The sequence below is a fragment of the Musca domestica genome, unplaced genomic scaffold, assembly GCF_030504385.1.
Source record: "Musca domestica strain aabys unplaced genomic scaffold, Musca_domestica.polishedcontigs.V.1.1 210, whole genome shotgun sequence".
NCBI lineage: Eukaryota > Metazoa > Arthropoda > Insecta > Diptera > Muscidae > Musca > Musca domestica.
Genome location: NW_026712259.1, coordinates 553,284 through 624,063, shown reverse-complemented (window position 1 = coordinate 624,063; position 70,780 = coordinate 553,284). Strand labels below are relative to the sequence as shown.

At 35.8% G+C, this 70,780-nt stretch overlaps 4 protein-coding genes, 3 long non-coding RNA genes and 2 pseudogenes across 7 annotated transcripts; 3 read left to right on the top strand and 6 right to left on the bottom strand.

The window, feature by feature from the left end:
- Positions 1 to 7,016: 7,016 nt before the first annotated feature.
- Positions 7,017 to 7,795, bottom strand: LOC131802524 (ribose-phosphate pyrophosphokinase 1-like). Its single transcript, XM_059122859.1, has one exon. The coding sequence runs from the start codon at positions 7,695 to 7,697 to the stop codon at positions 7,017 to 7,019; it is 681 nt and encodes a 226-aa protein (XP_058978842.1). The 5' UTR covers positions 7,698 to 7,795.
- A 6,961-nt stretch (positions 7,796 to 14,756) lies between these two features.
- Positions 14,757 to 15,832, bottom strand: LOC131802523 (ribose-phosphate pyrophosphokinase 1-like; annotated as a pseudogene).
- A 1,160-nt stretch (positions 15,833 to 16,992) lies between these two features.
- On the bottom strand, positions 16,993 to 26,228 carry LOC131802568 (uncharacterized). The gene is made up of 4 exons (XR_009342265.1): positions 25,639 to 26,228; positions 25,398 to 25,573; positions 24,909 to 25,074; positions 16,993 to 17,912 (listed from the first exon to the last, which is right to left on the bottom strand). It is a non-coding gene; the product is annotated as an uncharacterized LOC131802568 (long non-coding RNA).
- Positions 26,229 to 26,319: 91 nt separating this feature from the next.
- Positions 26,320 to 27,316, top strand: LOC131802567 (uncharacterized). The gene is made up of 2 exons (XR_009342264.1): positions 26,320 to 26,711; positions 26,813 to 27,316. It is a non-coding gene; the product is annotated as an uncharacterized LOC131802567 (long non-coding RNA).
- A 5,261-nt stretch (positions 27,317 to 32,577) lies between these two features.
- On the bottom strand, positions 32,578 to 41,762 carry LOC131802543 (uncharacterized). Its single transcript, XR_009342257.1, has 5 exons — positions 41,604 to 41,762; positions 41,280 to 41,538; positions 41,037 to 41,214; positions 40,544 to 40,709; positions 32,578 to 33,522 (listed from the first exon to the last, which is right to left on the bottom strand). It is a non-coding gene; the product is annotated as an uncharacterized LOC131802543 (long non-coding RNA).
- Positions 41,763 to 49,100: 7,338 nt separating this feature from the next.
- On the top strand, positions 49,101 to 55,892 carry LOC131802550 (uncharacterized). The gene is made up of 2 exons (XM_059122872.1): positions 49,101 to 52,827; positions 55,749 to 55,892. Exons 1-2 carry the CDS (start codon positions 49,179 to 49,181, stop codon positions 55,757 to 55,759), a joined length of 3,660 nt encoding a protein of 1,219 aa, XP_058978855.1. The 5' UTR covers positions 49,101 to 49,178; the 3' UTR covers positions 55,760 to 55,892.
- LOC131802551 (uncharacterized) lies at positions 54,023 to 56,028 on the top strand. The gene is made up of 2 exons (XM_059122874.1): positions 54,023 to 55,501; positions 55,888 to 56,028. The coding sequence occupies exon 1, from the start codon at positions 54,536 to 54,538 to the stop codon at positions 55,481 to 55,483; it is 948 nt and encodes a 315-aa protein (XP_058978857.1). The 5' UTR covers positions 54,023 to 54,535; the 3' UTR covers positions 55,484 to 55,501; positions 55,888 to 56,028.
- A 1,789-nt stretch (positions 56,029 to 57,817) lies between these two features.
- Positions 57,818 to 58,933, bottom strand: LOC131802522 (ribose-phosphate pyrophosphokinase 1-like; annotated as a pseudogene).
- Positions 58,934 to 62,886: 3,953 nt separating this feature from the next.
- Positions 62,887 to 63,392, bottom strand: LOC131802521 (signal transducer and activator of transcription A-like). Its single transcript, XM_059122858.1, has 2 exons — positions 63,221 to 63,392; positions 62,887 to 63,138 (listed from the first exon to the last, which is right to left on the bottom strand). Exons 1-2 carry the CDS (start codon positions 63,260 to 63,262, stop codon positions 62,887 to 62,889), a joined length of 294 nt encoding a protein of 97 aa, XP_058978841.1. The 5' UTR covers positions 63,263 to 63,392.
- Between the last annotated feature and the right edge of the window lie 7,388 nt (positions 63,393 to 70,780).

The window sequence follows — 70,780 nt, the reverse complement described above, 5'->3', positions numbered from 1 at the left end:
CATATAATTCACTATACAATTCAATCACTAAAAACATCACATCACAATAAAAAAACGCATCAAAAATTACAATAAAGAAACGGAATGAAATGTCAAAATCATAAAAAATTCGGAAGAAGCAAAATGAGAAATGCAAAGAAAATGACATGTAACCCTGTGCGGTGGCTTATTGTGCCATTTTTCTTCCATCCTTGTCTCTCTACACCTTTTACCAACAAAAAAAATGTCATGTAAAGGCAGTTCCCCGCTAATAAACAAACTTTGTTTTTATAAAAACATCAATAAAGGGATTAAGCCTGACCATTTTGCAACAACAAAATACAATGGTATCCCGAACAAACAAGCCAACGCTGTTCTTTTATTTACAATTCAAAATTGATTGCAAGAAAAAACTATGTGTTTGCGTTTTTTGTTTTTTCAGTAAAATTCCTTAATACTTTTGTCTTTGTTGGGAGAAGTATCAAAAAAGAAATATTCCAGATCAATTTTTCGTTTTTAATTTCCACAAAAAATAATGAATTATTTAAAATAAATCTCTCTTTTATTATATTCGATTTAACAAATATTTGTCTTATTTATTGATTTCGTAAAACGTATAATGTTTAGTTTTGTAGAAACTGTACATGTTGTAAAAATAGTTTGGGTGTTGATTGTTCTTCTTTATTCTTATCTCATTTTTATTTATCTTTTCCGAAGAATGTAAATTAGCTAAATAATGAAAACACTTAAGATGCATGTTTTTTCCATATGCTATGTTTATGGTCGGTAATAAATAATGTAATAAATGTCACGGCCATAAATAGAAGATAAGAAAGGGTCGATCACAAATTAGGTACGTTTCGTTTTCTCCCGCAACGTAATGTGTGCGTTAAAGCACAGCGTGCATTAGTAAATAAAATGCATGTGTTAATGTATTAGATGTAAGCTTTAGTGTTAAGAATATGTTGTAAATAAATCGAGTTCCCTTCCAGCCACGGAACGAGAAACATCATTTCGCGGCGTTTTCTCTTTCGTTAGTTACATGGCTTGTGATAAGGTTAGGCGTCGACCTCATCATTTGGTGACCCCGACGTGATAGTATCGCGTGTGGTTAGTGAAGGAAGTGTTGCGATAGGCTATATTTTCAGTTTCCGAGGAAATATTAGTTTATGCGAAATAAATAACGTGATAGCCGCGCATTTTCGTAGTAGTGAAGTGTGTTAGGCTAATTTGCTGTAGCGACGTAAAAGATGCACTGTTGAAGCAAAGTTAGTGTTAGATCTTTTAGTTGTGTAAAAGGAAACCTGATAGGTAGCTGTGAAAGATTCTGTCGATCTATATCTCCATTTACTAACGCAATAGACGAGTAGTTAAAAGTGATTAGTTTATTCATTTATTTTTTGAGTGGACATATATTTCGTCAATATGAATTTTGTAGACTTCATTCAACATAAAAGGATGTTGGGCGAGTATATTGTGTCACTTTATTTAGAAATGGAAAGAATTGCTCTGTGAGGTGTAACAGAAGAAGCTAGGGAAAAATGTACCGAATTAGGTAGTTCCTTTACAGAAGAAAGAAAGGAATATTTAGATAACGAGAGGGAACTTCGTCGTATGAAAAAAATTACATACTCGGATTACATAGACGCCTTGGGTGTGTGCTATGCGACTAAAGATATCGGGAGAGTTCTAAACGGCATAGGTGTTTTTGTGCCCATAGAAATACCACGTTTAGATATCGATTATTTGGCTGAGGTGAACAGCTTAAGTTCATCGGAACAGTGTGGGAAAAATGCCTTACTGTTCCATTCACAGCCGCCAGACATTGGGATAACGATTAAACTTATCGATGCTTTATTTGATTTTTAGTAGGAGATTTGAAGATGTTATTTCTCAAGAATAGAAAATATCGATACAAAATTTCAAACATTATCGTCACAATTCGTGCGGTATTTGGATGTAGTTGGAAAACAGGATGACTACACAAGTCATTACCATTTTCTTAGAACTTGTTACTGCATTGTGAGAAGTGGGAACATTGATATTTTCGTCTGGAAAGTGCGAAATGGTGTGGTGGCGTGGTGAAAATAACAACATGGCTATAAGTAAACGACGTATCCATGCAGAAGATATGCCATTGATTTAAAAATATCCCGGGTATCTGGTCATCGCTGGCGGAGAGATCCAGACTTTAAGTGGTTGGTGGATGTCATGGGTGCAATTACCTAGTTTCAAGTAGCATACTTCGGTGATTATTATTACGTTAGAAATTAATTTTAAAATAAGATATAACTTTAGCACAAATTTATTCAATTCTTAATTAAACCATCTTAAACCACCTTAAACCATCGTTTCGTCAATATATATGTTGAACACTTGCATCGCACACATCTACATGCTGGGCCTAAAGTGCTGTTGGCCATATTGCGCCAGAAGATATGGATCGTAAACGCCAAAGAAGTTGATCGGAAAGTAGTTCGAAATTGCGTTCACTGCTTTCATTACAAGCCAAAATTGTTGGGGGAAATTATGGGTAATTTGCCTGTTGATCGTTTTCGAGCTCATCGTCCATTCCTATTCACTAGTGTTGATTTTTGTGGTCCATTCATGACATCGTATCGAATTCGTGGAAAGTCACCCTAAAAAAATACATCGCTGTTTTTGTTTGATTCAGTTCTAAAGCAACACATTTGGAACTTGTTTCGGATTTGTCAACAAACAACTTCATAATGTGTCTCAAAAAGGTATTCCCCAAAAGCTCTTTTGCGACAACGCTACCAATTTCGTTGGAGCCCATAATCAGCTCAGAGAAATCAAAGAATCGTTTTACAAAGATGAAGTTGTCCAGAAGATGAAGTCTGTTTGCTGCCAAATGGGTCTTCAATTCAATTTCATACTCGCTCGTGCCCTACACTTCGGCGGATTGTAAAAGGCTGCCTTTAACCCGACAAAAACGTTGCTCATTAAAAACATTTCTAAGGCGTATCTCACATTTGAAGAGTTGCAAACACTCGTTGTTGAAATCGAAGCTATACTGAACTTTCGTCCAATAGCTCCCATGTCCTTAACCCCTGGCCACCTCTTAATTGGTTCCTCGATGGTGGCAATACCAGAACCAAATTTAGATGTCACAAAACCATCTTTACTTACATGATGGCAAAAAATCTCATACTTAAAACGACAGTTTTGGAATATGAGGTCCAGAGATTACCTATTGTCGCTCCAACAACGCTCCAAGTGGTTAACCGAATCGAGAAATATCGTTGAAGGCCAACTCGTCGTCGTCCATGAAGACAACACACCCTCTCAACAGTGGCTCTTAGTGCGAATTACCAAATGTATTCCAGGTCGTGATGGCAAAGTACGAGTTGCGGAATTACAAACGAAGAATGGATCCAGTTGTCGGCCAATCCGTAAAATGGCTCCTTTACCACACCAAGATGTTTGAACCTTGACGCTTCAACGGGCGGAGGATGTTGGAGGAGAATAAATTCATGTATTTTATGTGCTTTTCGTCGATTTGTTAAGTTTAATTACTTCGAAGTATTGGGTCGTTCATTTCATTGTATTGTTTAATTTAATATTAATTTTATATATTCTTATTTTTGTCGACCAACACTACTGTTCCATAATTCCTAAATTTATTCGTCACAACCTAATGTGCGTATTGTTATCGTTGTTTCGTTTTGTGTTATATGCGTCTCAAAGAGAGACAATAACAACAATGCCTACAGTCGTTTAGGCATTTGTCTGTTATTCGTCTTCTTCGTTGGTTTTGTGTTGTGGGTAACAACAATAACACTGTTGTTTGTCAGCTTTGTATGTATGTATAGTAAAATACATATTTATAACTGTGGCCCTTTGTTTTGTTTACATTTTGGTTTGTGCGAATTTCATATTTCACGATTAGTCGTCGTTTGTTTTGAAGTTTCAGATTTTGTTTTGTTCCCCCTTTTTTTTTGTAGCCCTTAAGAAGGGATTAGAAAATAGATAAGTTTAGTTGACATATGACCGGCAAACATATTGAAGAAAAATAAACTTGAAATTAAATTCGAAACTTATAGTGCGTTTTATTTATTAATTCGGGCGCAAAAATAAATAAAACCTGTCATACAACCTTGATTCCGGAAAACTATTTTTTCTTGGAGGACGATCCCGGGACCCCCGATTTTTGACCCGAAAGTCCGTGTTCAAGACCCGGACCCGGTTATGAAAATACCTATCTAACAAGTGGTCACGGTGTGGAAGTTATAGTCAAATCAAATTATCGATTTTTTGGACCCGGATTTTTTATAAAAACTCAAAAAGTCGAAAAAGGTCCCATTATAGGGGTCAACAAATTGATGCCAAATTATAGCTGACACTCTTACCTTTCCAAATTCCTACAATTTGTGCTAATACCTTTTCGGGTCCAGAGATATGGGTCTTTCCATTCGCATAACTCAATTCCAAAATGCTACAATTTGTGCTAATACATTTTTCGGGTCCAGAGATATTCTCTTTTAGTTAAATTTAACAGTTGTTGTAAGTAGCCGGCCTTCGTCCGGGGCTCGAGATTTTCCTCTCTGGGTATGTACCACACCGGCTAACGCGAACCAAAGTTTTCCAAATTTGAAACTTTTGTAAGTCGCCGGCCTTCGGCCGGGGCTTGATGTTTTCTCCTCTGGGTATGTCCTACACCGCGAACTTGGACTTTCGGGTTAAAAATCGTGGTCCCAGGTCCGTCCCCCAAGAAAAAAATGGTTTACCCGGAATCAGGGTAAAAATACTTACCTCTGGAAAAAATCGAAGAGTTTTTACTAAACCAGAGTTGCTCCAAAGTATCAGATTAAAGGAAGATTTGGTTTGCCCAGCCGGTGAAATTAAAGTTTTGCCCAAGTACCCGAAACCTTTTTGGGGTTTTGATCCACAAACCCGGTACCATAAAATTCCCTTGGAGTTTTCTACAGCCTACTGGGTGTTGAATGTTTGCAGCAAATTAAAATAAAGTGCTGACTTTGTGTAAATTAAAAATGGAAAATTGATCTGAAATATTTCTTTTATTGATACTTTTCCCAACAAAGACAAAAATATTAAAAAAGATTTTTACTGGAAAAAAAAAAAAAAACAAGAAACGCAAACACATAATTTTCCTTTGCAATGAATTTTGAATTGTAATTAACTATAGCACTTTTAAGCCTATGTAAACAGCTTACTATGATTTTTGAATAGAAAAAAACATTTTTTGTCTAAAAGTAAATGTTATGTTTCTTTTATGAAGCAAATCAAAAAAGTCGGTACAATTTTATTAATATAAGTGCGAAATATTTTCAAGTTCCTTTGAAGATCTTTTTTGTTTGATTACTTATAGTGAAATCCGATGAAGGATATCATAATCGTAGACGTCATGCTTCTAAAATGATGCTTTGTAGGAGAATTTTGCGAAAATCACATGAAGTACTGCGAGTCGAAGTCGTCAAAATACAGAGTATAGTATTTATTGGATCTAATATAAGTACGTCGAAAAGTTACAAATGGAATGACAAAGTTAAACAACAGCCAATTTTATTATTTGATGTTTTACATTACTAGGTGTTGCATCAAGTGTTGAAGATGATGCAGATCAGATAATTAACTGTACTTTTTTCAGGCTCTCTCAGAGCACGCAACGAAGACGGCGAAAAATTTGGCATTCTCCATTCTACAAAAAGGACGCACATTTTTTATTTACGAATTCTTTTAGTTGACGCATTTTAGAGAGATTTTTTTCGTTGTCTATAATAAGAAAATAGAATGAAATAAAATCCTATTTCCATTTTTTACTTAAATTTATTATTTAATTTTAATACCTCCCCATGAAGTAGAAAACCATTAAAATAAAAAGATCGTTATCAAGAATTTATATTTCATTTAATATACAACTATATTCGGCCCTATTACGGTTATCATCGGCGTCGCAAAATGAAGTCGAGGCGTCAATAATGATATTAGGGTTGTCGTTTTTTTGTCGATAGCGACAAATGGTTGCCATTATCATTGTCGATACAACAGTCGACGTGAAGTCGATTTTTGAGAATATCTGTCGCCGTAAAAAATTGTGACGACATAGTACTTTTTAGTCGACGTTGATATTGTAAGCATTTTGTATTTGATATTTGACCATGAAAATAACAACAGCAAAACAATTTGAAATTTTGGTTTCCGAATTGAAAAAAATCCATGTTTGGCAAAGGTCATGTTCCAGCAAATTTTAATTCACATTGGGAATCCATTGCTACAAAATTAAATGTAAATGGGCCTCCGAATAGAGACTCTGATGGCTGGCAAAAAGTATGTAAAAATTAAAATTATTTTTGTATGTTTTTATTAGTTAGATTTCTAAAATTCTTCTAGGTTTGGAAAGATTAAAAATTTAAAACTAAAAAGAAACTTGTGCACAACAAGGGTGAAACCAGCAGCAATGGAGGTGGCATTTTTAAGCAAATGAGTTTGTCGCCTTTGGAGGAATCTGTCGCGAATATAATGCAGTTTCAAACGTTATTGAATCCACCAGGTCGTGCACTTGGAATAAAAATTAAGAAAAACATAAGTGTAATAGACCTTATATTTTTTCACTATATTTTTTATTTTTCCGAAAGAGTCGAAATTAGAATTCAAAATAGCAAAAAAAATTATCTCTTTTGTCAATAACAAGGGAGTGTTGCCAACGTTTTTTTAATTGTTGCCAACTTTTATTTTAAACTGTCGATGTCGCTTCTATGCCTTACCATAATACCATTTTTGAATCGAAGCGACGGCGAGGGCGACTCGCACATAAAGTCGATGACGACTATAGTAACGACAACCGTAATTGGGCCGATTAAATTTTTTATAATTAAAAACATTTCATTTAAGAAATACATAATCGTCTAACGACAATGTCAAATGGGAAACCAAAATTTATTTTTGTTATTCTTTTAAAATTGTTGTATGAAGAAAAAAGAAGATTGTACAAAGATAGTATGAACAGTAGTATTTATGTATAAAGTATTATGATTAATATAAAACATTTAACGTATTTATAAATATAGAACATTTGAGAAGAGATAAGAAACACTTTCGCCGTTATGTGTTCTTCTAACGGCTTCGGCAAACATCATAGAGACGGCTTCGGCAAACATCATAGAGACGGCTTCGGCAAACATCATAGAAACATCAATGGACGTCACACGTTTAGCCCCACCAGCATCAGGTGAGACAATAATGGAATTCTTCCATTCTGTAATATTTTCTTTGATCCATTTTAGAACGGCTGGTTCAGCAAAAAGATTGTCCACGGGAATATCAAAGAAACCTTGAATTTGAGATGCATGCAAGTCCATAGTAATAATGTGATCTGCTCCGGCCACTGATAGCATATTTGCAACCAATTTCGCGGAAATTGGGGAGCGACTCATTTCTTTCTTATCTTGGCGAGCATATGGGAAACAAGGAATCACAGCTGTTACACGGGATGCTGATGCGATCTTGCAGGCATTGATCATGATCAGTAATTCCATCAAGTTGTCATTAATCTCACCGGAACCAGATTGTACAATGTACACATCTTCACCGCGCACAGACTCACCAATTTCGACACATGTTTCCAAGTTTCTGAAATTATTGGTGACCACTTTGCCCAAATCGATACCCAAACGGTCGACAATCCTTTGAGCCAGATGTGGATGCGAAGTACCCGAAAACACTTTAATGGTTGCCATTCTTGTTTCTCCAATTTGCAGATTTTGTGCGTAGCTAAGTGTCAGATTGAACTGAGAAATGTGAGGTCTTTTATTGGTATTTCGAGGAACTACAAACGGAATGACATGGTTATAGCATGATGGAGGGTATTCGAAATAATATTGGTAGTTATATGAATTTAATGCGTTGTTTAACTTTCCACCACCCTTTTTATACTATAGGTTTCAAATCCATAAAGAAACATGAGCACGAAAACTGTGTGGTGAAAAACAACAGCGCATCTTTTGGTTAACCAATTTCAAGGAGTGGTGAGTTAAAAAATGCATTTTATTCATATTACTACCAATATTATTTCGAATATCCTACATCATGCTATAACCTTTGTCATTCCGTTTGTATACCCTCGAAATACCTATGCAATAAGGCCAAAATTACAATAAAAAATTAGTGTGAAACTCACACAAATTTACCTTTACAAGTCTTTATATTTCAGTTGCTTTTTGAAAATAGATGCAATATGAGCAATTAAAAACGATAGTACAATCTTTGAAACTTTAGTAACTGGTAATCACTTGGGCTGAGAGTATGTTACATTCTAAACAAAATCGTTGTTATGCCTTATACGTTTTACGAAATCAATAAATAAGACAAATATTTGTTAAATCGAATATAATAAAAGCGAGATTTATTTTAAATAATTCATTGTTTTTTGTGGAAATTTAAAATGAAAAATTGATCTGGAATATTTCTTTTTGATACTTCTCCCAACAAAGGCAAAAGTATTAAGGATTTTTACTGAAAAAAACAAAAAACGCAAACACATAATTTTTTCTTGCAATCAATTTTGAATTGTAATTAACAAAACAGTGTTGGCTTGTTTGTTCGGGATATCATTGTATTGTGTTGTTGCTAAATGGCCAGGCTCTATCCCTTTCTTGTTGTTTTTATAAAAACGCAGTTTGTTTATTAGTGGGGAACGATGATAATGTTTACCGATGATAGGCAGGGAATACCTAGTTTTCTAAAGAGCCACCAATCCTCATCAGTTCCCTTGTTTTTTGTCTGTGATATTCTCCTCAGAAGTTATTTTAAAAATAACAGAATTTATTTAAAAAAATTCTATGACAATTTTTTACCCAAGTGACAAGTGCGTAAGCCCAATAGAAGAGGAATCAAAGAATTACATTAAAGCAAAATTCTTTTGGTTAATCTTCTAATTCTTACAACCGCACTTCTAAACATTTTCATCTTTCTCAACTTGTTATGCTTTCGTTTTATATGAACGAAGTAGCATAACCATGTAAGTTGGTTTTGTCTGTTTTGTTTTTTCTCTTTCCAAAACCTAGGTATTCCCGTCATTGCCCCCTGGTAAACATTATCATCGTTTCCCGCAAAAAAACAAACTTTGTTTTTATAAAAACATCATAAAGGGATTAAGCCTGACCATTTTGCAACAACAACATACTATGGTATCCCGAACAAACAAGCCAACGCTGTTCTGTTATTTACAATTCAAAATTGATTGCAAGAAAAAATTATGCGTTTGCGTTTTTTGTTTTTTCAGTAAAAATCCTTAATACTTTTGTCTTTGTTCTTTCCACAAAAAATAAAGAATTATTTAAAATAAATCTCTCTTTTATTATATTCGATTTAACTAATATTTGTCTTATTTATTGGTTTCGTAAAACGTATAATGTTTAGTTTTGTAGAAACTGTACATGTTGTAAAATAGTTTGTGTGTTGATTGTTCTTCTTTAAATTCTAATCTCATTTTTATTTGTCTTTTCCGAAGAATGTAAATTAGCGTGCATTATTAAATAAAATGCATGTGTTAATGTATTATATGTAAGCTTTAGTGTTAAGAATATGTTGTAAATAAATTGAGTTCCCTTCCAGCCACGGAACGAGAAATATCATTTTGCGGCGTTTTCGTTAGTTACATCGCTTGTGATGAGGTTAGGCGTCGACCTCATCATTTGGTGACCCCGACGTGATAGTATCGCGTGTAGTTAGTGAAAGAAGTGATTCGATAGGCTATATTTTCAGCGCCCGAGAAAATATTAGTTTATGCGAAATAAATAACGTGATAGGCGCGCATTTTCGTAGTAGTGAAGTGTGTTAGGCTTATTAGCTGTAGCGACGTAAAAGATGCACTGTTGAAGCAAAGATAGTGTTAGATCTTTTAGTTGTGTAAAAGGAAACCTGAAAGGTAGCAGTGAAAGATTCTGTCGATCTATATCTCCATATACTAACGCAATAGACGAGTAGATAAAAGTGATTAGTTTATTCATTTATTTTTTTAATGCACATATATTTCGTCAATATGAATTTTGTAGACTTCATTCAACATAAAAGGATGTTGGGCGAGTATATTGTGTCACTTTATTTAGAAATGGAAAGAATTGCTCTGTGTGGTGTAACAGAAGAAGAAGGGAAAAATGTACGGAATTAGGTAGTTCCTTTACAGAAGCAAGAAAGGAATATTTAGATAACGAGAGGGAACTTCGTCGTATGAAAAAAATTACATACTCGGATTGCATAGACGCCTTGGGTGTGTGCTATGCGACTAAAGATATCGGGAGAGTTCTAAACGGCATAGGTGTTTTTGTGGCCATAGAAATACCACGTTTAGATATCGATTATTTAGCTGAGGTAAACAGCTTAAGTTCATCGGTTCATGCCTTACTGTTCCATACATTGGGATAACGGTTAAACTTATCGATGCCTTATTTGATTTTTGGGAGGAGATTAGAAGAGGTTATTTCTCAAGAATAGAAAACATCGATAGAAAATTTCAAACATTATCGTCACAATACGTGCGGTATTTGGATGTAGTTGGAAACGGAATTTGTTACTGCATTGTGAGAAGTGGGAACATTTCAAGAATAACACCTAAAAAGGTGAAAATGAAGAATCATGTTGATAACGTTTCAGGCAGTTTAGGGACTCAGCAAACAGTATTTGAGGACTTAGAAGCTATCGGAAGAAAAAATGAAAACGTTCGCGTTGATGCTCCACGAATCGAAGGAAAAATAACGCGTAAAATTAAAATTGAAGAAGGGCTGCCAACAAGGAATACGCTGGATCACAAAAATCTTCTATTTGCTGGTCCTGACAAAGAAAACAGTGAAATCCGGGCCAGGGATTGCATTGGCGATGGACATAAAGAGAAGATTGATAATTTCCGTCTGGAACGTGCGAAATGGTTCAGAAGGCGTGGTGAAAATAACAACATGGCTATAAGTAAACGACGTATCCATGCAGAAGATATGGCATTGAATTATGGCATGGATTTAAAAATATCCCCGGTATCTGGTCATCGCTGGCGGAGAGATCCAGACTTTAAGTGGTTGGTGGATGTCATGGGTGCAATTACCTAGTTTCAAGTAGCATACTTCGGTGATTATTATTACGTTAGAAATTAATTTTAAAATAAGATATAACTTTAGCACAAATTTATTCAATTCTTAATTAAACCATATTAAACCGCCTTAAAACATCGTTTCATCAATATATATGTTGAACACTTGCCTCGCACACATCTACATGCTGGGCCTAAAGTGCTGTTGGCCATATTGCGCCAGGAGATATGGATCGTAAACGCCAAAGAAGTTGTTCGGAAAGTAGTTCGAAATTGCGTTCACTGCTTTCATTACAAGCCAAAATTGTTGGGGGAAATTATGGGTAATTTGCCTGTTGATCGTTTTCGAGCTCATCGTCCATTCCTATTCACTAGAGTTGATTTTTGTGGTCCATTCATGACATCGTATCGAATTCGTGGAAAGTCACCCTAAGAAAATACATCGCTGTTTTTGTTTGATTCAGTTCTAAAGCAACACATTTGGAACTTGTTTCGGATTTGTCAACAAACAACTTCATAATGTGTCTCAAAAAGGTATTCCCCAAAAGCTCTTTTGCGACAACGCTACCAATTTCGTTGGAGCCCATAATCAGCTCAGAGAAATCAAAGAATCGTTTTACAAAGATGAAGTTGTCCAGAAGATGAAGTCTGTTTGCTGCCAAATGGGCGGACACTTCGGCGGATTGTAAAAGGCTGCCGTTAAACCGACAAAAACGTTGCTCATTAAAAACATTTCTAAGGCGTATCTCACATTTGAAGAGCTGCAAACACTCGTTGTTGAAATCGAAGCTATACTGAACTTTCGTCCAATAGCTCCCATGTCCTTAACCCCTGGCCACCTCTTAATTGGTTCCTCGATGGTTCTGGTATTGCCCAGAACCAAATTTAGATGTCACAAAACCATCTTTACTTACACGATGGAAAAAATCTCATACTTAAAACGACAGTTTTGGAATATGAGGTCCAGAGATTACCTATTGTCGCTCCAACAACGCTCCAAGTGGTTAACCGAATCGAGAAATATCGTTGAAGGCCAACTCGTCGTCGTCCATGAAGACAACACACCCTCTCAACAGTGGCTCTTAGCGCGAATTACCAAATGTATTCCAGGTCGTGATGGCAAAGTACGAGTTGCGGAATTACAAACGAAGAATGGATCCAGTTGTCGGCCAATCCGTAAAATGGCTCCTTTACCACACCAAGATGTTTGAACCTTGACGCTTCAACGGGCGGAGGATGTTGGAGGAGAATAAATTCATGTATTTTATGTGCTTTTCGTCGATTTGTTAAGTTTAATTACTTCGAAGTATTGGGTCGTTCATTTCATTGTATTGTTTAATTTAATATTAATTTTATATATTCTTATTTTTGTCGACCCACACTACTGTTCCATAATTCCTAAATTTATTCGTCACAACCTAATGTGTGTATTGTTATCGTTGTTTCGTTTTGTGTTATATGCGTCTCAAAGAGAGACAATAACAACAATGCCTACAGTCGTTTAGGCATTTGTCTGTTATTCGTCTTCTTCGTTGGTTTTGTGTTGTGGGTAACAACAACAACACTGTTGTTTGTCAGTTTTGTATGTATGTATAGTAACATACATATTTATAACTGTGGCCCTTTGTTTTGTTTACATTTTGGTTTGTGCGAATTTCATATTTCACGATTAGTCGTCGTTTGTTTTGAAGTTTCAGATTTTGTTTTGTTCCCCCGTTTTTTTGTAGCCCTTAAGAAGGGATTAGAAAATAGATAAGTTTAGTTGACATATGACCGGCAAACATATTGAAGAAAAATAAACTTGAAATTAAATTCGAAACGTATAGTGTGTTTTATTTATTAATTCGGGCGCAAAAATAAATAAAACCTTCTGTCATACAACCTTGATTCCGGAAAACTATTTTTTCTCGGAGGACGATCCCGGGATCCCCGATTTTTGACCCGAAAGTCCGTGTTCAAGACCCGGACCCGGTTATGAAAATACCTATCCAACAAGTGGTCACGGTGTGGAAGTTATAGTCAAATCAAATTATCGATTTTTTGGACCCGGATTTTTTATAAAAACTCAAAAAGTCGAAAAAGGTCCCATTATAGGAGTCAACAAAGTTGATGCCAAATTATAGCTGACACTCTTACCTTTCCAAATTCCTACAATTTGTGCTAATACCTTTTTCGGGTCCAGAGATATTCTCTTCTGGTTAAATTTAACAGGCTCGAGATTTTCTTCTCTGGGTATGTACCACACCGGCTAACGCGAACCAAAGTTTTCCAAATTTGATACTTTTGTAAGTCGCCGGTCTTCGGCCGGGGCTTGATGTTTTCTCCTCTGGGTATGTCCTACACCGCGAACTTGGACTTTCGGGTTAAAAATCGTGGTCCCAGGTCCGTCCCCCAAGAAAAAAATAGTTTACCCGGAATCAGGGTAAAAATACTTACCTCTGGAAAAAATCGAAGAGTTTTTACTAAACTAGAGTTGCTCCAAAGTATCAGATTAAAGGAAGATTTGGTTTGCCCAGCCGGTGAAATTAAAGTTTTGCCCAAGTACCCGAAACCTTTTTGGGGTTTTGATCCACAAACCCGGTACCATAAAATTCCCTTGGAGTTTTCTACAGCCTACAGGGTGTTGAATGTTTGCAGCAAATTAAAATAAAGTGCTGACTTTGTGTAAATTAAAAATGGAAAATTGATCTGAAATATTTCTTTTATTGATACTTTTCCCAACAAAGACAAAAGTTTTAAAAAAGATGTTTACTGAAAAAAAAAACAAGAAACGCAAACACATAATTTTCCTTTGCAATGAATTTTGAATTGTAATTAACTATAGCACTTTTAAGCCTATGTAAATAGCTTACTATGATTTTTGAATAGAAAAAAACATTTTCTGCCTAAAAGTAAATGTTATGTTTCTTTCATGAAGCAAATCAAAAAAGTCGGTACAATTTTATTAATAAAAGTGCGAAATATTTTCAGAAGATCTTTTTTATTTGATTACTTACAGTGAAATCTGATGAAGGATATCTTAATCGTAGACGTCATGCTTCAAAAATGATGCTTTGTATTTGCGAAGTCGTCAAAATACAGAGTATAGTATTTATTGGATCTAATATAAGTACGTCGAAAAGTTACAAATGGAATGACAACGTTAATACAACAACCAATTTTATTATTTGATGTTTTACATTATTAGGTGTTGCATCAGATGTTGAAGATGATGCAGATCAGATAATTAACTGTACTTTTTTCAGGCTCTCTCAGAGCACGCAACAAAGACGGCGAAAAATTTGGCATTCTCCATTCTACAAAAAGGACGCACATTTTTTATTTACGAATTCTATTAGTTGACGCATTTTAGAGAGATTTTTTTCGTTGTCTATAATAAGAAAATAGAATGAAATAAAATCCCGTTTCCATTTTACTTAAATTTATTATTTAATTTTAATACCTCCCCATGAAGTAGAAAACCATTAAAATAAAAAGATCGTTATCAAGAATTTATATTTCATTTAATATACAAATATATTATATTTTTTATAATTAAAAACATTTCATTTAAGAAATGCATAATCGTCTAACGACAATGTCAAATGGGAAACCAAAATTTATTTTTGTTATTCTTTTAAAATTGTCCTATGAAGAAAAAAGAGGATTGTACAAAGATAGTATGAACAGTAGTATTTATGTATAAAGTATTATGATTAATATAATACATTTAACGTATTTATAAATATAGAACATTTGAGAAGAGATAAGAAAAACTTTCGCCGTTATGTGTTCTTCTAACGGCTTCGGCAAACATCATAGAGACATCAATGCACTGTATTTTGGGACAATCTCTCATATGGCCATCCTGGGGAATAGTATTTGTAACAACCACAGCCTCAAAGCAGGCATTGTTTGTGCGAGAAATCGCTGGTCCAGAAAAGATACCATGTGTCAAAATATCATAAACCTTTGTAGCACCTGCTTCCACCAAACGATCGGCAGCATGAACAATTGTACCGCATGTATCGGCCATATCATCGACCAATACAGCAATTTTATCTTTGCAACTTCATTGGCCTTCTTGCGTTCTTTGTGAATCAGTGCGAATTCAACGTTCAAACGATCAGCAATGGACGTCACACGTTTAGCCCCACCAGCATCAGGTGAGACAATAATGGAATTCTTCCATTCTGTAATATTTTCTTTGATCCATTTTAGAACGGCTGGTTCAGCAAAAAGATTGTCCACGGGAATATCAAAGAAACCTTGAATTTGAGATGCATGCAAGTCCATAGTAATAATGTGATCTGCTCCGGCCACTGATAGCATATTTGCAACCAATTTCGCGGAAATTGGGGCGCGACTCATATATTTTTTATCTTGGCGAGCATATGGGAAACAAGGAATCACAGCTGTTACACGGGATGCTGATGCGATCTTGCAGGCATTGATCATGATCAGTAATTCCATCAAATTGTCATTAATCTCACCGGAACCAGATTGTACAATGTACACATCTTCACCGCGCACAGACTCACCAATTTCGACACATGTTTCCAAGTTGCTGAATTTATTGGTGACCACTTTGCCCAAATCGATACCCAAACGGTCGACAATCCTTTGAGCCAGATGTGGATGCGAAGTACCCGAAAACACTTTAATGGTTGGCATTCTTGTTTCTCCAATTTGCAGATTTTGTGCGTAGCTAAGTGTCAGATTGAACTGAGAAATGTGAGGTCTTTTATTGGTATTTCGAGGAACTACAAACGGAATGACATGGTTATAGCATGATGGAGGGTATTCGAAATAATATTGGTAGTTATAAGAATTTAATGCGTTGTTTAACTTTCCACCACCCTTTTTTATATTATAGGTTTCAAATCTATAAAGAAACATGAGCACGAAAACAGTGTGGTGAAAAACAACAGCGCATCTTTTGGTTAACCAATTTCAAGGAGTGATGAGTTAAAAAATGCATTTTATTCATATTACTACCAATATTATTTCGAATATCCTACATCATGCTATAACCTTTGTCATTCCGTTTGTATACCCTCGAAATACCTATGCAATAAGGCCAAAATTACAGTGAAACTCACGCAAATTTATCTTTACAAGTCTTTATATTTCAGTTGCTTTTTGAAAATAACTCCAACATGAGCAATTAAAAACTATAGTACAATCCATGGCCCAAAACAAAGTTTGTTTATTAGCGGGAAACGATGATAATGTTTACCAGGGGGAAATGACGGGAATACCTAGGTTTTGGAAAGAGAAAAAACAAAACAGACAAAACCAACTTACATGGTTATGCTACTTCGTTCATATAAAACGAAAGCATAGCAAGTTGAGAAAGATGAAAATGTTTAGAAGTGCGGTTGTAAGAATTAGAAGAATTTTTTTTTTGCTTTAATGTAATTCTTTGATTCCTCTTCTATTGGGCTTACGCACTTGTCACTTGGGTAAAAAATTGTCATAGATTTTTTTTTTTAAATAACTTCTGTTATTATTTTTAAAATAACTTCTGAGGAGAATATCACAGACAAAAAACCAGGGAACTGATGAGGATTGGTTGCTCTTTCCAAAAACTAGGTATTCCCTGCCTATCATCGGTAAACATTATCATCATTTCCCGCTAATAAACAAACTTTGTTTTTATAAAAACATCAATAAAGGGATTAAGCCTGACCATTTTGCAACAACAACATACTATGGTATCCCGAACAAACAAGCCAACGCTGTTCTGTTAATTACAATTCAAAATTGATTGCAAGAAAAAATTATGTGTTTGCGTTTTTTGTTTTTTTTTTTTTTCAGTAAAAATCCTTAATACTTTTGTCTTTGTTGGGAGAAGTATCAAAAAAGAAATATTCCAGATCAATTTTTCATTTTAAATTTCCACAAAAAAATAATGAATTATTTAAAGAAATCTCTCTTTTATTATATTCGATTTAACAAATATTTGTCTTATTTATTTGTTTCGTAAAACGTATGTTGCGATGGTGTTCACAATAAATAAATGCCATAAATAAAATAAACAAGCCGGCATTAGTTTTAACCGGCAATTATCGAACGCCAAACTGAAAATGAGCCGGATATGCGGGGTCTCCTGATTTGTGAAAAAAGGTAGTGCCAAGTTTGTGTTGATTTTTGCTGAGTAGATTCTTTAGATCGGCGTTAGAAAAATGCAGTTCTGTGCGTATGATTATGTTTAGTAGAACAGTCAAGTGAAGAAAAGTAAATAAATTTGGAAAATTGTGGGAAAATCGATGAGAAGGGGAAATTAGTCTTGGCGTCATTTTTTCCGTATAAAAGCGTAGAGATAACCAAAAGAAAGTCAGATTTTCTTGATGCGCTATAGAAAAAACAACATTTTATTTCGTTTGCCAAAATCGACCATTTGGAAAAAGTCGGCATTTAACAACGGTACAAAATTAAGTTTTATTGACGGGTTTATACGGCTGCGTGCCTTGCATTTATTCTCTTTATGTTGGATGGATAAAAATCATAGATGTAAGTTGAAATTGTGGTGTTGTCTAATGTTGGTCGTAACAAGTGTTGTGTCCCTTCCATTTAAGATTCCATCAGATTGCAAGCCATTACGAGGCCTTCCAACAGTTTACGCGGAAGGTCGCCTTGTTTAAACCGGCCATATGCCATAGAAAAATTTGTGTCGACATCTAAGTTGCAGCAAGCCAGCAGATTGATGCGACAGGGTCCGTTATGACAGAAAAGAGCCATATAATTACCGCCGACATAAGTTCCCACAAGCCAATTAAGTATCTGGTCAACCAGGTAACGAAGATAAAGAATTTTTAAATAGTTATCTCAGGTTAAGTGGAACCGGAACCGTAGTGCTTTATCAACGGATGTGAGGCGACCGTTAACCAATCTGAAATAAATTAACAAGGAAATTAATATATTATTAATTGATTTGACATTAAGTCCGAGAAAAAAAAAACTAACCTAAAATCAAAAATTAAAAAAAGAAACTATAGTATTAATATAATGTTTTAGAAATAAGTTGTGTTGTTTAGTAGTTAATACTCGTTTATGTTTTAATCTAAGTATTATTATTGTGAGGAGAATTAATGCCACGAAACTCGTTCGACGTGAGTGAAGGAACACCCTCAACGTTCAACTAGGTTTAGACGAAACGTTTTTTCTTTTAGACAGGTTAAAGAAATGTCTAGCCCTACCTAATCGAGCTCCATTAGGCAGAATACCTTAGATTAGTAAAAATAGCCCGAGTTGGCCAAATACCTAGTGTGAAGATTGTTGTCGTCCCGAATATTGACTCACATTGCTCGTGTTGTTTGGTGTTAATAATCCATTAAGAGACCATGATAAAGGCAATGTCAATAAATGTATATGTTTAAGTGTTTAAATTAATTATCATGTCTTTCTAACTTGAGTGTGAGAGAGGGAAGGAAGGGTATGTTATAGGTGAAAAAGTGTGTGTGGCAAATGGGGCCATTGAAACAAATGAGAAAGGATACGAAGAGTCAAGGTTGGGTGGGCAGAGTGGAGGAGTCATAACCACCAAGCTCCTTTGCCATGAGTGCGTGTCGTGTTTGTGATCGTGTTGTTTTATTTGTGTTTTTCCCCCTTTACATTGGTTGTTAGTCCCCTAGGCCTGAAGGTAGAAGGGTTGAGAACCCCCTGAGAGTTGCACTCCTGAGCTAGATGGAACCCCACCTGAAGCACCACTGTAGGCGGTACATAACAATATGGCGCCCAATTCTGAAACTAGAATGTCTAATCGCCAAAACATAAGTCCAAGAATTATAATATCCAAAAGTAATAACCCCTGCTTGAGTTCTGGGAAATAGAGGCAAGACTTAAGGCGAAGACATGTAATGCAATTCTGTGATATAACATCTACTCATAGAACAATAACCCATAGGATGAAATAGATACAAACGAGTGTCACATTTTCTTACCAACCTAACTTTTATTGCAACCACCGTTTAAAGTAACTGTGATTAAAGTGCAATTTAAGTATAGATAGATAGTAAATTAGGATAATCAATTCAATCAATAGGGTCTGTGCAATAACTCATTGTTCGTGATGTGTAAAAAAGAAAGTATTGTTTTTATGACCTATCTTTTTTTTTTTTTTTTGTATTCCGTTTAGTTAATGTAGTATAAATAGACCAAGGATAGTATAGAGGAAAGCGATATCTGCTGTGATGCAAACAAAAAAATCATAGACTGTATCGTGAAATATTTCTCGTTTCACAAAATCTTTTTCCTATAGCTTTCTTAGGAGAATGTGTGATACTAGCCTTTCAAAATGTGTTAAGTCTTTTGTCAATCAACCCTATTTAACGCACTGTGGCAACCCATATGGGACACTAAAACTATAATAAAAAATAAAAAATATATATATATATATATATATTACCCACACACAAACCCCTGATAGCTGAGATTGCCCTTCACGAACTCTCACATAGTGGAATTGTTTTTCGTATAACTTGTTTTTATTGTTGTATTTTTTTATAATACCTGTGTAATTGTTATAAACGCATATTTCATTCAATATATTTGTTGTAAAAATTTAACTCATAGTAATTAGTTTTATTTCTACTACCTATAAGTATTTTTTTACCTTTGTATAATCCCTGTTGGAAAGTAGTTACTAATAGTATAAATCGATAACTTAGATTAAAAGTAGCATTAAATTATAATTTATGTCCACGAGAGTATACTAATCAACCATAGATTTGTTAGGATCTTATAAGTGATTTTTATCCAACCTAATGAGCGAATCTGCGTCTAGCAAAAGGCGCAGCAAAAGAAATCGATCAATAACGTTTGACTTAAGCCGATCTTCTATACAGTCCCCAAAGAAGAAAAAAAATACGACCAAGGGAACAAATTCCAAAATGCAAAATTCAAACGCCAACGTCGATCCGAGTTTCTGCGATATGTCCACTACTATAAATAATCCTAATCCCAGCACAAGCGCTGCTGCAGGATTACCTGCGATTAATGCAACACCTAATTTACCGCCCATTAATCCACTGGAAGTAGCCCAGCTTGTAAGGAGTCTAGTTCAAGAAAGTTTGAATCATGCCCAGGCAAATTTACACTCCTAGTACAGGCTAGCGTTACAAAAGAATTAGAGAAGGTATACGCTGGCATATACAAATTAAATAACGCAGTAGCATCCTTAACGATAGGCAGACAGACCTCTCCACCAAACCCCCAAAACATAACCCAACCAAATACCAACCCACAAAATACAAACCCACAAAATCAAAACCCACAAACAATCCCGGCCAACGATTCGTGGCACCAACAGCTACCCTCGAATAGGAATCGCAGAAACACTGTGACACCAACAGTAATGAGCAATGTCAGTAGTCAGGGTATAAAAATTGAACGATTTGGAATTAATTTCTCGGGTAGGCCTAACAGTCTGGCTGTAGAAGACTTTATATATCGTTTAGAATATTTTCAAAAACAGTACAATTTGGAATGGGAGGATATCTTGGGAGAGTTCCACATATCAGTCTCAGGACCTGCTCACGAGTGGGGAGTCATTAAAATATTCCTTAGTTGAAAGATTTAAGACACGGCGAACATGTTTCGAAGAAATGCGTGATCTTTTAGAACGCAAGCAATTGCCGCGAGAGTCGATTGACGCGTTCTTTCATGATATTAATTTGATGAGGTCCAGGTTGGAAAAGCCTGTCTCTGAATTCGAAATGATCTCTCTCGTAAAGAAGAATTTAAGAAAGAATCTGTCAGGTATAGTTTATTCTATGAAAGTCTCGTCTTTAGAGCAATTAAGGGTAGAATGTCTGGAAGTGGAAAGGACATTTTTTCGCAAGAATCCTGTACCAATCCAGCACCCAACGAATAATAGACCTATACATGTCAACGCTATACAAGAGGAAGAAGAAGATATAGATAATTTTCCCATTATAGATGACTCAGATGAGGTGGTAGAGCTCGCCGCTATTACTACCCAACTAGTATGCTGGAATTGCCGAAAACCTGGTCGTGGGTTTAGGGATTGTCCTTCTACACAAAGAAATTTATTTTGTTTTAAATGTGGTAAACCTAACACTACTACGCCAAAATGTGTGAATTGCAGATCGGGAAACGGGAGGAAGAACCTGATTGCAGCGGGGAATCAGCGTTCATCCGAACAGTCCGCGCTCCAGAACTCCCAAAAATTAGGGAACAGAATTATAATGCAACAAAAGCCAGAATTTTTCATGAAAATTATGTTGGGTGTACTGACAAAAATCCAGCTGCTAACTCAAACCATGAGCTAGTAACTAAAAATAAACAAAGAATCGAATAACTTAGACTAAGACACAAGCAAAATAAGGCAATAAAAAAGGCTGTATCTGAAGCCCTTGTAAGAACCCAATATGGAAAAGATCCGAGACCTTATGTCTTAGTCCAAATACAAGGCGGGGAAATAAAAGGTCTGTTAGACTCAGGAGCTACCGTAAGTTTATTAGGTAAGCATTGTAGAGAGATTGTAGAAGAGATAGGAATAGAAGTCAAACCCTATACCTCAAACGTCAGTACTGCCTCCGGGAAAATCCATCGTATACTGGGAATAATCGAAGTGGATGTTGAGTATCAACAAGAAATTTCAAGAATGTCCCTCTTTCTGTGTCCAGACTTAGAGCAAGACCTGTATCTAGGCATAGATTTCTGGAAGTTGTTTAAAATTGAACCAGAAATCGTCCCAGTGGAAGAAATTGATATAGCAATACAACAGAAAATTCGCGGAGATGCTAAGAACGAAAACACGAATATGCACCAGTTAAATGGAGACCAACAACAGGCACTTGCAAACGTGGTAAACAAGTTCATAACGTTTGAAAAGAACGGATTGGGCTGCACTAAATTAGAAAGACATAGCATTAAACTAATGGAAAGTGCAAATCCGGTTAAGGACAAGCACTACCCTTTGTCGCCTGCCATGCAGGAAATAGTGTACAAGGAAATTGATAATATGCTCGCTCTGAACGTGATCGAGGAAAGCGATTCGCCATAGAGCAACAGAACTACAGTTGTTTGAAAACCCGACAAGAATAGATTCTGCCTAGATGCGCGAAAACTTAATGCATTGACGGTGAAAGACGCATATCCTCTACAAAACATAGACGGCATATTAAGTAGGATAGACCAAACACATTACATAAGTAGCGTCGACCTAAAGTATGCGTTTTGGCAGATCGAACTGGAGGAAGAGGCCAAACCATACACCGCGTTCACGGTACCAGATCGACCGATCTACCAGTTCCGTGTAATGCCATTTGGTCTATGCAACGCTGCACAGAGGCTATGTCGATTAATGGATCGAGTGATACCAGGCAGACTAAAATCTAATGTATTTATTTATCTGGATGACCTCTTAATCATAGCCGATGATTTCGACAATTATATTCGATTACTTGGTGAGGTAGCAGAATGTCTTCGGAAGGCCAATTTGACCATTGGTTTAAAAAAATCCTTATTTTGTTTTCGACAGTTAAAATATCTTGGCTTCATAATTGGTAACGGGTGCCTAAAAACGGATCCTGATGAAGTAGGCGCCATTCTAAAAATACCAACACCAAAAACTCCAAGGGAAGTCAGAAGTTTCCTGGGTACCGCCGGTTGGTACAGACGATTTATAAGGGACTTCGCTAGCATATCTGCCGCACTTACAGATACTTTAAAAAAAGGACAAAAGTTCGCAATCACTCATCAGAGCATTAACATCCGCACCGGTACTCCGACATCCGGATTTCAAACGAGAATTTTATATACAGAGTGATGCCTCCGATTATGGAATCGGGGCAGTATTGTTCCAAAAGGACGATGATGGATGTGAAAACCCAATCGCATTCTACTCGCAGAAATTTAATGCATGTCAGAGAAATTATTCTGTTACGGAGAAGGAGTGTTTGGCCGCGGTTTTAACCGTCAAGAGATTCCGACCCTACGTCGATCTCATGAAATTTACTATAATTACGGACCATGCCAGTCTTAAGTGGTTGATGTCACTTTAGGATTTAAGTGGAAGGCTAGCCAGATGGTCGCTGCAACTGCAAGCGTTTGACTTTACGATCGAACACCGCAAAGGTTCGGAAAACGTAGTAGCAGATACTCTTTCTAGGATGCCAATACAATCAGATGTAACAGTAGAAGAAATCACTGCGGAAGATATTCTCGACTTTGAAACCACCGCATTCGAAAGCGAAGAATATGTCGGATTGCGAAATACGATAGAGGAAAACCAAGAGCAACTTCCAGATTTAAAAGTGGACAAAGAAAAATATTTATAAAGGTGAAACATTTTGAACCAGAAACCACTGAGTTTGAATGGAAATTATGGATACCTGAAGAAATCACATATGCCCTAATTGAAATGGCCCATAATTACACTGGATCGATCCATGATGGTATACATAAAACAGTAAACCGACTTAAGACTTTTTATTATTGGCCAAAAATGACCTCCCAAGTAAGGCAATATATAACCAATTGCCAAATATGCAAAGAAACCAAGCCTGCAAACCAAATAATGCGCCCTAATATCGGAAATGAAGTAATTACTGAAAGACCCTTTCAGAAACTATATATAGGTTTCCTTGGTAAATACCCAACATCTAAAAAGGGAAATGCATATATCTTCATTGTGGTCGACCACTTCACTAAATTCACTTTTCTGCATGCAATGAAAGAAACTACTTCCAAAAATGTAGTAAATTTCCTAGAAAATCAAGTGTATATGGAGTTCCAGAGATAGTACACAGCGATAACGGTAAGCAATTTACCTCAGCAAATTTTGAAGGAATGATAAAAACTTATAAAATTACCCACATCAAAACAGCTTACTACTTCCCGCAGTCGAACGCGTCAGAGCGAGTCAACCAGTCTGTACTGGCAGCGATAAGCGAACTATAGCCCAGCTGAGAAAAAATCTCAGGGTGTGGGAGTTCCCCACGTTGGGACTGAAGAATGAAACATACCAAAAGTTTTTAATAAATAACAAAACAAAATGGGGGAACCAAATATTAGCATGTAAAATGTAAAAAAACGCCTGTAAATTTCTGGTAATAATCTCTCAAATACAAAACATCTATTCCCCCAATGTCAAAAAGGAGATACAATAGATTACAAAAAAAAAGCAATAAATAATATATAATGAACGAATTAAGGTATAAATGCAATATACATTATAATCAAATAAAAAGATCAATATTTGAGGTTAAAGCATGCACATGTTGGCAGTGTGAACTATACCAAGTTAGTCAAAATAATATTAAATTGCCATATCAAGTCACCAATGAATAAATTCTGAGGAAATCCCATGTTTACATACATTTCAGGAAGTGCATTAATCATAAGTACTAAATTTTAGGCAATAATATACGAAGGTTATTGGTTCCCTCCTCAATTTGTCAAATGACTTTCACTTTCAAACACCAATATGTTCATCCATAAATTATTATTATTATTATTATTATTGTAGCATGCTATAAACTGTAAAGCGACCATATCAAATACTAATCTATTGCCCAATATGATCTGACATTGATTTAATTTTTTTGGTGTGTATGTAAACCTTTCATAAAAAAAATAATTTTAATAAAACCGCATGGATTTTATTATACAAGAACGATCCATAAATTATTCACACATATATTAATTATTCAGCATAAATTTGTATCTTTCCATATTACCGCATACGAAAGAACCACAATGTGTTTTTATCGCATGCGATAAAAAAATATCCACGCACAAATGCCCCGCACAGCAAAGACACAGCTACGAAGTCGCAATACCAAAAAACAACCTTCTTGATATACTTCACACACTAAACCTCATATTGACCACTTGTGACAAAAAGGAAATAAACACTTACCTATTTGGGTTGGTAAAACTTTTTCCACGATGTGTTTCAAGAATGAGAAATAGTTGACAATCCTCAGGTATAAAAATATTTCGCTGTTTTTCGCAATGTATGTTCCTACTCCAAGGGGGTGACGCCGTTAACTGTCCATATACTGCTGTTACCAAACAAAAAATACCTATATAAAAAGAAACAAAATAACATTAATAAATGGTCAATAAAAATTCTTCAGCGATTACGATTGTGTGCATATAATGGTAAACATAATTTTCTCTTAAATGCACACACAACTATTACCGATGTCTTGTATCAATTTTTTTGTGATGGCAGGTAAATAAAAGAATTCACCTCCCATAAAATATGCTTGTCAAACAATTTAATTCCAACTATATATAAACAAACATTCAGGTATATACCTATTGGGTAATGATCATTTAAACCCTTAAATTTTTTAATATGGAGCTAGTAATGTTGTTAAGCATGAAGCAAATAAACACTCACCTATCCCAAATATCAGGCAAAAAGGATATATAAATTTGTATTCCTCTATAAAAAATTAAGTGGTATACTGCATCCACCTGGGAAATCCAAAATTATACCATTATAAAGCGATCATAAATATCTGCCTCAGGAGATGGGGTCTATGTTGAAAGGTTCGTGGCAAATCGTTGGGGTACCTAAAAAAAATTAAAAACCAACAATTAGAAATAGTAATAAAATCAACGATAGTTTAAGATTTTACCTGTACGTCCACTCATTGAGTTATCGGTCCAAGCTGTGCAGATAATTTGGGCACAAAGTAACAAGAACCATAAATGACATGTTTGCGTCCAATATGACCTCGAACGGAAAATACCTGTGTGCTAAGAGAATTCACTGCACGTTAAGGTGTAACAAGTCCCCCTATGGTATACCGTGATGAGCAGTATGCATAAACACACTCAAATGCGTTCTCCATAACCAGAAATCGTTCATTCATTGAATACATACATGTTGCGTTTACGAAACTCTAAGTGGAGTGAGTAATGTAAGCAGGTATGTGTGTGAATGAGACGGCCATCATCCGTAGGTTGAATGGTATGCATGCGGTGAATGCACACATGCTGCGTCAACGAAACTCTAATGCAAGCAAGTTTGTGTGCGAATGAGAAGAAGACAAATGGGCACACACACACAAGATGATGCAGATTATGTGGCGCCGACAGCGCTTCATTGAATGAAGCGTGGGTACACATACACGTATACCTGCATTAACGGTGATAGCTGAGACACCACATGGTAATTGACACACCACCATGTCAATGAGACAACAAAAACATTGAATATGTGTCCCGAGGGTAATCTGATTAATTCCGGCATAAAAAGATTGGCGGTAAAAAAATGTGTCATGGAAAAATATTTATTCTTATCAACTTACCTCCGGTCCACACATGAATTATCACAGAAAAACGAAGATTTTTCATAGTTCCATTTTTATTTTTTTTGTACTTCTACGTCGTCAAGTATGTTGGTGGTTAGAACACTTTCGTGCCCATTCACCATGACCGGTTATTGGTTACTTGAAAAGTATCAGTACTCTTTTATTATCGTTTTCTTTTTGTTTACAGTATATGTGTGTTTACAGAATGTAGTGATATGAATGGAATACACGAGAAATCAAAACAAAAAAAAAATCAAAACTAAAGGAAAAAATAAAGAACTGTAAGCAAATATGATGATTATTTACAAATAAAAGTCAAACTTCAATTTTGCAAAGTGCAATAAAGTTGATTAATTCATCTATATTTTGTTGGTTTTTGGACATCAGGATTTCCGGTAAGTTATTAAATTTCTTGAACAAATCAAAATCATTCCTATGATTTTGATGCTTTTTGCAGAAAAAAATTATGTGTTTTTCATCTTCAATTTCGTTGCAGGTTTCACAAAGATTTGAGTCAGCAATTCCAATCCTGTGGAAATATTTTTTGGTGTAAGTATGACCAGTGAGCAATCGATTAACAATCTTTATGTTTTCAGGTTTCATATTTGATGAAAAGAACCAGGACTGTTTAGCAGGCGCCGGGAAGAATTTGTAGAAGTAAGTTCCTTTAGTCCGTGAGATGTCCTTGTAATTTTCTATAAACTCATTCCACAGGAGTGACTCAATGCGTTTCGACGCATCTGTGACCGACAGACAGAAGTTGATTGGTGAACCAACATTTGCTGCATGCTTCGCAAAATAATCGGCTGTTTCATTGATTGGTATACCGACATGGGAAGGTGTCCAAACAAACGAGATTTTATTTAAATGCGAATTAACTATTTTGTTTAGAATATTGTACACAGTGAAATTGTGAGATGTGTTGTTTTTAAGCAGAAGACAAGCATTTTTGCTGTCTGTAAATAAAGCAGCTGTGCTGACACCGTCTTCGATCATCAAATCAATTGCCTTTTCAATTGCACATAGTTCACCAGTAAGAGAAGAAAGTTTTTCATTAATTTTGAAAACAAAATTTTGATTAGCAGATATATTGCAGACAGCGCAGCCTGTGTTGTTGTTAAAAACAGCAGCATCCGTCGCCCAAATAGAAACGCCTTCCGATCTGAAGTCGTTAATTAATTCGTAGTAGCGTGCTTTGAATTATTCTGTTGGTGTATTGTTTTTGGTAGTATTAAATATATCCAGCATGAAATCTACCTTGTTGGTCGGATGTTGATTGTAACCAATTTTGAGATTTTCAAAAATTGTGCGAAACTTTGCATAGACATATCCAAGACTAGTTTTTCTTGAGGTATTTGAGGTGAAGTATTCATACAGAGAAGAGTTGTATATTTTAAGTCTTATCAATTCTTTAGCCGCCAAATGTTGAGCTCTTAAATCTGTTGGTAGCATACTAGCAAGAGCGTATACCACATGATTTGGAGTGGAAGGCACCAGTCCCAAATTTTTTCTTAACAACTGATTTTGAAGGCTTGTTAGCTTCTTGTTTATATACATTGGTCTGTGAGCTATCGATGAGATTGCATATTCGGTCTTTGAAAAGATAAGTGATTTTGACAGGTTTATAGCTTTTGCGGGATGAATTCCACTTTTTGGACCCGTGAACATTTTTAAAGCATTAACAGTATTTCTGCAGGATATCATCACCTCTTCGTAGTGCTCCTTGAGTGATAGACTGTTTTAAATATGTCTCCCTAAAAATTTGATGGACTTAACAACATTTACTTGGACTCCATTTAGTAAAATGTTGGGATTTCTCCGACCTCCTTTAGCCACGTACATTACTGAAGTTTTCTCAACATTGACGTCAAGGTTTAGTTTTTTTAATAAGGATACCATGTTATTGGTTTTGATTTGTAAAATATTGTTGGCACTATCAAAGTCATGGCTTGCCACAAGCAAAATAAAATCATCCGCATATTGGAAAATGTTTGTGTTTTCATCAGCTAAACCATGGAGGCCTATTGTGTATAGGTTGAATAGTGTTGGGCTTAAACAACTGCCTTGAGGAATCCCATTGTATATATTTAGGGTGGAGTTTCCCATACAAAGAGTACTTTTGCAGAGGAAATTGATTATCCATAATCTTATTTGGAGTGGAATGTTTATTTCTATTAAAATCATCTTCAGGTAATTTATATCGACACACTCATAGGCTTTCGATACATCCATCGAGAGAACAATCACCTTGTCATTTTTTTCTTTGGAGGTGTTTATTGTGTGTAGTATGTCATTAATGCATGTTGAAGTTGACACATGTTTGCGGTATGCATAAGATCTAGGTGGAAGAGTATTATGTTCATCTAGAAAATCATTGAGCCTTTGTTTGCGGTATGCATAAGATCTAGGTGGAAGAGTATTATGTTCATCTAGAAAATCATTGAGCCTTTGTTTGACCATGAGGTTTAAAATCTTTGCCAGTACAGATATTAAAGCAATTGGCCGAAAATTTGTGCAGATGTCTAAATTTTTTCCTTTTTTCGGTATGGGAACAATTTTTATTCTCCTCCATTCTTCAAAAAACTCACAGTTTTTCCATTGATTATTAAAAGAATTCAAAAAGTGCTGCTTACTATCTTGGGATAGTTTATTAACCATTTCATAAGTGATTCCATCCAGACCAGCTGCAGATGGTTTAGTTTTTTGCTGTAGAACATTGTCTAGTTCTTCCATGGAGAAATTTGCAGATTGATTGTTATAAATTGAAGTGGATATAGTTTGTCTGTTGTTGGGAACCTGTTCACTCAAATGACGTAAGAAGGCTTCGTTGTTGTCAGTGTTCCATTTAGAAGCAAATTGGGGTTCGAAAACCGATTTACAGCTCTTTACATAACGGAAAAAGCGATTTTGAATTAGATAATTGGCTTAAATCTGACATTTTACAGCTTTTTTGAATTTAGATATAGCATTGATTGCACTTAGGGCATTTTCAGTGGTTTTGTATCTATCAAATTTCTGTTCTGCGGCCTCTTTTTGACGTAAGAGTATGTTAATGTCATTATTCCACCATGTTTGAAATTTTATTTCAGCAGTAATGAGAAAAGTTGAATTTTTTATTGTTGATTTTAGCTTCGATTGAATATCATTCATATTGGAATCAATTTTTAGATTTGATAAGTTTTTGAAGAGATGTTTTTATGCTAGGAAGTACTGTTGCTTTGATGTAAAATTATCTATGTTAATAAGGATTGGTCTGTGGTGGCTTCCTCCTATGCTTGTATTTTTTACATTCCAATTAAAGTTTGAAGACATATTTGTGAAGGTAAGATCTAACACAGAACCGAAAGAATTGTCAAATAGATTCTTTTTTAAGGTTGCTGAGCCATCATTAACACAACGAAATGCCGAACTGTCCATCAAGGTTTGCACAGCGGATCCTCGAACTGTGTCAAAAACGTCACCATATGCTTTACATCTTGCATTAAAATCCCCGCCAATAATGACATTTGATGTTCCATTTAGAAAGATTAAAAGTTTTGATACTTCAGTTTTTGAAACATTGGATTTTACAGAATGCGGAAAGTATACTGAGACAATCGTTAAATTTTGAGACAGGTTTGTAGTTTGACATATTAAGATGTCTAAATTCGATGCAAAAGGTAATTTTTTCATTTTAATAGTTTTTTTGTGCAGGATGGCAACGCCACCATAATTGTCGATTCTTTTTTTACAGAATAATCCATAATTGTTTACGTAAGATGATGATGCATTTTCATCTACATTAAAAATTTCGCTTAATGCTAGGAACACAATTGGAGCGAACGACGAATTTCGCCCTACGCGGCGACAAAATGAGCCGCGAAAATTCGTCGTATGGAACACAATACCGACGAAATTATAAAACAGCTGATGAAGTTGTTTACTTTTTGCTCATTTGTTGACTACAATGAAAATTATACAAGAACTCACAATTCTTTATAATTTCAGTTATGTCCATCTTCTCTATTATAAATTCACTGATATCCATCCTCACTCAGGCGCAAGTGCACAAATAAATAAACAAATTATTTATGTTTTTTTATACGAATAACAGATAGTAGAGTGACCATAACAAATTTTTAAGTAAAAAGTAACTTTATTTACTAAAACACATAAAATTCGTACAAGTATGGCCACCTTGTACTGTTTTGTCGCCGTTCGCCGGCGTATGAAATAGAAATAAAGCTAATTGAGTTCGGGGCGACCGACGAAATTTTCGCCGGCGCCGTGATTGTGTGTACTTCCATATACACATATGGTTTTTATTTTTGACGACGAACATACGCCGCGAAAAAATTCGTCGTTCGCTCCAATTGTGTTCCTAGCATAAGATGCATATATCGACAGAAAATTTGTTTAAGTAAAGTTCTAAATAATTTTTATTTTTATTCAAACTTTGTATGTTGTGCTGTAAGATTATCATGTTCGGTTTGGTTAGAACTGAAAGGTCCATCTATTGCTGGTGCTTTTAAGGCATTTGAAAAACTGTCTAAGATCTGTAATCCTTCTGTACACTTGGCATTGGTTAATGCGGCAGCCATTTGTTGAGTGAAAGTGGATAATATTTTTTCATACTCAGAAACATTGAAAAAATTTGAGAATTCAAAGGATGGTTTAGAGGGTACAATCGTTTCCTGTTCAGCTGTAATACGTGCTCTACGAGGTATTGATGCTGCTACTTTATTGTAATTGACTTTAGTTCTCCTTCTGTTGAGTTCATCATTGAAGGAAGTAACTGGTCTTCTGCTTGTTTTAGAAATTTGGGGAAATTGATTTTCATAATTTGGTTCATCTAAAATTTCAAAGTAACTGTTTGAAACTTTAGGGATACATTCTTTCCTTGAAAGGTTGGTGATTGCCATAGCCTCCAGAATATTTGTTTCATTGCTGTATCTTTTGCATTTTTTGACATCCATGGCATTGTGATCTTCCATGTTGCATAGTATACATCTGGGTAGAGTACAGTATGTTTTGCATTTAATTGTCGACAAACATGTATCACATTTTGGCTCTGTTCAGTTTATGGGACATTCAATGTTTATCCCGCAAAGAAGGCATCTTTTTTTGGCTCTACATTTTACGGCTATATGACCTAAACGACCGCAATTTTTACATAGGCGTACAAGTGGAATATATAAATCCGTCTCCACTATAGAGTTGAACATTTTAAGTTCTTTTACAACGTAGTCCGCTACAATACCTACTTTAATGGTTTGGGACGGCACATACTGACCATTTTCATTTTTGTATTTGAAACGATATACTGATACAGCTTTGAAATCATTGTCGCTGCTGTTGATTCGATCATATATCATTTTGCCAGTGAATTCTACTGGTACGGATTTAATAACATAAAATTTTTGTACAAATCTATCTGGGATAAAAGCATTCAAAGCAATAGATTTTACATTTGGATCCAAAACAAAATTATTTGCCGAGTTATAATTGTTGAAGCTCAGGCGGAAGGTTTTATATGCAATATTCTTTGATACAAATGAGCATTTATGTTGGCACTGGCTAATTTGGCATACAAATAAAATTCTGAGTTCTTTCTTCTAGGGCAAATGGGCTCATCAGAAGTAAGAAGTACATAATATGGAACTTGGATGGGCTGGGCTGTAAAGAATTGTTTGGTTTTCATAGTTATCATAGCTGTAAATATCTGTTTTGTTTGTGTTTTTGGGTATATTGGATGGATTGGAGGGATTGTTATTGTTGGAGTGACAGTTGTTAGTTGTGTTGGTGGAGATGGACTTTGTATCATTAAAATATTGATTTTCATATGGTGTGAGAGTGGTGTTTTCTTTTGCTGGTGTTGTTTTTGCAGAGCACTGCGGCATTTTATTTTGCATAGAAGGCAGATTATTTTTAAACTTCTTGCTTCCAGTGTTGCTAAAAAGCTCAATTCTTTTCCTCGGGTCTAAACGAGGAGGCGGCTCCTCATCACCCATTTTCGCAGAAAATTGTATATTCTGTTGAAATTAGGAATATTAAATTTCAGCAAAATCACCAAATAAAATAATGTTTGTGTTATTGGTTAGATGGAAGGAATGTGTGTATTTGTGTGTGTATTAGTGTTCAAAGCAAAACAAACAAAACGCATAAAAAAGAAAGCGAAACGGCGCGCACGTAGTCTAAAGTCAACGAGAGTTGAGAGACGACTGAGTTCCATTTTTATGCAGGTAAAAGAAAATAGACTGGCTAGAACCGAAACCCCGTACATCGAAATTTTCTGCGATACACTTGCTAATTTCGAAGTTTTGTTGCGGTGGTGTTCACAATAAATAAATGCCATGGCGCAATAAAATAAACAAGCCGGCATTAGTTTTAACCGGCAATGATCGAACGCCAAACTGAAAATGAGCCGGATATGCGGGGTCTCCTGATTTGTGAAAAAAAGGTAGTGCCAAGTTTGTGTTGATTTTTGCTGAGTCGATTCTTTTAGATCGGCGTTAGAAAAATGCAGTTCTGTGCGTATGATTATGTTTAGTAGAACAGTCAAGTGAAGAAAAGTAAATAAATTTGGAAAATTGTGGGAAAATCGATGAGAAGGGGAAATTAGTCTTGGCGTCATTTTTCCCGTATAAAAGCGTAGAGATAACCAAAAGAAAGTCAGATTTTCTTGATGCGCTATAGAAAAAACAACATTTTATTTCGTTTGCCAAAATCGACCATTTGGAAAAAGTCGGCATTTAACAACGGTACAAAATTAAGTTTTATTGACGGGTTTATACGGCTGCGTGCCTTGCATTTATTCTTTTTATGTTGGATGGATAAAAATCATAGATGTAAGTTGAAATTGTGGTGTTGTCTAATGTTGGTCGTAACAAGTGTTGTGTCCCTTCCATTTAAGATTCCATCAGATTGCAAGCCATTACGAGGCCTTCCAACAGTTTACGCGGAAGGTCGCCTTGTTTAAACCGGCCATATGCCATAGAAAAATTTGTGTCGACATCTAAGTTGCAGCAAGCCAGCAGATTGATGCGACAGGGTCCGTTATGCCAGAAAAGAGCCATATAATTACCGCCGACATAAGTTCCCACAAGCCAATTAAGTATCTGGTCAACCAGGTAACGAAGATAAAGAATTTTTAAATAGTTACCTCAGGTTAAGTGGAACCGGCACCGTAGCGCTTTATCAACGGATGTGAGGCGACCGTTAACCAATCTGAAATAAATTAACAAGGAAATTAATATATTATTAATTGATTTGACATTAAGTCCGAGAAAAAAAAAACTAACCTAAAACCAAAAATTAAAAAAAGAAACTATAGTATTAATATAATGTTTTAGAAATAAGTTGTGTTGTTTAGTAGTTAATACTCGTTTATGTTTTAATCTAAGTATTATTATTGTGAGGAGAATTAATGCCACGAAACTCGTTCGACGTGAGTGAAGGAACACCATCAACGTTCAACTAGGTTTAGACGAAACGTTTTTTCTTTTAGACAGGTTAAAGAAATGTCTAGCCCTACCTAATCGAGCTCCATTAGGCAGAATACCTTAGATTAGTAAAAATAGCCCGAGTTGGCCAAATACCTAGTGTGAAGATTGTTGTCGTCCCGAATATTGACTCACATTGCTCGTGTTGTTTGGTGTTAATAATCCATTAAGAGACCATGATAAAGGCAATGTCAACAAATGTATATGTTTGAGTGTTTAAATTAATTATCATGTCTTTCTAACTTGAGTGTGAGAGAGGGAAGGAAGGGTATGTTATAGGTGAAAAAGTGTGTGTGGCAAATGGGGCCCTTGAAACAAATGAGAAAGGATACGAAGAGTCAAGGTTGGGTGGGCAGAGTGGAGGAGTCATAACCACCAAGCTCCTTTGCCATGAGTGCGTGTCGTGTTTGTGATCGCGTTGTTTTATTTGTGTTTTTCCCCCTTTACATTGGTTGTTAGTCCCCTAGGCCTGAAGGTGGAAGGGTTGAGAACCCCCTGAGAGTTGCACTCCTGAGCTAGATGGAACCCCAACTGAAGCACCACTGTAGGCGGTACATAAGAATATGACGCCCAATTCTGAAACTAGAATGTCTAATCGCCAAAACATAAGTCCAAGAATTATAATATCCAAAAGTAATAACCCCTGCTTGAGTTCTGGGAAATAGAGGCAAGACTTAAGGCGAAGACCTGTAATGCAATTCTGTGGTATAACATCTACTCATAGAACAATAACCCATAGGATGAAATAGATACAAACGAGTGTCACATTTTCTTACCAACCTAACTTTTATTGCAACCACCGTTTAAAGTAACTGTGATTAAAGTGCAATTTAAGTATAGATAGATAGTAAATTAGGATAATCAATTCAATCAATAGGGTCTGTGCAATAACTCATTGTTCGTGATGTGTAAAAAAGAAAGTATTGTTTTTATGACCTATCTTTTTTTTTTTTTTTGTATTCCGTTTAGTTAATGTAGTATAAATAGACCAAGGATAGTATAGAGGAAAGCGATATCTGCTGTGATGCAAACAAAAAAATCATAGACTGTATCGTGAAATATTTCTCGTTTCACAAAATCTTTTTCCTATAGCTTTCTTAGGAGAATGTGTGATACTAGCCTTTCAAATGTGTTAAGTCTTTTGTCAATCAACCCTATTTAACGCACTGTGGCAACCTATATGGACACTAAAACTATAATAAAAAATAAAAAAAATATATATATATATATATTACCCACACACAAACCCCTGATAGCTGAGATTGCCCTTCACGAACTCTCACATAGTGGAATTGTTTTTCGTATAACTTGTTTTTATTGTTGTATTTTTTTATAATACCTGTGTAATTGTTATAAACGCATATTTCATTCAATATATTTGTTGTAAAAATTTAACTCATAGTAATTAGTTTTATTTCTACTACCTATAAGTATTTTTTTACCTTTGTATAATCCCTGTTGGAAAGTAGTTACTAATAGTATAAATCGATAACTTAGATTAAAAGTAGCATTAAATTATAATTTATGTCCACGAGAGTATACTAATCAACCATAGATTTGTTAGGATCTTATAAGTGATTTTTATCCAACCTAATGAGCGAATCTACGTCTAGCAAAAGGCGCAGCAAAAGAAATCGATCAATAACGTTTGACTTAAGCCGATCTTCTATACAGTCCCCAAAGAAGAAAAAAATACGCCCAAAGGAACAAATTCCAAAATGCAAAATTCAAAAGCCAACGTCGATCCTAGTTTCTGCGATATGTCCACTACTATAAATAATCCTAATCCCAGCACAAGCGCTGCTGCAGGATAACTTCCGATTAATGCAACACCTAATTTACCGCCCATTAATCCACCGGAAATAGCCCAGCTTGTAAGGAGTCTAGTTCAAGAAAGTTTGAATCATGCCCAGGCAAATTTACACTCCCTAGTACAGGCTAGCGTTACAAAAGAATTAGAGAAGGTATACGCTGGCATAGACAAATTAAATAACGCAGTAGCATCCTTAACGATAGGCAGACAGACCTCTCCACCAAACCCCCAAAACATAACCCAACCAAATACCAACCCACAAAATACAAACCCACAAAATCAAAACCCACAAACAATCCCGGCCAACGATTCGTGGCACCAACAGCTACCCTCGAATAGGAATCGCAGAAACACTGTGACACCAACAGTAATGAGCAATGCCAGTAGTCAGGGTATAAAAATTGAACGATTTGGAATTAATTTCTCGGGTAGGCCTAACAGTCTGGCTGTAGAAGACTTTATATATCGTTTAGAATATTTTCAAAAACAGTACAATTTGGAATGGGAGGATATCTTGGGAGAGTTCCACATATCAGTCTCAGGACCTGCTCACGAGTGGGGAGTCATTAAAATATTCCTTAGTTGAAAGATTTAAGACACGGCGAACATGTTTCGAAGAAATGCGTGATCTTTTAGAACGCAAGCAATTGCCGGGAGAGTCGATTGACGCGTTCTTTCATGATATTAATTTGATGAGGTCCAGGTTGGAAAAGCCTGTCTCTGAATTCGAAATGATCTCTCTCGTAAAGAAGAATTTAAGAAAGAATCTGTCAGGTATAGTTTATTCTATGAAAGTCTCGTCTTTAGAGCAATTAAGGGTAGAATGTCTGGAAGTGGAAAGGACATTTTTTCGCAAGAATCCTGTACCAATCCAGCCCCCAACGAATAACAGACCTATAGATAATAGATAATTTTCCCGTTATAGATGACTCAGATGAGGTGGTAGAGCTCGCCGCTATTACTACCCAACTAGTATGCTGGAATTGCAAAAAACCTGGTCGTGGGTTTAGGGATTGTCCTTCTACACAAAGAAATTTATTTTGTTTTAAACGTGGTAAACCTAACACTACTGCGCCAAAATGTGTAAATTGCAGATCGGGAAACGGGAGGTAGAACCTGATTGCAGCGGGGAATCAGCGTTCATCCGAACAGTCCGCGCTCCAGAACTCCCAAACGAGTCAGTAATTAGTAGTGAGTCAGCCCGTTTTTTCCAAAATTCGGCACTATATCCCCTTAGAGATTAGGGAACAGAATTATAATGCAACAAAAGCCAGAATTTTTCATGAAAATTATGTTGGGTGTACTGACAAAAATCCAGCTGCTAACTAAACCATGAGCTAGTAACTAAAAATAAACAAAGAATCGAATAACTTAGACTAAGACACAAGCAAAATAAGGCAATAAAAAAGGCTGTATCCGAAGCCCTTGTAAGAACCCAATATGGAAAAGATCCGAGACCTTATGTCTTAGTCCAAATACAAAGCGGGGAAATAAAAGGTCTGTTAGACTCAGGAGCTACCGTAAGTTTATTAGGTAAGCATTGTAGAGAGATTGTAGAAGAGATAGGAATAGAAGTCAAACCCTATACCTCAAACGTCAGTACTGCCTCCGGGAAAATCCATCGTATACTGGGAATAATCGAAATGGATGTTGAGTATCAACAAGAAATTTCAAGAATGTCCCTCTTTCTGTGTCCAGACTTAGAGCAAGACCTGTATCTAGGCATAGATTTCTGGAAGTTGTTTAAAATTGAACCAGAAATCGTCCCAGTGGAAGAAATTGATATAGCAATACAACAGAAAATTCGCGGAGATGCTAAGAACAAAAACACGAATATGCACCAGTTAAATGGAGACCAACAACAGGCACTTGCAAACGTGGTAAACAAGTTCATAACGTTTGAAAAGAACGGATTGGGCTGCACTAAATTAGAAAAACATAGCATTAAACTAATGGAAAGTGCAAATCCGGTTAAGGACAAGCACTACCCTTTGTCGCCTGCCATGCAGGAAATAGTGTACAAGGAAATTGATAATATGCTCGCTCTGAACGTGATCGAGGAAAGCGATTCGCCATGGAGCAACAGAACTACAGTTGTTTGAAAACCCGACAAGAATAGATTCTGCCTAGATGCGCGAAAACTTAATGCATTGACGGTGAAAGACGCATATCCTCTACAAAACATAGACGGCATATTAAGTAGGATAGACCAAACACATTACATAAGTAGCGTCGACCTAAAGTATGCGTTTTGGCAGATCGAACTGGAGGAAGAGGCCAAACCATACACCGCGTTCACGGTACCAGATCGACCGATCTACCAGTTCCGTGTAATGCCATTTGGTCTATGCAACGCTGCACAGAGGCTATGTCGATTAATGGATCGAGTGATACCAGGCAGACTAAAATCTAATGTATTTATTTATCTGGATGACCTCTTAATCATAGCCGATGATTTCGACAATTATATTCGATTACTTGGTGAGGTAGCAGAATGTCTTCGGAAGGCCAATTTGACCATTGGTTTAAAAAAATCCTTATTTTGTTTTCGACAGTTAAAATATCTTGGCTTCATAATTGGTAACGGGTGCCTAAAAACGGATCCTGATGAAGTAGGCTCCATTCTAAAAATACCAACACCAAAAACTCCAAGGGAAGTCAGAAGTTTCCTGGGTACCGCCGGTTGGTACAGACGATTTATAAGGGACTTCGCTAGCATATCTGCCGCACTTACAGATACTTTAAAAAAAGGACAAAAGTTCAAAATCACTCATCAGAGCATTAACATCCGCACCGGTACTCCGACATCCGGATTTCAAACGAGAATTTTATATACAGTGTAAAGCCTCCGATTATGGAATCGGGGCAGTATTGTTCCAAAAGGACGATGATGGATGTGAAAACCCAATCGCATTCTACTCGCAGAAATTTAATGCATGTCAGAGAAATTATTCTGTTACGGAGAAGGAGTGTTTGGCCGCGGTTTTAGCCGTCAAGAGATTCCGACCCTACGTCGATCTCATGAAATTTACTATAATTACGGACCATGTCAGTCTTAAGTGGTTGATGTCACTTTAGGATTTAAGTGGAAGGCTAGCCAGATGGTCGCTGCAACTGCAAGCGTTTGACTTTACGATCGAACACCGCAAAGGTTCGGAAAACGTAGTAGCAGATACTCTTTCTAGGATGCCCATACAATCAGATGTAACAGTAGAAGAAATCACTGCGGAAGATATTCTCGACTTTGAAACCACCGCATTCGAAAGCGAAGAATATGTCGGATTGCGAAATACGATAGAGGAAAACCAGAGCAACTTCCAGATTTAAAAGTGGACAAAGAGAAAATATTTATAAAGGTGAAACATTTTGAACCAGAAACCACTGAGTTTGAATGGAAATTATGGATACCTGAAGAAATCACATATGCCCTAATTGAAAAGGCCCATAATTACACTGGATCGATCCATGATGGTATACATAAAACAGTAAACCGACTTAAGACTTTTTATTATTGGCCAAAATGACCTCCCAAGTAAGGCAATATATAACCAATTGCCAAATATGCAAAGAAACCAAGCCTGCAAACCAAATAATGCGTCCTAATATCGGAAAAGAAGTAATTACTGAAAGACCCTTTCAGAAACTATATACAGATTTCCTTGGTAAATACCCAAGATCTAAAAAGGGAAATGCATATCTTCATAGTTGTCGACCACTTCACTAAATTCACTTTTCTGCATGCAATGAAAGAAGCTACTTCCAAAAATGTAGTAAATTTCCTAGAAAATCAAGTGTTTCGGGTATTTGGAGTTCCAGAGATAGTACACAGCGATAACGGTAAGCATTTTACCTCAGCAAATTTTGAAGGAATGATAAAAACGTATAAAATTACCCACATCAAAACAGCTTACTACTTCCCGCAGTCGAACGCGTCAGAGCGAGTCAACCAGTCTGTACTGGCAGCGATAAGCGAACTATAGCCCGGCTGAGAAAAAATCTCAGGGTGTGGGAGTTCCCCACGTTGGGACTGAAGAATGAAACATACCAAAAGTTTTTAATAAATAACAAAACAAAATGGGGGAACCAAATATTAGCATGTAAAATGTAAAAAAAAACGCCTGTAAATTTCTGGTAATAATCTCTCAAATACAAAACATCTATTCCCCCAATGTCAAAAAGGAGATACAATAGATTACAAAAAAAGCAATAAATAATATATAATGAACGAATTAAGCTATAAATGCAATATACATTATAATCAAATAAAAAGATCAATATTTGAGGTTAAAGCATGCACATGTTGGCAGTGTGAACTATACCAAGGTAGTCAAAATAATATTAAATTGCCATATCAAGCCACCAATGAATAAATTCTGAGGAAATCCCATGTTTAGATACTTTTCAAGAAGTGCATTAATCATAAGTACTAAATTTTAGGCAATAATATACGAAGGTTATTGGTTCCCTCTTCAATTTGTCAAATGACTTTCACTTTCAAACACCAATATGTTCATCCACAAATTATTATTATTATTGTAGCATGCTATAAAATGTAAAGCGACCATATCAAATACTAATCTATTGCCCAATATGATCTGACATTGATTTAATTTTTTTGGTGTGGATGTAGACCTTTCATAAAAAAAATAATTTTAATAAAACCGCATGGATTTTATTATACAAGAACGATCCATAAATTATTCACACATATATTAATTATTCAGCATAAATTTGTATCTTTCCATATTACCGCATACGAAAGAACCACAATGTGTTTTTATCGCATGCGATAAAAAAAATATCCACGCACAAATGCCCCGCACAGCAAAGACACAGCTACGAAGTCGCAATACCAAAAAACAACCTTCTTGATATACTTCACACACTAAACATGATATTGACCACTTGTGACAAAAAGGAAATAAACACTTACCTATTTGGGTTGGTAAAACTTTTTCCACGATGTGTTTCAAGAATGAGAAATAGTTGACAATCCTCAGGTATAAAAATATTGCGCTGTTTTTCGCAATGTATGTTCCTACTCCAAGGGGGTGACGCCGTTAACTGTCCATATACTGCTGTTACCAAACAAAAAATACCTATATAAAAAGAAACAAAATAACATTAATAAATGGTCAATAAAAAATTCTTCAGCGATTACGATTGTGTGCATATAATGGTAAACATAATTTTCTCTTAAATGCACACACAACTAAGACAACCGATGTCTTGTATCATTTTTTTTGTGATGGCAGGTAAATAAAAGAATTCACCTCCCATAAAATATGCTTGTCAAACAATTTAATTCCAACTATATATAAACAAACATTCAGGTATATACCTATTGGGTAATGATCATTTAAACCCTTAAATATTTTAATATGGAGCCAGTAATGTGGTTAAGCATGAAGCAAATAAACACTCACCTATCCCAAATATCAGGCAAAAAGGATATATAAATTTGTATTCCTCTATAAAAAAAATTAAGTGGTATACTGCATCCACCTGGGAAATCCAAAATTATACCCTTATAAAGCGATCATAAATATCTGCCTCAGGAGATGGGGTCTATGTTGAAAGGTTCGTATCAAATCGTTGGGGTACCTAAAAAAAATTAAAAACCAACAATTAGAAATAGTAATAAAATCAACGATAGTTTAAGATTTTACCTGTACGTCCACTCATTGAGTTATCGGTCCAAGCTGTGCAGATAATTTGGGCACAAAGTAACAAGAACCATAAATGACATGTTTGCGTCCAATATGACCTCGAACGGAAAATACCTGTGTGCAAAGAGAATTCATTGCACGTTAAGGTGTAACAAGTCCCCCTATGGTATACCGTGATGAGCAGTATGCTTGTGTGGTCACTTGGTTTCCAATGTCCCAATCGATTCAAATGATGCCTTGATAGTAGATGAAATCCATTCTGAAAAGAAAACAAAAAATATTAACAAACGAAATATTCGTATGGAAATAGCAACAGTCACTTACCATAAACACACTCAAATGCGTTCTCCACAACCAGAAATCGTTCATTCATTGAATACATACATGTTGCGTTTACGAAACTCTAATTGGAGTGAGTAATGTAAGCAGGTATGTGTGTGAATAAGACGGCCATCATCCGTAGGTTGAATGGTATGCATGCGGTGAATGCACACATGCTGCGTCAACGAAACTCTAATTGGAGTAGAGTAATGCAAGCAAGTATGTGTGCGAATGAGAAGAAGACAAATGGACACACACACAAGATGATGCAGATTATGTGGCGCCGACAGCGCTTCATTGAATGAAGCGTGGGTACACATACACGTATACATTGAATATGCCCAGTAAACAATTTTTGCCGAATTCGGTCCGATTTCTGTCAGAATCTCTGAAAAAATGTCCGATTCTGATTCCGAATTCCTTCCGATTTCGGTACGAAAGTTGTATGGACGTGGTCACCGAATTCGGAAAGATTTTCTGAAAAAAATCTGAAAAAATATTAGATTTTCTGGACGAATTCGGTCCGAATTCTGTGAAAATTCTTGAAAAAATAGGAGAAAAAATTAGATTTTCGGAAAAGATTCGGAGGACAACTCCGAATTTCTGAAAGAAATCGGGCAGAATTCGTCTGGAAATTCGGCGGAATATTCAGATTTTCTGAAAGAAATCGGTCAGAATTCGAAAGAAAATTCGGAATAAAATTCAGATTTTCTGAAAAAAAAAAAACGCTCAGAATTCCGGAGAAAGTTCCGATTTTCTGAAAGAAATCGTTCAGAATTCGGAAGAAATATCGAAAAAATCGTCACACCACTTAAAAATGAAAAAAAAAAAAAACACATATTTATGTAAAAAACAAACAATTTATTTCGGGTTTCGTAAAAATGTAGTTTAAATATTACATCTATAATACATTTACATTAAAAATATTATTTTTATTAGGAACATAACATACAGTAGCACGTTTCTGTTTCAACTGCTAAACAAGAACTAAAAATAAAAAGCAGTGCACACAGAAAACCGGTATGTAGTTGTTTTTGCAATTTTTTTCCATCATATTTTTTTGGGAACGAAAGAGAAAGAGGCTGATTCACAACAACAACAAAACGCACATTTTTACAACGGAAAATCTAACAGTTCACAATAACAATAACAATGAGATCTTGAAATGAATGATCACAACAACAACTACTATGGGAGAGAATGTGTCAAACCATCACCATCCGTTTACATGTGGGAGAGAATATGCCAGAGCAATAGACAATCTACTCTCTCCGTTTGTACATTTTTCGAGTTTTTTTCGCTTAAAAACACAGGAAAATGTGCAGAAATTCTAAAAAAAAACGTTTAGAAAATCGGACCAATTTCTATCAGAAATTTCTGAAAAAAACGTCAGAAATTTCGGAAAAAAAATCTAAAATCAGAGCAGTCGGAAAAAATTGTTTACTGGGTGTGTCCCGAGGGTAATCTGATTAATTCCGGCATAAAAAGATTGGCGGTAAAAAAAATGTGTCATGGAAAAATATTTTTTCTTAACAACTTACCTCCGGTCCACACATGAATTATCACAGAAAAACGAAGATTTTTCATAGTTCCATTTTTATGCAGGTAAAAGAAAATAGACTGGCTAGAACCGAAACCCCGCACATCGAAATTTTCTGCGATACACTTGCTAATTTCGAAGTTTTGTTGCGGTGGTGTTCACATTAAATAAATGCCATGGCGCAATAAAATAAACAAGCCGGCATTAGTTTTATCCGGCAATGATCGAACGCCAAACTGAAAATGAGCCGGATATGCGGGGTCTCCTGATTTGTGAAAAAAGGTAGTGCCAAGTTTGTGTTGATTTTTGCTGAGTCGATTCTTTTAGATCGGGAAAATCGATGAGAAGGGGAAATTAGTCTTGGCGTCATTTTTCCCGTATAAAGGCGTAGAGATAACCAAAAGAAAGTCAGATTTTGTTGGTGCGCTGTAGAAAAAACAACATTTTATTTCGTTTGCCAAAATCGACCATTTGGAAAAAGTCGGCATTTAACAACGGTACAAAATTAAGTTTTATTGACGGGTTTATACGGCTGTGTGCCTTGCATTTATTCTTTTTATGTTGGATGGATAAAAATCATAGATGTAAGTTTAAATTGTGGTGTTGTCTAATATTGGTCGTAACAAGTGTTGTGTCCCTTCCATTTAAGATTCCATCAGATTGCAAGCCATTACGAGGCCTTCCAACAGTTTACGCGGAAGGTCGCCTTGTTTAAACAGACCATATGCCATAGAAAAATTTGTGTCGACATCTAAGTTGCAGCAAGCCAGCAGATTGATGTGACAGGGTCCGTTGTGCCGGAAAAGAGCCATATAATTACCGCCGACATAAGTTCCAACAAGCCAATTAAGTATCTCGTCAACCAGGTAACGAAGATAAAGAATTTTTAAATAGTTACCTCAGTTTAAGTGGAACCGGCACCGTAGCGCTTTATCAACGGATGTGAGGCGACCGTTAACCAATCTGAAATAAATTAACAAGGAAATTAAAATATTATTAATTGATTTACATTAAGTCCGAGAAAAAAAAAATAACCTAAAACCAAAAATTAAAAAAAAAACTGTAGTATTAATATAATGTTTTAGAAATAAGTTGTGTTGTTTAGTAGTTAATACTCGTTTATGTTTTGATCTAAGTATTATTATTGTGAGGAGAATTAATGCCACGAAACTCGTTCGACGTGAGTGAAGCAACACCCTCAACGTTCAACTAGGTTTAGACGAAACGTTTTTTCTTTTAGACAGGTTAAAGAAATGTCTAGCCCTACCTAATCGAGCTCCATTAGGCAGAATACCTTAGATTAGTAAAAATAGCCCGAGTTGGCCAAATACCTAGTGTGAAGATTGTTGTCGTCCCGAATATTGACTCACATTGCTCGTGTTGTTTGATGTTAATAATCCATTAAGAGACCATGATAAAGGCAATGTCAATAAATGTATATGTTTGAGTGTTAAGATTAATTATCATGTCTTTCTAACTTGAGTGTGAGAGAGGGAAGGAAGGGTATGTCATAGGTGAAAAAGTGTGTGTGGCAAATAGGGCCCTTGAAACAAATGAGAAAGGATACGAAGGGTCAAGGTTGGATGGGCAGAGTGGAGGAGTCATAACCACCAAGCTCCTTTGCCATGAGTGCGTGTCATGTTTGTGATCGTGTTGTTTTATTTGTGTTTTTCCCCCTTTACATTGATTGTTAGTCCCCTACGCCTGAAGGTGGAAGGGTTGAGAACCCCCTGAGAGTTGCACTCCTGAGCTAGATGGAACCCCACCTGAAGCACCACTGTAGGCGGTACATAACACGTATAATGTTTAGTTTTGTAGAAACTGTACATGTTGTAAAACAAGTTTGTGTGTTGATTGTTCTTCTTTAAATTCTTATCTCATTTTTATTTGTCTTTTCCGAAGAATGTAAATTAGCTAAATAAAGAACACACTTAAGATGCATGTGTTTTCCATATGCTATGTTTATGGTCGGTAATAAATAATGTAATAAATGTCACGACCATAAATATAAGATAAGAAAGGGTCGATCACAAATTAGGTACGTTTCGTTTTCTCCCGCAACGTAATGCACACAATAACGGCGCCGGCGAAAATTTCGTCGGACGACGCTAACTCAATTAGCTTTATTTCTATTTCATACGCCGGCGAATGGCGAATAAAATAGTACAAGGTGGCCATTGGTTTGACAGTTCATTGTCCCAGCAGCTGTGTCGATGCGTCTACCTATATTCATCTACCATGGTCACTCTACTATCTGTTACTCGTATAAAAATAAAAAAACACAATTAATTCGTTTATTTATTTGTGTACTTGCGCCTGATTGAAAAAGCAGATAAGCTTTTACTATAATATGCATTATTTTAACAATTTTAATAAACTTTACAATTCTCTGATCATTGTAGTCAACAAATGAGCAAAAAGTAAACCACTTCATCAGCTGTTTTACAATTTCGTCGGTATTGTGTTCTATACGGCGAATTTACGCGGCTCATTTTGTCGCCGCGTAGGGCGAAATTCGTCGTTCGCTCCAATTGTGTTCCTAGCATAATGTGTGCGTTAAAGCACAGCGTGCATTATTAAATAAAATGCATGTGTTAATGTATTAGTGTTAAGAATATGTTGTAAATAAATTGAGTTCTCTTCCAGCCGAAGAACAAGAAACATATTTTCGCGAAGTTTTCTCTTTCGTTAGTTACATCGCTTGTGATTTGGTAGCCCCGACGTGATAGTATCGCGTGTAGTTAGTGAAGGAAGTGATTCGATAGGCTATATTTCCAGTGCCCGAGAAAATATTAGTTTATGCGAAATAAATAACGTGATAGGCGGGCATTTTCGTAGAAGTGAAGTGTGTTAGGCTTATTTGCTGTAGCGACGTAAAAGATGCACTGTTAAAGCAAAGATAGTGTTCATAAAGTTGCTATAAATTTGCCCAACACTGTTGGTTGGATATTTACCGGCGGCCGCATAAATGGCATCATAACAAAATGATGTAAATAATGTAAACACGTACACATACACACATACATTTATGCAGCCACCGGTAAATTCCAATGCTGAATTCCAATAAATAAGCATCGTCAACAGCCAAAACAGGTTTGATGTGACGATGCAAATTGGAGAATAGTTAGTTCTCACCGAATTTTAAACGCGATCGCAAGTCTCAAGTTTTCCCCCCCGAGTGACAAGTGACAGTGAACAAATAAACGCTAATAACAATTTTTACAAAACACAGTGAACATTCAAAGTACTACAAAAAGCAAAATTACAAAATACAAAAAACATTACAAAATTGTTAAAATATTTTACAAAGACGTTCCAAAACATACAACAAAAAGTGAAATTACTGTACAAAATACATACACCTATATAATAAAACTTAGATGCTAATAGTTGTATTTAAAACTTAAAATCTAATGAACTAAAACTGAATTAAAATTTAAAGTACAAAACTAAGTGAACTAAAACTAAAACTAAACTACATAACTTAAGCTAATTGTGATATATCTAAATTGCACTACCCGAAAATAAAAATAATATACGAGAATAAAAAACAAAACTAATTTTTTACTAATTTCAAAAGGCTCAAAGGCAAAAAAGGTAAGCCTAAAAACATTTGGTCCTCCAGAGCCGGATTAAAAAAGTGAAGTTTTTTAAATTATTAAAAACGAAAAAAATTTTGTGAGTGGACGGACAGAAAAAAAAACAGTGAAAAAAGAACAGTGAAAAAATACAGTGGGGTGCAAAAATAAGTGGAAAGTTAAAAAAGTTTTGAAAAAAAAAAATACAATAAACTTTGGAAAAATTTTTCAAAAAAAAATAGACAGTGAACAGTGCAACGAAAAGAGACTATACACAGTGTTACAGAAGAGACGTTAAAAAGTAATATTCAAGAGACAATTTACAGTGACACAAAGAGCAACAACCAGGACAATTGTGGAAACAGCAGCAAAGGAGAAGCGGACGGACACGCGCAGCACAACAACAACAAACAAGGTACAACATCGAGACCCGGAGAAAAAAATCCAAAGTGAGTACTCGTGAAATTTTCTTTTTTGACACAAAAGGGCATTTCGGGAGCAAGCAAATCTTTAATATTTGCATTGACCCGCATATTCCCATAATTTGCAATAACACTTTGACCCATATTCAAAGCTGCTAGTTGCCCACTCTGACACAGTGACTGAAAATTTCCCAATTTTGAGCCATTTTTCTGGACGGACATTTGGCTTTTGACCCGGTAAAAAACAGGCAGACATATTCTTTTCTGAAAAACGGGAATTTTCAGCCATATACAAATATATATATACTAAAAATTTTGGAATTTTCTGAACGTGGAGTTCAGGCGAATACATAAGCGCCATATTGACACAAACACATAAGCTTTAAACTTTGGAAAATTGGCGTCACCAAGAAAGCACATAAACGCCATATTGCAACAATTTTATATACAAATTTTGAAACAAAGCGTCACTTGCAATATATAGTCGCCATATTTTTTGGACAAATTTGGCGTCATCCGAATACATAAACGAGTAAATAAAACCCGTTTAAAAAATAGCGTCTGGTGGACAGACAAAAAATAACCTAAATTTTTTTGAAACATTTTTTGAAAAAAAGCAAGCGTCTGGTGGACAGACATACATGTTATACAAAACCAACAAACGTATTTGAATTTTTTGAAAAAAAAAATTGGCAAACAAGCAAGCGTCTGGTGGACAGACATACATGAGAAACTTAAACTACAAATTTTTTTTAAATTTTGGAGAACAAATTATATATCGGAGTCTGGTGGACAGACATACAATCGATCCCATATATTTACAATTTTTTATTTTTATTCTAATTTTAACCTTTTTTCCCATTTAGCACAATATTTATTGCTCTAAGGAGCTTAAAAATTTTTCTGTGACCCAAAATTAATTTCTTGCATTTTTCGCAGAAATATTTTGCTGGTATACTTTTTTGATTTTGTGACACATTACACGACTTTTTGGGAAAAATTTCTTCCTTGGATTTTTTTTTGCAATTTCTTGATTTTTGCAATTTCTTGAATTTTTCTGCAATTCCTTGAAATTTATGCTGAAAATATTTGGATTTTGACCCAAATTATTTTCTTTTGAAATATTTTGCTGGGACATAAAATTTTCCGCTGAAATATTTGGACCTTGACCCAAATCAAATTTTTTGGAAATTTTTGCTCAAATTTTTGGATTTTTGACCCAAATTATTTGTTTGAAATATTTCTGCTGAAATATTTGGATTTATACATACATAATTTTCTCTAATTCTCGTTGCGAATTTTATCGGAAAAATTTGGCGAACTTAGAAAATTTGTTGAATCAGACAAATTTTCACAAGCAATAATCAAAGTTATTGGCTTTTATAAAATAAAATCCTCCTGTCATAGGATATTAAGTGATTTTAACAAAAAATTTAATTTTTTTTGACAACCCAACACACATTTTTACTTCGTTGAAATTTTTTTGGACTCTCTGAAATTTTTTGGAATTTTCAACTTCTCGTGGACAATCAAATTAGACTCTCGTTTTTTTTTTGGAAGAAATTGTTTACTGCGCAAAACATCTCTGGTAATTTCTGCTTTGCAATTCTCGTTTAAACACTTTTGTTTTAAAAACTTTTGATTATTTGTCGAATTGCAAGAATAAAATCCTCCTGTAAGTGGACCTTAAGAGATTTTATTTTCTTTTTTGCTCATTTTGACGAAATTTTGACCCTTCTGGTAACCCAGCAAACATTTTTAATCAAGTCAGTCCGGCGTCAAATATAAAGAAAATTTTTGAATTTTTGGAAAAAAAAATTTTAATTATTGAAAGGAACGAAATATAATTTGACTCAAACCAATAAAATAGGATCGTTTTCGTCGACAGATATTGAGAAAAAAAACTTATCCTCATTTTAAAAAAATAAAAATTTGGATAAAAGTTTAAATTCTAAACCAAGTTAGTCCTTTTCATTGGGCAACTTTTCTTTTTTGTAAACCAACAAAATTTCGTAAAGGTTAACGCTCAGCTTGCAAAATGGATAAATCTTTAAGCGATAAATTCACAAATTGCGTCAACGATCTTCTGGATTATATTTCAATTTTTTCAATAACCAAACCTGATGACACGGTACATACTTTGGAAACAACACGAATGGAGTTGGACTCTGCATGGGACCAGGTCAAGAGAGCCTACATAGACTGTCGGGATTATGTTCCAGAAGAGGAAGGAAAGCCGATCGATAAAAATAAACTGAGAAAGCACTATATGGATACCATGGGATCGTACAAAAAAGCGCTGAGTTCAATAAATGGACAAATTCAAAATATTTTGGATGAAAAGACACAGGAAAAAATGAAAAGAGAGTCAGAGATGTCACAACAAGGAAGGGAAGTGGATTTCACAAACGTATCGCGGCTACCTCCATGCGATACAGACACATTTAAAGGTGGTTACAGAGAATGGCCGACTTTCAGAGATCTATTTTCGGCAATTTACATAAACAACTCAAAATTAAGTAATGTCGAAAAATTATTCCATTTGACGCAAAAGACAGCAGGAGAAGCAAGGGAAATTATTTCACATGTCCCACTAACTAATGATGGATTTACATTAGCATGGAAAAATCTCACAGATCGTTACGAGAATAAAAGAATGCAAATTAATGAAGAAATCAAGACACTTTTCAATCTACCTGGAGTTTCTGCTGAATCAAGTCACTCTATTCAAAAACTACAACGCACGGTAAATAGCAGCATTCAGACACTGGGGATACTTGATGTCGATGTTAAAGGATGGGATCCGATCTTAATATACATTTGTTCAACAAAATTACCTAGAGGCTTTTTAGAAGAATTCGAGAACTCATTAAGCGATTGTAAACAAATTCCAAAATGGGAACAGTTTGACGCTTTCTTAACAAACAAATTCAAAACTTTGGAATCAGTTGGAAATATAAAGCCCTCTACATCGAAATTTGCTCAACAAAAACCAACTAACAATCACACGCCTAGATTTTTGAAAACATTTCAAACAAATGTCTCAAAAAATACAAACAACTTTGGAGGAAGACCTACTAATGTAATATTACCTCAACAAAATAAGCCGAAAAATACTCAAACTTGTCAAGTCTGCAAATCAAATCATTTCATAAGAGATTGCAGCGAATTTTTGAAAAAGAGTGTGAATGACAGAATTCACATCGTGAAAACTTCACACTTATGCTACAATTGCTTGTCATCAAATCACGGAGTAAAGGATTGCAAAAGTCGCTTTGGTTGCCGTATTTGTACTATGAAACACAATACTTTGTTACACAAGGGAACGGAAACCCAAACAACTAACTCATACCTAGCTCGAGTGGAAGCACGACCTAGTACTAGTGCTGCCGCTCTTACAAATCAAATACAGTCCACTACAAACCTAGAACCAACTACTATTACTACTTTGACCCTCCAAGATAAGCAAATTTGTGAGCGACAATCTGGAGGAACGCTACTTTTCACAGCAATAGTACAAATTGAAACCAAAGGACAACTTTACGATGCCCGAGCTCTAATAGACTCAGGATCACAATCCACCTTTATTTCGGAAAAGATGAAAAACTTTTTGAAGTTACCTACACGGAACAACTTAGTTCATGTCACTGGCTTAAGTCAATTTGTTTCTGAAACTTCAACAAAATCTTGCTTGTTTACTATGAGATCCAAATATGACCCTAGCTTTAAACTGGAAGTTTGGGCTCCAGTTTTAAAGAACTTACCTTCAAATCTACCACCACAAAACTTAGATGAATCACAACTTCGAGATGTAACAGCATTAGAACTGGCTGACCCGAAATTTTACGTTAGCCAACCAATCGATATTCTTATTGGAATGGACATAGGACCATTAATATTTACAATTGGAACTCCAATGAAAACATTTGGATCAATTTTAACACAAAAAACCAAATTTGGATGGATAGTTGGAGGACCCATACCAGGAAGCATCCTTCAACGAAAACAAATATCACTTCTAAACACAACTTCAATAGAGAAAGTACTTACACGTTTTTGGGAGGTGGAAGAGACCCCTAAAAAAGTTTTACGGTCAGAAGAAGACCAATTTTGTGAACAAAATTTCATTGAAACAACAATACGGAACAAGGATGGAAGATATGTGGTGACTCTCCCATTCAAAAAATGCGAGGAATTGGGGAATTCCAGAAACATCTCCCTAGCTCAATTCTACAGAATGGAGAAAAAACTTATGAAAACACCAGAGATCAAAGAACAATATGATGCTTCAATACTTGAATACTTAGAACTCGGTCATATGAGGAAAGTCAATCCGAATGAAATAGATAAAATGCCAAATTATTATCTACCACATCACGCTGTGATAAAACCCGATCGACTCACAACGAAGTTAAGAGTCGTATTTAATGCTTCTTGTCCTACATCAAACAAAACAAGTCTCAATGACATCCTATATCCTGGACCCATTCTTCAACAGGATTTAGTATTGCAAATTTTAAAATGGAGATTTTTCAAGTATGCCTTCAATGCAGATATAACAAAGATGTATCGCCAAATACTTTTGGATCCAAATCAAACAAAATATCAAAGAATTCTCTTTAGAAAGTCTCCGGAAAACCCAGTAGAGGATTATGAGCTGCTGACAGTTACATTTGGAGTTAACTGCGCACCATATTTAGCATTGAGAACTCTTCTTAAACTAGCAGAAGATGTCAAAGAATCATACCCTAGAGCCGCAAATATAATTTTGAATAATTTGTATGTTGATGATGTATTAGCTGGCGGCCACACTGAAGATGAATCAATAAAAGCTCGAAAGGAATTAACTGCTGCTTTAGACTCTGCTGGTTTTACACTAATGAAATGGGCATCAAATGATCGCAAAATAATACAAGATATTCCACATGAACATTTGCTACCACTCAATTGGCTAGACATTTCCGAAGATGCTTCAACTAAGACCCTTGGAATTCGATGGAATATCTCAGGCGATTATTTTTCGTTTACACCGCCCTCAATGGAAAATAAAAATGTATCTTCAAAACGAGAAGTTTTATCAACGATAGCCAAATTGTTTGACCCATGTGGATGGCTGGCACCGGTGGTCGTCGTAGCTAAGTTAATAATGCAACAAATCTGGCTAGACAAAATTGACTGGGATGATCAATTGAAGCCAATAACTCAGATGAACTGGAACAATTTCGTCAAAAATAGCAAAGATATTGAATATCTGAGAGTTCCTCGATGGATTCAATACACGCTAGATGGTTCTGTAGAGATTCATGGATTTTGTGACGCATCAGAAAGCGCATATGGAGCCACTCTTTATATTCGGGTGGAAAATACTGACCATACCACACATACATTTTTGCTAGCAGCAAAGACTCGTGTCGCTCCAATTAAAAAATTATCAATACCCAGACTCGAGTTATGCGGGGCAGTATTACTTTCAAAATTAGCAAAATCCATTGTAAATAGTCTACAAATATCAAAATATTCGACACAATTTTGGACCGATTCTACCATCGTCTTAGCATGGTTAAAAAAGCCTCCTTGTCATTGGAGCACATTTGTTGGAAATAGAGTCTCGGAAATTGCTGATAATGTTGGACAAGAAAATTGGAGACATGTTGATTCGGAAAATAATCCAGCTGATATTGCGAGCCGTGGATGTTCGCCTGCAGAGCTAAAGACTAGTGATCTCTGGTGGCAGGGACCTCAATGGCTCAGAATGCAAAAAGACCGTTGGCCATCATATGAAATCCCAAATGACACAAATTTGGAAGCCAAAACGGCAAAAGTTATGACTCTTTTCTCTGAAGGAGATGATCCTTTAAAAAATTTCTCCTCTTTATCTAAAGTTTATCGATCATACGCATATGCCCTAAGACTCTGGAAAAATACTGGAACAAATAGGCAACACCTTCGCGTCTCATCAAAAGACCTTACTTCAGATGAAATCCAAGATGGAAAACGATCTTGTATAATTCGTACCCAAAAATTCGTATATGCAGACGAATACAACGCACTTATGAAAAAGACTCAAATTTCTCCTTCAAGTCCTCTGTTGACCCTCAACCCATTTCTAGACTCAAAGGGTATTATTAGAGCAAATGGCCGATTGGTACAATCGCCAGCCCTTACCTATAGCGAACGTCACCCAATAATATTACCACATGGCGCAAAACTTAGCAAATTATTAGTCGAATTCACTCATAAGATTACTTTACACGGGGGTAATCAATTAATGACCCGAGTATTAAGGTCCGAATTCTGGATATTTGGACTCAAGTCGCTTATCAAACAAACCATACGAAAATGTCGAATCTGCTTAATTCACAAAAAACAAACCCAAACTCAAATAATGGCTTCGCTACCACCCGAACGCACTTTTCTTTCTCGACCCTTTACAAACACAGGGGTAGATTTTGCAGGACCCTTTAACATTAAAAGTTATTCAGGAAGAGCCTGTTTTATTACAAAAGGCTACGTGTGCCTGTTTGTTTGTTTCGCCACTAAGGCTATACATTTAGAACCCACAAGCGATTTGTCGACATATGCCTTTCTTGCCGCTTTTTCTAGGTTTATTAGTCGGCGAGGTTGCCCGTCTTGTATATTTTCGGACAACGGAACTAACTTTGTGGGAGCGGTTGATCTATTAAAGCGAGATAGATTAGCTTTCATGAAGAATATTCAAAATAGCACAATTCAAAATAATTTCACTCAAAATCTTACTTGGAAATTTATTCCTCCTGGTGCTCCGCACATGGGCGGCTTGTGGGAAGCTGGCGTCAAATCATTTAAAATCCATTTACGAAAAAGTATCCCAAAAATGAATTTCACTTTTGAAGAATTCACAACTATTTTATCAAGAATTGAAGGCTGCCTTAACTCACGACCCTTAAGTCCTGCTAGCGACGACCCAAACGACCTTTCCCCTTTGACACCTGGTCATTTCTTAATAGGAACACCTATTCTTACCCCAGCTGAACCAGACATTTCAGATACAGATTTAAGCTTAGTCAATCGTTGGAAAAGACTCAAAGTTATTTCGCATTATTTTTGTAATAGATGGAAGTTAGAATATCTTCACGAACTTCACAGAAGAACTAAATGGAAATATGAAAAGGAGAACATCAAAGAAGGAGATTTAGTTGTCGTAAAAGATGATAGATTGGCTCCGCATGAATGGAAGTTAGGTCGTATCGAAAAAACGTATCCAGGTAGTGACCAAAATACCAGGGTTGTAGACATACGGACGGCAAGTGGCAACATTAGCAGACAATTACAAAAATTGTCAAATTGTTTTCCGACTGACTAGTCGGATTCCCACTCAAAAAAGAATTTAGTACTCGCCTCAATTTCTTTTCAGATATGGCCGCTTACTTGCCTAACCAGGACTGCCGTCTGGACGATCGCAACCGTAGCCCAGACTCACCTGCCCGTCCCACAGCAAGAAGCGCCAATCGACCCATCCATCGTCCCAGTTCCACATCCCCTGAAAGGCGACAGAGAAGTCGATCCGACGTAAGACCCCGCCAACGCCAAGAAAGACCAAGCTACTGGCAATATTCATGTGGGCTCTGCCAAGATGACCATGCCCTCAGTGCCTGTGAGAGGTTCCGCAGACAGACGCCCTTCCAGCGTTATGAGACCGTGGAGCGTCGGGGGTATTGCCGAAATTGCCTGGCGAGAAGTCATTTGGCTCCCGACTGCCCGTCTTTAACTGGTTGCCGGAGATGCAACGACCGGCACCATACCCTATTGCACGGGGCGTCTCAGTTGGACGAGGTATCCCTCAACATCGAGGCCATTACAACCCCAGCCTTCGCATGGGATTTGGTGTTTGTACCAACAGCGATGGTACGCATAACGGCCGAGGGCATGGAGGGGTTCAGTATGCTGCGAGCCATTATTAGCCAATCTGCGACGATGTCTAAGATTTCGTACGCCGCGTTCCGTCGCCTGGGTCTGCAGTCGCGGAACTACAGAGGGGAGCGATTCACCACCTTCACCGTTTCGCCCCGCCGCACAAACTCTACTTGGAGTCTGAAGGTAAATGCGCTAATAATCGAAGACCTGCCCAGACGCATTTACTCAGACCCGATACTTGAAGACCCCACTAGATGCTTTACAAATTACGCCCTTGCTGACCCTGATCCCCGAGGAAATAGTCCAATCGATGTGGAACTGGGAGCGGACACGTACTCCGCCATAAGGAAAGATGGGTGTACAGCAGCTGGAATTGGAGATGTCCTGGCGTACAACACTCAACTGGGCTACGTGTTTGCTGGGCCAATCAAGAACATGCCGAGGAACTGAAGACCGAGGATCCTTATGGTATATTAGAAATGAATACTTACACTTGTCATTCGGGGCCCAGAAAATGTTCATAAAGTTGCTATAAATTTGCCCAACACTGTTGGTTGGATATTTACCGGCGGCCGCATAAATGGCATCATAACAAAATGATGTAAATAATGTAAACACGTACACATACACACATACATTTATGCAGCCACCGGTAAATTCCAATAAATAATAATAATGAATTCCAATAAATAAGCATCGTCAACAGCCAAAACAGGTTTGATGTGACGATGCAAATTGGAGAATAGTTAGTTCTCACCGAATTTTAAACGCGATCGCAAGTCTCAAGTTTTCCCCCCCGAGTGACAAGTGACAGTGAACAAATAAACGCTAATAACAATTTTTACAAAACACAGTGAACATTCAAAGTACTACAAAAAGCAAAATTACAAAATACAAAAAACATTACAAAATTGTTAAAATATTTTACAAAGACGTTCCAAAACATACAACAAAAAGTGAAATTACTGTACAAAATACATACACCTATATAATAAAACTTAGATGCTAATAGTTGTATTTAAAACTTAAAATCTAATGAACTAAAACTGAATTAAAATTTAAAGTACAAAACTAAGTGAACTAAAACTAAAACTAAACTACATAACTTAAGCTAATTGTGATATATCTAAATTGCACTACCCGAAAATAAAAATAATATACGAGAATAAAAAACAAAACTAATTTTTTACTAATTTCAAAAGGCTCAAAGGCAAAAAAGGTAAGCCTAAAAACAGATAGTATTAGATCTTTTAGTTGTGTAAAAGGAGACATGATAGGTAGCAGTGAAAGATTCTGTCGATCTATATCTCCATATACTAACGCAATAGACGAGTAATTAAAAGTGATTATTTTATTCGTATATTTTTGAGTGCACATATATTTCGTCAATATGAATTTTGTAGACTTCATTCAACATAAAAGGATGTTGGACGAGTATATTGTGTCACTTTATTTAGATATGGAAAGAATTGCTCTGTGTGGTGTAACTGAAGAAGCTGGGGAAAAATGTACCGAATTAGGTAGTTCCTTTACAGAAGCAAGAAAGGAATATTTAGATAACGAGAGGGAACTTCGTCGTTTGAAAAAATTACATACTCGGATTGCATAGACGCCTTGGGTGTGTGCTATGCGACTAAAGATATCGGGAGAGTTCTAAACGGCATAGGTGTTTTTGTGCCCATAGAAATACCACGTTTAGATATCGATTATTTAGCGGATGTGAACAGCTTAAGTTCATCGGAACAGTGTGGGAAAAAGTTGTTCGGAAAGTAGTTCGAAATTGCGTTCACTGCTTTCATTACAAGCCAAAATTGTTGGGGCAAATTATGGGTAATTTGCCTTTTGATCGTTTTCGAGCTCATCGTCCATTCCTATTTACTAGAGTTGATTTTTGTGGTCCATTCATGACATCGTATCGAATTCGTGGAAAGTCACCCTAAAAAAATACATCGCTGTTTTTGTTTGCTTCAGTTCTAAAGCAACACATTTGGAACTTGTTTCGGATTTGTCAACAAACAACTTCATAATGTGTCTCAAAAAGGTATTCCCCAGCTCTTTTGCGACAACGCTACCAGGGAACCCCGATTTTTGACCCGAAAGTCCGTGTTTAAGACCCGGACCCGGTTATGAAAATACCTATCCAACAAGTGGTCACATGAAGTTGTCACGGTTTGGAATATATAGTCAAATTATCGATTTTTTGGACCCGGATTTTTTATAAAAACTCAAAAAGTCGAAAAAGGTCCCATTATAGGGGTCAACAAAGTTGATGCCAAATTATAGCTGACACTCTTACCTTTCCAAAATCCTACAATTTGTGCTCATACCTTTTTCGGGTCCAGAGATATGGGTCTTTCCATTCGCATAACTCAATTCCAAAGTGCTACAATTGGTGCTAATACATTTTTCGGGTCCAGAGATATTCTCTACTTTTTAAATTTAACAGTTGTTGTAAGTAGTCGGCCTTCGTCCGGGGCTCGAGATTTTCTTCTCTAGGTATGTCCCACACCGGCAAAGTTTTCCAAATTTGATACTTTTTGTAAGTCGCCGGCCTTCGGCCGGGGCTTGAGTTTTTCTCCTCTGGGTATGTCCTACACCGCGAACTTGGACTTTCGGGTTAAAAATCGTGGTCCCAGGTCGCACATTTTTATGTGGGAAACCAAAATTTATTTTTGTTATTCTTTTAAAATTGTTCTATGAAAAAAAATAAGATTGTACAAAGATAGTATGAACAGTAGTATTTATGTATAAAGTTTTATAATTAATATAAAACATTTAAAATATTTAAAAATATGGTACATTTGAGAAGAGATAAGAAACACTTTCGCCGTTATGTGTTCTTCTAACGGCTTCGGCAAACATCATAGAGACATCAATGAACTGTATATTGGGACAATCTCTCATATGTACATCCTGGGGAATAGTATTTGTAACAACCACAGCCTCAAAGCAGGCATTGTTTATGCGAGAAATCGCTGGTCCAGAAGAGATACCATGTGTCAAAATAGCATAAACCTTTGTAGCACCTGCTTCCACCAAACGATCGACAGCATGAACAATTGTACCGCATGTATCGGCCATATCATCGACCAATACAGCAATTTTATCTTTGACATCACCGACAAGCACCATCGAAGCAACTTCATTGGCCTTCTTGCGTTCTTTGTGAATCAGTGCGAATTCAACGTTCAAACGATCAGCGATGGACGTCACACGTTTAGCCCCACCAGCATCAGGTGAGACAATAATTCTGTAATATTTTCTTTGATCCATTTTCTTTGGTTCAGCAAAAAGATTGTCCACGGGAATATCAAAGAAACCTTGAATTTGAGATGCATGCAAGTCCATAGTAATAATGTGATCTGCTCCGGCCACTGATAGCATATTTGCAACCAATTTCGCGGAAATTGGGGAGCGACTCATTTCTTTCTTATCTTGGCGAGCATATGGGAAACAAGGAATCACAGCTGTTACACGGGATGCTGATGCGATCTTGCAGGCATTGATCATGATCAGTAATTCCATCAAGTTGTCATTAATCTCACCGGAACCAGATTGTACAATGTACACATCTTCACCGCGCACAGACTCACCAATTTCGACACATGTTTCCAAGTTGCTGAATTTATTGGTGACCACTTTGCCCAAATCGATACCCAAACGGTCGACAATCCTTTGAGCCAGATGTGGATGCGAAGTACCCGAAAACACTTTAATGGTTGCCATTCTTGTTTCTCCAATTGCAGATTTTGTGCGTAGCTAAGTGGCAGATTGAACTGAGAAATGTGAGGTCTTTTATTGGTATTTCGAGGAACTACAAACGGAATGACATGGTTATAGCATGATGGAGGGTATTCGAAATAATATTGGTAGTTATATGAATTTAATGCGTTGTTTAACTTTCCACCACACCAAAACATGAGCACGAAAACTGTGAGGTGAAAAACAACAGCGCATCTTTTGGTTAACCAATTTCAAGGAGTGCTGAGTTAAAAAATGCATTTTATTCATATTAATACCAATATTATTTCGAATATCCTACATCATGCTATAACCTTTGTCATTCCGTTTGTATACCCTCGAAATACCAATAAAAGACCTCACATTTCTCAGTTCAATCTGACAGCTATGGTGCCAAAATTAGAATAAAAAAATTACTGTGAAACCCACGCAAATTTACCTTTACAAGTCTTTATATTTCAGTTGCTTTTTGAAAATAGATGCAATATGAGCAATTAAAAACGATAGTACAATCTCTGAAACTTTTGTAACTGGTAATCACTTGGGCTGAGAGTATGTTACATTCTAAACAAAATCGTTGTTATGCTTTATACGTTTTACGAAATCAATAAATAAGACAAATATTTGTTAAATCGAATATAATAAAAGCGAGATTTATTTTAAATAATTCATTATTTTTTGTGGAAATTTAAAATGAAAAATTGATCTGGAATATTTCTATTTCGATACTTCTCCCAACAAAGACAAAAGTATTAAAATTTTTACTGAATTTAGTGTTCCTAAAGATGAAGGAAGGAGTTTGGAATGGAGTGCAGCTTGTGGAATTAAGTTAGCCCCAACATCTAAAATTTGTATGGACCATTTTAATCCAAAGCACATCACGGGAAGTAATGGAAGAATTCGACTCTTGCCACTTGCAGTTCCGGAACCACGGCATATTGGCGTATTTCCATAGTAAGTAATTTGTGTTTTAACAGTATTTCCTAATTTTAAATATTCATTACCTCCATTCAGTGGACAAACTGTCGAATCTCAAGTGGTTGAAGAAATGCCTGGAAATAACGAAATTCCCATTAGCATCGAAATGGATACTGAGAATAATGTTCAAGCAGAGAAGGAGCACACAAATATAAAATTATATCCTTGCCAGAACCAAAAATGGAAGTTGAGTAAGTAGATTCTGTGATTTTAATAGCTTCTTGCTTAAAATAAATGGCTTGTCATTCCATTTGAACACAAAATAGTTATTAAAAGTCCGCTTCGGCCGACCTAAACAGTTTTTACTTGTTATACTAACCTACTTATTTGTAGTCCAGTGGTTTTTTTTGCAGATTACCAAAAATATGCTGAAAATATAAGGAATCTACAAAACGAGAAGAAGGAGTTAAGTTATAAATTGTTGGAGGCAAATGCTCTTTGTGCTTCAATGAAAGGAATATTTACTGATGGCCAGATTGAAATGCTGAGCAAGAGGCACAGGGTTGAATGGAAATGGCAAGACATTTCAAATGCTATATGCCTACATGCAGCGGGACCCAGAGCATATAGACATTTGTACAATAAAGGTCATCCGCTCCCACACGTCTCTACTCTTCAGCGATGGTGCAGCAAAATAAACTTGAACGAAGGGCGTCTGTCTGCGACATGCATCGACTTTATGAGACAAATTAATTATATGTCACAGGATGATAAAATGTGTGTGCTGTCGTTCGATGAGATGACGGTCACAGAGACATACGATTACAACCGGGTCGATGATTTTGTACGGAAACCGGCAAACTTCGTCCAGGTTGTTATGGCCAGAGGAATAAAGAAATCATGGAAGCAACCCGTGCTTTACGATTTCGACTGCAAAATGACCTTCGAGATATTGATGCGGATTATTGAAGCCCTACAGAGTGCCGAATTTTTAGTGGTGGCAGTAGTATGTGACATGGGTCCATCAAATCGTAAGTTGTAGAAAGATTTAGGCATCACACATGGTAAGCATTGTACAGGAAAACCTCTCGACAATATTCCTTCTCGGCATTTACTTGCGGATTAATGACATCGGTAAAAACGGTAAATAAAAATACAGATTTTATTTTAGTCATAGTGTTTTCATAAGAATAGTACAACTTAGAATTATTAATCATTATTATTTTCCTTCATCGCTTGGTTTTTTATTTCACAGATATAAAGCGGAGCAAACAGCAGACTTTATCAAACTAATTAATGACTGGTTTGATATTCATAATTCTTCACTGTCAACGTTTGGTCTACCGGGAAAGGTAAATACAATTTTCTTTGTTATAATAGGAGCCATATGGAATAAATTTAAAGGAACAACAAGAAATATTGTTGAAGATGGACATAATTATGTAAAGCCCTGTTGTTCCTAATAAGAAAACTCCGGAATTTTTCCAAAATGGCATTCTAATTTCTAATAGTGCTTTAAGAATGCTACATCAATATTTGCAAGAAAGAGAATTCAAATACATAGTGACCCGTCGTTTGAACCAAGATGTTCTGGAACATTTTTTTGGGGCTATGAGGAGTAAACGTGGTCTGAATGATCACCCTTCTCCACAAGAATTCAAGTACAGAATTCGCAAATGTATTTTGGGTAAGTAAAAATATTTCATATTTGAATAATATTTACCTTATATTTGCATTACAGCAAGAAACTCTGAAATTTTGTCGGGTAGAGCAAATGTTGAAGCCGTTTCAACAGAATGGCTCCAAGGCAATATTTCTTCGTCAGATGTGTTTGAACATAGCCTCCAAGAGACCGAAGAATATACCCAAGATGACGGTTATGAAGACACGCAGCTTAGCTTAACACAAGCTACTGATCTTAGTGACCTTGATGATGTCAATATAGTTGACACTGGTCATCTTCAAGAGGATGCATTGGAGTATGTATCTGGCTATGTCATACGAATGCTGAAATTTAAAGATTTTCCTTATAATGCCAGCAGTTACACTTGGGTTGATCAAGTTTCACAGGGCTCACTGATTAAACCCAGTGATCAATTCCTTGAAAAAATGAAGGAGTTGGAAATACTTTTTAATGACGTGAATGGCATGGACATTTCATATGCCCCCAAACTTCGGCATTTTTTGATTAGAAAGAGTGAAAAGGTTGACCTTTGCGAAAAAGTGAAGGAGTTATTCTTTAAATGCCGCATATTCTTTAGGCAGTTAAATAGACGCCTGAAAATCCAGAAATCCAAGCAAAGGATTATTGGATGTAAAAAATGATTAAAATAAAGTTATAAGCCTTAAATGAAAGTATGTTCCAAACATGCATATTATTTGCCATGAATAAACTTTATATCCTCTTCTATGTAACCCGGTGAGGTGTTTACTTGGTTGGCTATAAAATGTTCTTAGAAGCTATGCGACGATAAGCTACTTAAAAGCCTGAAATTTAATTTAATTCTCTATTTTATCTAGTCATTCTCTAGTTATCTAGTTACCGCTGTGCGGTAATCTGACAATGAATTATGTAATATTTTTAATTTAAATGTGCCTTGAATTAATATCCTTTTGGTTTAAAACCAGTAAAATATAGTCATTATAAGTTTCATAGTTTAAAAAATATGGCAATACTACAATTAATACTTATTTTACTCTTATGTTTTACAATAAAAACTTTTTAAAAATGAATAAATATTCGTCAATACATTTTAATAACACTGTTTATTTATTGGTAAAATTGGGGTATTCTAACATACAGGACATTCTTAAAGATTATTCTCAAATACATAAAATCGGACGAATGTACATATAGGAGCTATGTCCAAATCTGAAACAATTTCAATATCATTTTACAAATACATTTTTAGACCAAATTCCATTACACATTTCAAATTTAAATGAAATATATATAAAATAAATTAAATCGGCCGAAAATATGTATGGAAGCTATATCCAAATCTGAACCGATTTCAGTATGGTATATATCCAGTTCTCAGTGGATTTTCAAAAAAATTGACAGCCTATGTTACTTTCAGGCAAAGCTGGAAATGTTTAGGAAAATCTGTTCAGCGGTTGTTAAGTCTATAAATTACAAACAAACAAACATACAAACAACCAACACCACCTAATGAAATTTATCAAATCTTCCGTCATTCAGCAAATCTTTGACGGCATCCAAGATTTTCTTTTTCTGAATTTTTATTTTGATTGTTGTGATTGACAAAAGGCTGCTGCTGTTGGGCCAAATTATTATTCAAGGCCTCTTGTTGTTGCTCCTGCTGTTCTTGCTGCTTTGCCTGGCGATGTGCATTCGAGCCAGTGGAATTGGTATTCCTCTTCAGCTTGGGTGTAGTTGATCTTTGTTGAACATTATTACCGCCGCTCGATGTTGGGTTTTCATTCTGAAAAAAGAGACAAAATATAAGAATGAGGAATTTGAATGATCTTGGATTTCCAATAACAAAATAATAACTAAATACTCACCTGATTAAATTTGGTCGGAGTGTTGGTGCCCTGATTTTGCATGGAACGATATTGGTTTTATGTTTTTTTTTTTTTTTTTTCTTTAAAATCATTTATTTTCTATTTTTTTATTGAATATAGTTTGCGACGTTCGTTCACGACGAGAGGCACACACAAAATAAAATGTAAACAAACGCCTCGTTTCTGTTTGGTTGAAACAAATTTGCCGCAAACTTTAAATGTCATGGCGAATCTATGTTTTTCGCCTTAGATGTCAATTTTGACATTTGAGGGGACCACAAAAGTTGCTTTGTTGTAGCAATTCGCCGATGCGGTTACCTGTTAGATCTACCTTGGTACAAGGTGGCCATTGGTTTGACAGTTCATTGTCCCAGCAGCTGTGTCGATGCGTCTACCTATATTGTTCTACCATGGTCACTCTACTATCTGTTACTCGTATAAAAAAACAATTAATTTGTTTATTTATTTGTGTACTTGCGCCTGAGTGGAAAAGCATATAAGCTTTAACTATAATATGCATTATTTTAACAATTTTAATAAACTTTACAATACTCTGATCATCATTTACAATACTCTGAGCAAAAAGTAAACCACTTCATCAGCTGTTTTATAATTTCGACCGTATTGTGTTCTATACGGCGAATTTACGCGGCTCATTTTGTCGCCGCGTAGGGCGAAATTCGTCGTTCGCTCCAATTGTGTTCCTAGCATAATGTGTGCGTTAAAGCACAGCGTGCATTATTAAATAAAAGGCATGTGTTAATGTATTAGATGTAAGCTTTAGTGTTAAGAATATGTTTTGTGAATTTGAAATAATCGCTTTTACTGAAACATGGTGAAAATCTGATGTTCTTGACACTGAGGTGTTTTTTGATAATTATCAAGTTTATAGAAAGGATCGAGTAATGAAAAAAGGAGGAGGAAGGACCCCTGTAGTGAATTTGTCTGCGCTAAATTAAATATCACAGTTAACACCGTATTCTTAACTTGTTCTTATATTGCTCCTAATTCTGGCCTTGAAATTTATATAAACCATGCTACTTTAATTTCTAAAGTTTCTTCTTTACTTACGGAAAATTCTTCATTAATATGTATGGGCGACTTTAACCTTCCTGGTGTTTCTTGGATCTCAGGTGAGAATATTGTAGATTATGTTCCCTCGTCATACCCAATTGGTTTTGATGCCTTTTGGGATATTATATTTGAATCCTGCTTGTACGAAGTGAATGATATTTTAAATATCAAAGACAGATTATTGGATTTAGTCTTCTCTTCGTCGTTGAATATATCGGTTTCCAGATCCTCTCCCTTTGTACTTCCTGAGGACAGCTATCATCCGACGCTGTTGATAAATCTTGAATTGAAGACATCTTCACCTAAATTTTTATCTACTAATGCTTTAATTAAAAGGCGTAACTTTAGAAAAACAAATAATATTGGTAGTTATATGAATTTAATGCGTTGTTTAACTTTCCACCACACCAAAACATGAGCACGAAAACTGTGAGGTGAAAAACAACAGCGCATCTTTTGGTTAACCAATTTCAAGGAGTGCTGAGTTAAAAAATGCATTTTATTCATATTAATACCAATATTATTTCGAATATCCTACATCATGCTATAACCTTTGTCATTCCGTTTGTATACCCTCGAAATACCAATAAAAGACCTCACATTTCTCAGTTCAATCTGACAGCTATGGTGCCAAAATTAGAATAAAAAAATTACTGTGAAACCCACGCAAATTTACCTTTACAAGTCTTTATATTTCAGTTGCTTTTTGAAAATAGATGCAATATGAGCAATTAAAAACGATAGTACAATCTCTGAAACTTTTGTAACTGGTAATCACTTGGGCTGAGAGTATGTTACATTCTAAACAAAATCGTTGTTATGCTTTATACGTTTTACGAAATCAATAAATAAGACAAATATTTGTTAAATCGAATATAATAAAAGCGAGATTTATTTTAAATAATTCATTATTTTTTGTGGAAATTTAAAATGAAAAATTGATCTGGAATATTTCTATTTTGATACTTCTCCCAACAAAGACAAAAGTATTAAAATTTTTACTGAAAAAAAAACCAAAAAACGCAAACACATAATTTTTTCTTGCAATCAATTTCGAATTGTAATTAACAAAACAGTGTTGGCTTGTTTGTTCGGGATATCATTGTATTTTGTTGTTGCAAAATGGCCCTTTATTGTTGTTTTTATAAAAACGCAGTTTGTTTATTAGTGGGGAACGATGATAATGTTTACCGATGATAGGCAGGGAATACCTGGTTTTTGGAAAGAGCAACCAATCCTTATCAGTTCCCTTGTTTTTGTCTGTGATTTTCTCCTCAGAAGTTATTTTAAAAATAACAGAAGTAATTTAAAAAAAAAAAATCTATGACAATTTTTTACCCAAGTGACAAGTGCGTAAGCCCAATAGAAGAGGAATCAAAGAATTACATTGAAGCAAAATTCTTTTGGTAAATCTTCTAATTCTTACAACTGCAAGTTGGTTTTGTCTGTTTTGTTTTTTCTCTTTCCAAAACCTAGGTATTCCCGTCATTTCCCCCTGGTAAACATTATCATCATTTCCCGCTAATAAACAAACTTTGTTTTTATAAAAACATCAATAAACGGATTAAGCCTGACCATTTTGCAACAACAACATACTGTGGTATTCCGAACAAACAAGCCAACGCTGTTCTGTTAATTACAATTCAAAATTGATTGCAAGATAAAATTATGCGTTTGCGTTTTTTGTTTTTTTTTTTTTCAGTAAAAATCCTTAATACTTTTGTCTTTGTTGGGAGAAGTATCAAAAAAAAAATATCCCAGATCAATTTTTCATTTTTAATTTCCACAAAAAATAATGAATTATTTAAAATAAATCTCTCTTTTATTATATTCGATTTAACAAATGTTTGTCTTATTTATTGGTTTCGTAAAACGTATAATGTTTAGTTTTGTAGAAACTGTAAATGTTGTAAAAATAGTTTGTGTGTTGATTGTTCTTCTTTAAATTCTTATTTCATTTTTATTTGTCTTTTCAGAAGAATGTAAACTAGCTAAATAAAGAAAACACTTAAGATGCATGTGTTTTCCATATGCTATGTTTATGGTCGGTAATATATAATGTAATAAATGTCACGACCATAAATAGAAGATAAGAAAGGGTCGATCACAAATTAGGTACGTTTCGTTTTCTCCCGCAACGTTATGCTAGAAACACAATTGGAGCGAACGACGAATTTTTCGCGGCGTATGTTCGTCGTCAAAAATAAAAAACATATGCTAGGAACACAATTGGAGCGAACGACGAATTTCGCCCTACGCGGCGACAAAATGAGCCGCGAAAATTCGTCGTATGGAACACAATACCGACGAAATTATAAAACAGCTGATGAAGTTGTTTACTTTTTGCTCATTTGTTGACTACAATGAATTATACAAGAACACATAATTCTTTACGTTCTCTATTATAATTTCACTTATGTCCATCTTCTCTATTATAAATTCACTGATATCCATCTTCACTCAGGCGCAAGTACACAAATAAATAAACAAATTAATTATGTTTTTTTATACGAGTAACAGATAGTAGAGTGACCATAACAAATTTTAAAGTAAAAAGTAACTTTATTTACTAAAACACATAAAATTCGTACAAGTATGGCCACCTTGTACTGTTTTGTTCGCCGGTCGCCGGCGTATGAAATAGAAATAAAGCTAATTGAGTTCGCGGCGACCGACGAAATTTTCGCCGGTGCCGTGATTGTGTGCACTTCCATATACACATATGTGTTTTATTTTTGACGACGAACATACGCCGCGAAAAAATTCGTCGTTCGCTCCAATTGTGTTCCTAGCAATATGTGTATATAGAAATGCGCACAATCACGGCGCCGGCGAAAATTTCGTCGGACGACGCTAACTCATTTAGCTTTATTTCTATTTTATACGCCGGCGAATGGCGAATAAAACAGTACAAGGCGAGGTAGATGTACTAGGTAATCGCATCAGCCCAGCTGACGGCACCATTTAATGTCAATACAAGTTGTTGTAATGGTGAATTCGCCCTAAATGAATGCAACAACAAATTTGTTTGTTTTCTTTCCTAAAAGTAACTTTTTATAATATTTGAAATGAATAAAGAACAACTTTAGAGTGAAAACAGTAAAAAAATTAAAAGAAAATGAAAAAGTGCTCGATTTGCAACAAGAAATATTGTGATGGAAATTTAACACTATTTAGTGTTCCTAAAGATGAAGGAAGGCGTTTGGAATGGAGTGCAGCTTGTGGAATTAAGTTAGCCCCAACATCTAAAATTTGTATGGACCATTTTAATCCAAAGCACATCACGGGAAGTAATGGAAGAATTCGACTCTTGCCACTTGCAGTTCCGGAACCACGGCATATTGGCGTATTTCCATAGTAAGTAATTTGTGTTTTAACAGTATTTCCTAATTTTAAATATTCATTACCTCCATTCAGTGGACAAACTGTCGAATCTCAAGTGGTTGAAGAAATGCCTGGAAATAACGAAATTCCCATTAGCATCGAAATGGATACTGAGAATAATGTTCAAGCAGAGAAGGAGCACACGAATATAAAATTATATCCTTGCCAGAACCAAAAATGGAAGTTGAGTAAGTAGATTCTGTGATTTTAATAGCTTCTTGCTTAAAATAAATGGCTTGTCATTCCATTTGAACACAAAATAGTTATTAAAAGTCCGCTTCGGCCGACCTAAACAGTTTTTACTTGTTATACTAACCTACTTATTTGTAGTCCAGTGGTTTTTTTTTGCAGATTACCAAAAATATGCTGAAAATATAAGGAATCTACAAAACGAGAAGAAGGAGTTAAGTTATAAATTGTTGGAGGCAAATGCTCTTTGTGCTTCAATGAAAGGAATATTTACTGATGGCCAGATTGAAATGCTGAGCAAGAGGCACAGGGTTGAATGGAAATGGCAAGACATTTCAAATGCTATATGCCTACATGCAGCGGGACCCAGAGCATATAGACATTTGTACAATAAAGGTCATCCGCTCCCACACGTCTCTACTCTTCAGCGATGGTGCAGCAAAATAAACTTGAACGAAGGGCGTCTGTCTGCGACATGCATCGACTTTATGAGACAAATTAATTATATGTCACAGGATGATAAAATGTGTGTGCTGTCGTTCGATGAGATGAAGGTCACAGAGACATACGATTACAACCGGGTCGATGATTTTGTACGGAAACCGGCAAACTTCGTCCAGGTTGTTATGGCCAGAGGAATAAAGAAATCATGGAAGCAACCCGTGCTTTACGATTTCGACTGCAAAATGACCTTCGAGATATTGATGCGGATTATTGAAGCCCTACAGAGTGCCGAATTTTTAGTGGTGGCAGTAGTATGTGACATGGGTCCATCAAATCGTAAGTTGTAGAAAGATTTAGGCATCACACATGGTAAGCATTGTACAGGAAAACCTCTCGACAATATTCCTTCTCGGCATTTACTTGCGGATTAATGACATCGGTAAAAACGGTAAATAAAAATACAGATTTTATTTTAGTCATAGTGTTTTCATAAGAATAGTACAACTTAGAATTATTAATCATTATTATTTTCCTTCATCGCTTGGTTTTTTATTTCACAGATATAAAGCGGAGCAAACAGCAGACTTTATCAAACTAATTAATGACTGGTTTGATATTCATAATTCTTCACTGTCAACGTTTGGTCTACCGGGAAAGGTAAATACAATTTTCTTTGTTATAATAGGAGCCATATGGAATAAATTTAAAGGAACAACAAGAAATATTGTTGAAGATGGACATAATTATGTAAAGCCCTGTTGTTCCTAATAAGAAAACTCCGGAATTTTTCCAAAATGGCATTCTAATTTCTAATAGTGCTTTAAGAATGCTACATCAATATTTGCAAGAAAGAGAATTCAAATACATAGTGACCCGTCGTTTGAACCAAGATGTTCTGGAACATTTTTTTGGGGCTATGAGGAGTAAACGTGGTCTGAATGATCACCCTTCTCCACAAGAATTCAAGTACAGAATTCGCAAATGTATTTTGGGTAAGTAAAAATATTTCATATTTGAATAATATTTACCTTATATTTGCATTACAGCAAGAAACTCTGAAATTCTGTCGGGTAGAGCAAATGTTGAAGACGTTTCAACAGAATGGCTCGAAGGCAATATTTCTTCGTCAGATGTGTTTGAACATAGCCTCCAAGAGACCGAAGAATATACCCAAGATGACGGTTATGAAGACACGCAGCTTAGCTTAACACAAGCTACTGATCTTAGTGACCTTGATGATGTCAATATAGTTGACACTGGTCATCTTCAAGAGGATGCATTAGTAGTGTGCTTATGGGGATGTTGGGAATTCACCACGATTTATCACGGCAAATTCTATTGGGGATGTTGATTTGGGTAAATTCACCACGGTGAATTTTAATGGGGATGTTGTCTTGGGAATTGTACCACGGCAAATTCTATTGGGGATGTTGATTTGGGTAAATTCTCCACGGTGAAATATATTGGGGATGTTGTCTTGGGAATTGTACCACGGCAAATTATATTGGGGATGTTGATTGGGGGAAATTCAGCACGGTGAAATATATTGGGGATGTTGTCTTTTGAAATGTACCACGGTGAAATATATTGGGGATGTTGTCTTTTGAAATGTACCACGGTGAATTATATTGGGGATGTTGTCTTTTGAATTGTACCACGTCAAATTTTATTGGGGCTGTTGGCGTTGACGTTGCTAGTTTTAATATGAACTACTAGATGGCGCTAAGTTTAGCGCAGACACAATCCAAAACTGTGTATGGGATGGTGAAATTTCAAGTTTTAATATTCACCACTAGCAGAGACATCCTCCGAAAAAAAATGTATTATGATCATATCGAGTGGGGCTAAAGAGATTCACCATGTGAGAAGTGAATATAGCAGAAACACATCTGAAAGAGGTAAGTATCGAAGAAAATCATTTTATCTAGATGGCTCTCAGAATGCTTTTACATAGTCAACATGCTGATTACTGCAGTCAAATGTGCTTATTAATTTATTTGAAAACATATATTTCAAGAAATCGACTTCAATAAATGTGATATATTATAGAAGAGTTTCAATTGACAAATATGCTGCAATTATTGATATTTCAGGGGTTTTAAGAAAAACGATAACGAAGTCGAGTGGGTTGAACACGAAAATCAGCATGTTGGCTATGCAAAACATGATGAGATAAAAAGACAAAACTAACTTTTCGTTGTACTTGTTTTAATTTGTCTATAATTTTAGCGACTCAAAAATGTTCAGTTATTCCCATCGAAACGATATAGGCGACATCTAACGGTGAGTTCCATCCATACTATCCATAAATTATGTCGTAGCATAGACACACTCCAAAACTATTGAAATATGATCATATCGAATGGGGCTAGAGAGATCCACCATATGAGAAGTGAATATAGCAGAGACAAATTTGGTTAGTATCATAGTCAACAAGAAGATGTGTGTTCTATTATTTTGTCCAGATGG

Coding starts and splice junctions, on each gene's coding strand:
- LOC131802550 (XM_059122872.1), top strand. CDS start 49,179: ATGGATAAATCTTTAAGCGATAAATTCACAAATTGCGTCAACGATCTT.
- LOC131802524 (XM_059122859.1), bottom strand. CDS start 7,697: ATGGCAACCATTAAAGTGTTTTCGGGTACTTCGCATCCACATCTGGCT.
- LOC131802521 (XM_059122858.1), bottom strand. CDS start 63,262: ATGCAAAATCAGGGCACCAACACTCCGACCAAATTTAATCAG. Junction 63,139..63,220: donor CTCCGACCAAATTTAATCAG/GTGAGTATTTAG, acceptor CTCTTTTTTCAG/AATGAAAACCCAACATCGAG.
- LOC131802551 (XM_059122874.1), top strand. CDS start 54,536: ATGGCCGCTTACTTGCCTAACCAGGACTGCCGTCTGGACGATCGCAAC.